A 52,497-nucleotide genomic window follows, 5' to 3' on the forward strand; every position below is an offset into this window, starting at 1 on the left:
CCGTCAGGGCACCCGGAGCCCCCGGCAGCGGCGGCGGCGAGAGCGGAGGCGGAATTGGGGGAGGTGCGGCGGAAGCCGAATCGGCGGAGGCGGGCAGTCTCCGCAAGTTACAGGCGATAGATGCCGGAGAGAGGGAGCGCGGGGCAGCGACCGGCGGTGGATGACGATCTTGACGCCGTCGAACACGACCGACTCCTTGGGTATGTAGTATGTACACCAAGAACTCGCCATACCGCTTCGGGGCAGGTGCCAGCCGTACTGCCGCCTAGCCGTGGCGTCTTCGAAGAACACGGCGAGGATGGCGTCGAACGTCGAGCGCCGCATCGGCTTGTCCCCTGAATGGGCAGAAGCAGCCAAATCTAACGTGTGTTATGAAAAATCCACACGAACAAGATGTGATGTGCAGGGACATGTGACGGTGTCCTCGAAAAACACTGGGACATGCCGCCGGAGTAGTCCACGAAGACGCATGCATCGATGCGGTTGGCGGCTTGGCGCACTCGGAGAGGAGGAAGAAGGGAGGGCCACCCACCTCGGCGGGTGCCGGGGAGAAGGACAGGCGCGGCGAATGCGACCGGCGGCCAGCGGGGGAGGAACGCGGGGGTGGCACAGTCGCCGGAGCCGTGCCTCCGCCGCTGCGCGCCCCTCCGTCCTCTCCCGCTGGCCGCCGCGGCGCCGCTGACTCTCCGTCCATCCGTCGTGACTCGTGAGAGAGGAGAGGGTAGATGAGGAGAGAGGAGGAAGAAGAAGTAGCATGTGGGGCCCACGCGGGCCCACTTTTAGAATTAATTTTGTGTGAGAAACTGACATGTGGGTCCCATGAGGTTTATTTTTTTTCTGAATCGAATTGCCACGTAAGCGCCACGTCAATGTCACGTCAGATGAAGACCGAGTCAAATTAGCCACGTATGCGCCACGTAAGTCAAAACCACCCTCAAAACTGCCAAAGGACCTAATCTACACCGGTTTTGATAATTAAGGGACCCGTTGTATCTGGTTTTTTGGTTGAGGGACGTAAATCGGATTTGTTGACAAGTTAAGGGACCTCAGATGAACTTATTCCTTCCTGAAAAAGTTGTAGTTAGCCTTGGTCGTCAGGGTGCCAAGAGGCCGAGCTAGGCTCACCAGGCCTCCACGTACGGCGTCGCATGGTACGGTACCGGTGACGTTTCAAAACTAGATTCTTTTGTTATATAGAGGTCGTTTGGGGAAAGGATTCTAATAGCTTAAGAGCAAAGATAATAATACAGCCAACTACTTATTTATAGTTTATCTATCAGCTCACTCATATAGTGGTTAACTCTTCACTATAAATATATGGTCCACATGTCTATCTCACAGATTTTCTTGGTTCCTGTGCCTACGACGGCTGTAAACTTATAACCCGCTTCTCATCTCTCTCCTCTTATCTCCCATCCACCTCAGCATTCAGCTTTCTTATAGCCTATTATACTTGCTCTAAGCGGACGTCCACCTACAGCCGTTGCCGTTAGATCGGCTTTGAGATGCGTGCGTACACAGTCCAACTCTTAGGGTTGTTTGGTTTCCAGGGACTTATTCTAAGTCCCTGTCACATCGGATGTTTGGACACTAATTTAGAGTATTAAACATACACTAATTACAAAACCCATTCCATAAACTTGGACTAATTCGCGAGACGAATCTTTTGAGTCTAATTACGCCATGATTTTGACAATGTGATGCTACAGTAAACTTTTGATAATTATGGATTAATTAGGCTTAAAAAATTCGTCTCGCGGATTAGCTCTCATTTATGAAATTAGTTTTTTTATTAGTCCATGTTTAATACTCTAAATTAGCGTCCAAACATGTCACGCCCGGAAATTCACTAGTAATTTCCGAACTTATTTGTGCATGAAATCCTCGTCCAGGAATCAGCCGAGTTACACAAATTGACAATTTAATATACAGATTCATCAAATTAACTAAAACGATAAATACTTACTTAAGAGGCACTAAGTCCTCACCAAGAAGAAAACTGCAGCGGAAAAATAAAATCTAGCGAAGCTCCGGCTCCACTCCCACAGGCAGCTCAACTGGGGTATAAGCCAAACGTCTTCTCCTTCTGGATCCTTTTTCTTCAACTGAGATTGATTGATTATTGCAAGGTGAGCATATGACATACTCAGCAAGCCACACAGCAAATATGCAAGTGCACAAGGATACCAAAGGATGGCATAATATTGGCTCATTTGCAAAAGCAGCATTTAGCAAAACATTTAAGAGAAGTAAAACAGTGGAGTAATTAATCAGAAATTTTAATCAACACTGAACAGCACACCCATGCTGCCCAGGCCCAACCATTCTGAACAACCATACCCGGCTGAACAGATCTAACTCCAAACCAGGAGCTAAGCAAATTATTACCAGTTATAACATCCATAATTATGGTGAGAGGTGTGGGACTAATCACGAAAAACATTGCTCAACTCGCCCATAACCGCAGGCACGGCTATTCGAATAGTTTTACTCTGGCCAGAGGTGTACCACTGTACCCACAAGACACAGCCTCAACATCATGTCTACCATGCATCGCGATACTGGAAAGTACCCGAATAGAGGCTGTGACAATACCCTTTGCACAACACAACTCACCACAGTGCACCATTCCTGGATCATAATCACCCCCTTATAAAACAAGGCATGGACTCCCCAGCGACCCCCGTGGGCTTATCTCCGCCACTTCTCAGTCTGGTGCTCCGCAATGAACCATGTTATACAAAAGGTAAAGCCGTTGCCCACGCTGGCTTGTGGTTGGCACGGTTAATGTTTCACAACAGTAGCTCGCGAACCGGTCCTTAATTGCCATGAGCACGACTCTCAAAACCATGTGCTCACAACCCACCATTATCAAGTTTTAGTTGGCAAGGAATTAATTAACCAATCACGATTGACCATCGTGAACTATCATTAAGCCATCATTAAATAATGAGTCAAAAGTTATCCCAATAGTATGCTAATGTTTCTAAGCATGGCTAAGCAATCATATCTAATATCTAGCTGAACCAATATATAAAGCTCAACTAGTCAAGTTATAATCTCCCAAGGTAACAAGGAATAAAGTAATCAAGAACAAAAGGGCCATAACAAAGAATAGGTTAATTCCACCCAATGACATTCGAAAATAAATGCACAGTTGAAATAAATAGAGAATTTAAATATAGGAACAACATGCTCAAAGGATTGTGTTTAGGATCTGTGTGACTTGCCTTGCAATAATCGGTCTTCAATTAATCTTCTTGAATACTTCCGGCGCACTCGCGAACCTTCGCAACGACGGAAACGACAAGCTAACACGCAAAACGAGGAAAAAGACTAATAAAAACCAAATAAACAATACATGAAAAGTAAACAAACATGTAGATCATAATTTTAGATGAATTATGAGACTTGAACGGCCTCATTCTGACTTCAAATGAATTTATTATGAATTTTACAAGATTAAATTCCAATTAAACCTATTAAAGAAAAGACTATTCCAAATTAATTAAACAATTTACAAATGATTTATAACTGAGAGAAAAGATTAAAGCAACCTCCGGAAAAGATTAGATTATATTGGTAGATGACATATGATAAAAAGAAAAAGGACTAATATGCCATTGAAAAGATAGAACGAATTTATATTGATTTTGGACGGCTGAGATTAATCTTGACCGAGAGTTGACCAAGATCGGATGGCTTAGATTGATCTGGCAAGCGGGCCTCACGAGATACCGACTCAACGAGTCAATTCTACGTGACACGGGATCACCCAAATGATCAACCAAAACCGGCGAACGGAACCGGCGGCTCTGAACTAAAGGACGACTCAACACGGACGAACGAACGAAGCACGGGGAACACCTCATTCGAACGAACGAGCGAACGACTCAACAACGGCTGCGGCTAAACCGGTGGACTAGAAACGATTCACGGTAAAGCCCCGGTACGACAAACGATAGACCGGTAGGAATTTAGGGATGCACCTACGGCTAGACAACTTGACTACCGAGCAACGGCTAAAGCGACGGCTAGGTTAAAGCGGCACACAGCTGCGACACGGCGGCACTAGGGCGACTTGGCTTGGCTAGGCGGCAGCTCGGCGGAAACACAAAGCTAGGGTTAGGGTGACGGCACAGCCGATAGCGATGCACGACAGCGGCGCGGCGACTGCAGAACGTGCACTAGGGCAACGGCTACGCGGCGGCTAGCAGCGGACAACAGCGGGTACGGTGCACGGCAATGACCGGCTCGACGCTAGGACCAAACAAGATTAGATTGAATTAAGACCCTAGGGATAAAGTACACCGGTGAACGACAAAGGAGCGGCGGTTGCCGACGAAATAATGCAATCGGAGGGCACCGGGAGAAAGAGGAGGCAACGGCGATTCTTACCAACACTTACGCGACGACGAACAGCGACGGAAGATGGCCGGCGACGAGCTTCAAAGGGCGGCGAGGTACTGTCCACGGCGGCGACGACTTTCCGGCGATGTGCGGCGACAACAGAGGGGTGGCCGGGCTTCACTTCGCAGCTGCGAATCCAATGGAGTCGATGGCGACAGAGGGCGATGACGGGAGGAGCAGCAGGGCTTCGCCGGAGATCAAAACGCGACGGCGAACTTCGGGTTGACGGCGACGATGGAGCTCCGGTGGATTTTGGCTTCGGGGAGATGGCTGCCGGGCTCCCTCTCCTTCTTGCGAACCCAACGGCGGCAGCGACGACCAAATGCGGCGACGGACGACGACGAACAGTGCAGCTGGAGACACGGCGACGACGGCGGCGCTCTGGTTCACGACGACGGGCAACCTCCGGTGGGATTTGGCGCAAAACAACCGGTGGCCGAGGTAGCTCTCACCCTTGCGAAGCCGAGGGAGGCGACGGCTCAAGGCGGCACTGACCAGAGGGGCGGCGCGGCGCCGCTGGAGATGGTGGCGGCGGTGGAGAGAGAAGACAAGCGTGGGGAGAGCGATTCCGGCGACCGCGGAGGACGGGACTTGAGGGGATAGGTAGAGGACGACGAGGGGGTCCTTTATATAGGCACGGGAGCTCGGGAAAAAGCCCACAACGACGGGAAAAACTCGGGAAAGTCTAGGGTTCTCGCCGGAAAAAGGAAGGATTTGATCCGCGAAATTGGAAAGAATTTCCATAGAAAATTTTGGGGATTTCTTGGGGAAAAGGAAGAGGAGATTGAGGGGATTCCATTCCCGCAACCAATTTGGAAAGAAGAGCAATGGAGAGGTTGGATTTTGGAAGGGGAGGAGGCGGCGGCACTGTGCACAGGCTCGGGACGGCTCGGCTCTGTCCAGGGGTTGAAGACAACACTGTAGCGAGAGGGAGGATAAACAGACTTCTATGCGGGCTGAGAGGAAGGGAGAGAATGGGCTGGATTCGGCCCAAGCTGAGGAGGAGGATTTTTATTACTTTTCCAAATAAATTAACCAATGAGATGATCTTTCAATTGTTAAAAATACTTCCAATGCTCAAATAATTCCAAGAAAAATCTTGAACATACTTGAACACCCAAAGTATTTAACAATATTAAAACCAGACCATTTAATGATTAATTTAATATGTGGATAATTACTGAAATGCTCTTTGTATGATTAAAAATTAGGAATTGAGCTCCGAAAAATCCGAGAATATTCCAGAGAGTATAATTAACCATGGAGAATTTAATAAAAATTAAATCCATCCATGCTTTATATTTAGGAAATTTTATTTCCCACATTTAACTTCACTTGTAAATTAATGAACATCTAATATAAATTCTAATAATAATTTATTAAATAATTTATAAATCCTAAAACGGAAATTCAGGCTGTGACAAAACATCCGATGTGATATGGGCTAAAAAGTTTTAGCCCCATCTAAACACCCCCTAAGGCCCTGTTTAGATGGGACTAAAACTTTTAAGTCCCTATCACATCGGATGTTTGAAAATTAATTATAAATATTAAACGTAGACTATTAATAAAACCCATCCATAATCTTGGACTAATTTGCGAGACGAATCTAATGAGCCTAATTAATCCATGATTAGCCTATGTGATGCTACAATAAACATTCTCTAATTATAGATTAATTAGGCTTAAAAATTTTGTCTCGTGAATTAGCTTTTATTTATGTAATTAGTTTTGTAAGTAGTCTATATTTAATACTCTAAATTAGTGTCTAAAGACAGGGACTAAAGTTAAGTCCCTGGATCTAAACACCACCTAAGTATTCCAGTGTATTCTTCTCTTTGATATGTTTTTCTGCACTCCGTACTGATGCATTCAGTCAAATCATATTGACCCACCTGCTGTGCTACTGGAGACAATACAAGTACTTCGTAGTAGCACTTGAGCACCGAGCAGGCGAGCACCCATCTTTCTTCTTTTCTTCACCCATCTTTCTTCTCAGATAGTGTTTACAAATTGCACCAACAACACTTCTCACCAAAATCTTAAACTAAACTTGAAACCATAACTTTCTCTCAACTCAAGTCTCTCTAAAACCGATATTGAAAGGCCACATCCTCCCTCTCTATTTATACATGAGGTAGGTTGTGTAAAGCCCACGAATCTAACACAACTTAAGACTCCCAACCACGTGTAAAACCCTCTATTGCAAGTATACAACTTATCCTTTTCCTTATCTCTATCAATCTTCCCAAATTCGGACTCTTTTCCAAGTTTGACTACTCTTTCTATACGTACATAAACCCTCTTGTATACCATATGGATTCTTCATCACCACGTGTATTGTTCTCTAGCCTTCTAGTATCCCGCATGATCTCTTGATCCCTGAACGTCTACTTCTCCTAAGTCGACTAAGATCTATCACCGGCAACACTCTCCCGAGGCCTCAAGCAACACCTGCACATGCAACAACCAAAAAACCATATTCCAAGCACAAGTTCGTCTCGATTTGACTCACATTAGCATCACAATAGTATCCATATGGATAGAAACCATCTAGAAGTCAAATTCTCGAAGGAAACATCTAAAATCAACAATACAACCTGAAACCGACATTGAACCGGAATCTGTCGGTCAGACCATCGGGCTGGCCGGTCTGATCGCCGCAATACCTACGATCTAACCGGCGGCACCCAGCCGGTCTGACCGCCCGGGGTCAAGAGCAGCATCACCTCACAAAACAAATCTTCTATTAAACTCCGAAATCTCATCACAAGAAACCAATCTTTCACATATGAAATATCGCAAACCATCATTGTTTTCATCATAAAAAATCTAAATCAACTCCTTGATTTTACACATGTTTAAGGAGTGATATATTTCATATTAATTTATGTTGCTATTTTTTAAAATTTTATTAATAACTATTTAGATGACATACAAATAACCACGAATGAAAATCCATATCCCTGTACAGAAAATATCCAGCACCAACTTGTACAGAACAAACCTGAAAATCGTCTACACGAGCTCCCCGTTGTTATTCATGTCGCTCGCGCCAGCGCAGGACAAGATGGCGGCGGCGGCCTCCTCCTCCTCCTCCATGGTGTCCGACAACCTCCTCCCCTTCGTCTCCGGCAGCCAGGTGACGAACAGCCCGAGGCAGCCGACGGCGAGCCCGAACACGCCGAACGACCAGTAGCTCCTCTCGCGGCCGAGCGCGACGAGCATGGGCGCCACCACGCCGCCCAGCACCGCCGCCTTTCGCACCAGCCCCACCGCCGAGTTGCGCACCGACGTCGGGAACAGCTCGATGGAGTACATGAGCATCACGTCGAACGCCGCGCACGACGCGAAGAAGGAGGCCAGCTCGGCGGCGAGGCGCAAGCCGCCGGTGCCGGCCTCCTCGTCCGGGATGACGACGCACGCGAGGCTGCACAGCCCGGACGCCGCGGTGAGCGCGACCAGCGAGCTGCGCCGGTTGAACCTGCCCATGAGGAGCCACGAGAGGACGGACGACGGGAGCTCGGCCGCCGCGTTGTACGCCACGCTCAGGTAGAGGTCGGAGCTCAGGCTGCCCACGCTGAGCGGTAGCCCGTAGTAGACCACACCGACGCCGAAGCTGGCCGTCATCATCGCCGCCAGCCTCTGGAACGCCCACCGCCGCTCCCATATCAACCGCAGCGAGGCGAACATGCCGTCGCCGCCGGCCACGCCGTCGCCGACCTCCACAGCGCACGCGTCCAGCATGGAGAAGCTCGACGTTGTAACGCCTTCGCCGCCGTTGAGCGACGCGATCTGCCGCAACGCCTCGATGGCCTCCTGATTCCGTCCGCGCACCAGCAGCCACCGCGGCGACTCCTGGACGAGGAAGTAGAGTAGGACGGCGTAGCAGAGGGACGGGAGCGACGTCCACACGTACATGGTCCGCCACGACGCCTCGCGGAGCGTGTACGCGAGCGCCGGGAGTGACATGAACCCGACGGAGAACAAGACGAACCCGGCGACGCTCACCGTGTTGCGCCACCACTTCCCGACGAGCTCCGTGGACAGGACCATCGCGGAGGTGCCCACCATGGACCTGCCGAACCCGCTCACGAACCGCAGGGCGGCGTACACCCACACGTTCGGCGAGAAGGCCGTGAGCACGCCGGCGACGGACATGGTCGCCAGCGAAAGGACGAGCATCTTCCTGCGTCCCAGATGAGTGTCGGCGAGCGTCGTGAGCAGGAAGCCCCCGGCGAGGTTGCCGGCGAAGAACGACGACGCCGGGAGGGAGACGAGCGCCGGGCCGCCGCCGCCGCACTTGAGCGCCCACTCCGACACCACCGACGTCTCGGCCGGGCGGTCCCACGCCCACGCGCCGGGCGGGAGCGCGCACGGCGAGGCCGCGCCCGGCGAGCAGGACGGGTCGGCGCCGGCGGTGCAGTGCCAGCGCGGCTCGGCGTCCGTGAACACGGAGATGAACACCTGCTGCGCGTCGAAGGCCCACGCGAAGGCCAGCAGGATCGCCTTGAACAGCTGCCCGGCGCCGGTGGCGCCGATGTAGGTCTCGATGGCGTCGTCGATGGACGGCGCCTTGGCCGGCTTTGCTTCATGGCTCGTCAGCAGCGGGGTGGTGGCCGCGTCGGCCATCAGCTTTGGTTACTGATCTTCCTCACGATCGATGGAACTTGCTAGTGGTGGTATTTATATGTCAAAAGCCGGTGTAATACTTCAATCCAGGATTTAAACTAAATAAGTGATAATTATTCATAAAAGAAATTACATCACAATACAACTAAAATTGAAGCATTTTACATGGCATACAAACATATTTATATGTTTTTACTGTAGAAAATAATATTTATGTGCCTATTATTTGTAATTGGCTAAAGATTTTAGTATTCTAAATTAAATTTAAGTGCAGAGGTAAATCAAGCATTATCATTTACAGGAAAATGGATATTAGTAGCAGTAAACAACAATATGCGGCTTTTGGAACAGTCGAGCCGTCTAAATCTCTTGTATTTTTTTTTTGTTTTAGCTTGTATTTCTTTGTATTCAAACGTAGTTAGTTTTGGAAGCTTTAAATAGTTATGAAAAATTCTGAAAAGAATTGATAACGTAGAGTATAGTGATATTTAACAATTCATCAAAAATTAAGTTCAAATTTGATCTACGCGTCAAGAAAAAAAACAAATTCATATATGTAAATAATACGCTACTACTCATACACTGAATTTATATTTATTTTTATATCTCGACGTATGAGTTGAATTCAGACCTAAGATTGTACAGAGTTGTATTGATACTTTGTATGAGTGTAGTCAATTTTTTCTAGAATTTTTCTTAACCGTTTGGATGGGCATTTTTAGTCCCGGTTATATACCCGGGTTTAAAGGGGGTTGCGAACCGAGAGTATCGTGGGTTTCTCTAGTATAGTGATAGTGATTTATGCCGTTGGCTCCACCACTAATTTGTCTTGATGCTTCTCACTTCTCAGTGCTAGGGTGAGTGCCACTGTAGTATTGCAACACACAAGTTGCTACATGTATAGATAACCCATAATCAACTGAAACAACATATATGAAATAAAAATAGATGGGATCTTTTTCGTTTTAAAGGGGCGCGGAAGGTTCAATTTTATATGGCAATATATCCTATGCACACAGGCCCTCACGTGTACACACGTGCACACCAACTAAAAAATATCACCCAAAAATCTAGAAAAAATCATACACATACTTTCAATTGTATTACACCTAAAGTTAAAATCTTAACATCAAATTCATTATATTTTAGCCGTAACCAAAAAAACAAAAAATCTGACAGTTTTAAGGTTGCAATTTTGTCAGAATTTTATCTTTTTTGTTATTCTCTATGTAGAATGAATTTGAAGATGCGACTTTGCACGTATATGTAATACTATTTAAAGTACATGTATGAATTTTCCTAGAATTTTTTGTGATAATTTTTAGTTGGTGTACACGGTGTGTACACGCGAGAGCCTGTGTGCATAGGATACGCTCCCATTTTATATATACTTTCCATCTATGGTCCATGTAAGTAATTCTTGCCGATGTAGCCAGCAAGAGTAATTTCTCTGCTTCATGTAAATTTAAGAGTGTTATATAAGCTCAGGCATGAATACTGAAATGTGCAAATTCCACACACACATGCACACTGGGATGTAAATATTCTGTAGATATATGCTCGGGCATAAATACTGTAATAAGATACGGTCCCAACTAATTAAAGATAGTTAGTAGTGGAGTACTCCCTCCATTCCAAATTGATCTACATATAGTTTTTTAGTTATTCCTAAATGATCTACATATTTATGTTCATTTATTGAGTCTATTCGTTATTTGTGCATTGGAGTAAATGGACATTGATGCATGCATCCACACAAGTATTTATAACCCACGTTCAATATCTTGATTTGCTATTGGCTAGAAAATATTGAGGATGGTGCATGCATTGAGTTTGTTGCTAGAGTAAATATAGTATGAGAGAGTTATTAGCTTTTCTTGATCTTGATATACCTATGAAATATGTAGATCAATTTGAAATGGAGGGAGTAATTAACAAGCTGCTCGTGTTACATGCTGGCAGCTGATTGGAGGTCGGGTTGCCCGCGAAACGATTGGGAATTAATACCAGCTCATATATAAGGTGGAGAGCCGCACAAAGAGGTCTAGTACGCGGATATTCGCCAGTAGCCAGTCGCGCGAACCGTTCCCACGATCTTTCTTTCATTCGTGCGCCTAACCACGTTTATGCATGCAAATATGGAGTGGAGTATATGTTATGACATGATCACGTGGGAGTTGCTTCAAGATTTTTCCACACATACAATGTTATTTATTTTTTCTGTAATCACGTTCACGGTGGACGTCCCTCTTTTTTTATTTTTTGAAAAAGCTCTTTGAAAAATATCCTTTCTTTAACTTTTTTTCTCTATTGAATTTTCCACATTATTCTTTCTAATTAGATATATAAATTCTCGTACATAAGTTAAAGTTGTTTTTATATAGAGAGTTTATATGCATGCATAAAGTATTTATATATAATGTTTATATGTGTAAAGTTTCTATGAAAGGAGTTTCTATATGTAAAGTTTCTATAGAAAATTTTATATACCACTAAATTTGCAAATTGAAATATAAAACATATTAAGCGAGAGCCCGATCGATCTCAAGCGTTGGAAGCAGGGGCGCAACTACAGGGGGTGCCGGAGGGGGCCAACACCCCCCTATCCGACACCCCTCCTTGCTATACTAACTAGCATATTAGCATATTAATTAGTCTATTATCAATAAACATGATATAGAAAATTAAACAATAAGAAAGAGACAACGCAAATCAACTTCTCGTCTTCATTGCTTCAGCTTCCCAAGTCTCTCCGTCCTCCCATTGCGTCTAGATGTCGAGCATGGTGTCTCAGGTATGGAACTATCAAACATCCAATGATACAACTAAAGAGCTAAATTCAAGCTTTTTTTATGGCAGAACACATTGTCGACGGGGGATACCCGTAGACCGGATATAGAGGGTATTAGGGTACGTTGGTACAAGGATACGTAGTACGACATCAAGCAAACAACAAAAGACAGATTATACTGGTTCAGGCCGGTAGGTAATAGCCCTAATCCAGTTGGTATGGAATTATACGATGAAAATCATAGATTACAAAGGGAATAACAGAACTTGATGATACCGATGAGACCGTAGTCGAGTTGGTTCGACTAGATCACCCGGCAACTTAGCTCCTGTAGGCTCCGGCTTCGTAGGCTATGGTGGATGTGTTAGCGGTGATATTCGATGGCTTAGGTCCTGCCTAGGGGTTCCCTTTTATACCGCGGGTCAGTTGATCTCCAAGTAGGATTCGGAGATATCGGACCCCTCACGATATGGTAAAGACCCAGTCTCGTCCGAGTAGGATTCCTTCCATCCGTGGATTCTGTTTCTATCACGTGATATATTTCCTTAACGCATATAGGAACTATCCGTATACGCGCGAGCATACCGTATCAGTACTCATCGTTTATCCAAGGATAGAGGGTATACCTTATCTGTAACCCTGATACACATGATGTCTTGTTTTAGAGACAATCCATTATATGCCACTGAGTTTGTCATAGCTCTACGATTTGCCACTGACTTTGTCACGTTCTATAATATACCATCGACTTTTACTTAACTTATATGATTTACCATCGCCGTCCAGTTAGTCTCCGTTAGTACTGTACAATTTTGTCCAAATGACCAAAATACCCCTAGGATAAAACTTCCAAAATGTGGACAAAAATTCCGAAATACCATATTATAAACATAAGATTGTAAACATTCAAAATTTGTCCAAAAACTTAAAGTCTGACATTTCAGAATTTTTATCCAAAATTTGAAAGTTTTTGTCTCAGGGGTATTTTGGTCATTTGGATGAAAGTGTACAGTACTAACGGAGACTAACCGGATGGCGGTGGTAAATCGTAGAAGTTAAGCAAAAATCGATGGCATATTATAGAACGTGACAAAATCAGTGGCAAATTGTAGACCTATGACAAACTCAGTGGCATACAATGGATTATCTCCTTGTTTTATCGTCGATATTGCTTACTCTGACTTGTGACTTGTTCGCCCTGCCCACACCCTCCTAACCATAAATCCTGGCTTCGCCCTTGGAAGGGGTTTGTAGCGGTAAACTCAAGCCTAAACTTCTATTGAAAATTCTTCCAAAAGAATAAGAAGATGAAAAAAATAGAAGTGTCGAAACATGAATTCGGCAATAATAAAAGGGGATAGCGCACGAGACCTAAAAGTGAATGGATGCGGAGACAAAGGATTTAGACAGGTTCAGGCCCTCTCAATGAGAGGTAATACCCTACTCCTGTTTGGGGATTTGAATCCGCCGAGTGTGTATTGATCTGACGATCTATTGTCTCATGCCCCTAGAGGGGCTCCCTGCCCTCCTTATATAGGTTGGGGGGCAGGGTTACAAGATAGAAACCTTAACCAATACGGTATCGGTTTCCTAAATCTACTTTACAATCTTATCAAACCAGGACTTTAGGCCGTTCCATAATATACAGGGAAACGTAATACCCAAGTCATGATCTGTTACATATTTCATATATATAAGTTATCCCCTATAACTAGTTGGATAACCATGCCATGTGGGTATGGGGTACCCATAATCTCCACAGTAGCCCCTGAGACCTTCACAGTCAGAAAGATAATCTTCTCTCGAACTAGATTACTCCAAAGCCGAGTGCTTCAATCATCTTCGCCATGATCTCCCGGGTACTTTTTCTAAATCAGAAGACTGTGGAGGGCTGAAAAAATAAAGTCAGATGCATCGACTAGATGCACCTAATAGGTGTAACCCCCGGCTATGTGGTTAATTGAACAAACCAAACATATAATCAAGGAATAAATAATCTAACCAACCGAGTGGTTTCGATAATTGTAGTCAACCAAGCGATTTAATATTAATATGTAGCATATGCGGTGTGAATCCCTGAATAATATGATCCAAGTGATATACCGACTGCTTTGTAAAATATGATGAGTATAACCTAAAGTTGGCTACATTATTGAAAATTCACATAGCAAAACAGCTATAAAGAAGCTTGTATGTTGTGAATAAATAAATTTCCAAAGTATTGGGCATACGTCATGCGCACACTGCTTTAACAGACGTGCTTTAGTCCCTAAAAGACACATGGTTTCACCACACCTGGAAATATATGGCATATGTGGTGTAAAATCCGAGTAAATAAACTCATAAAGGATTTACCAACCGCCTAGAAAATGACCACAATATATAATCAGCCTAAGCCATAATATTGGTCAATAAAAATGCACACTTACGTGGCGAAAAGCAATGATATTGTATCCAATCAATTGCTTAAAAACCCAAACAGCACCTTGACTCATATATAAAAAAGTCAGCGGGACAGCTATATAAAGCTTTACTGTTTGACACCTTTTAAGATGCATTGTACCAACTCCTAAAAAGTTAAGTAACTGCGGTATAAAAGGATTTTAAGGTATTGGGCACTTGATCACGCGCACTTTGGCCTAAGCAAAAAGTGCCTAAGTCCCTAAAAGAACGTGACAGGCCACACCTGAAAATATAGGTTGCAGACATATTAGGCCTAGGCCAAAAAATATGCCTTCGACACCCTTTAAAGGATGACGCATGTAACATGCTCCCGAGTAATAAATCTTCCAGGTATTATAGACCAAGCTTAGCTCATATGAATAGCTTCTGATCTGAGTGATTATCCCTTATGGGATACTCCAAAATAGATGTAACAATTGAATCCCGACTGGCGCAAGTATTCGGTTGTAACCCTTATGGGGAATAATAAATAGTCCAGTCTTTAAACATAGAAAATAGACCCATGATCATGAATCCATATTGCATGTATCCAGAGCAAGTCCAAATTGAAGGTATGATACTTGTGTTTGAGCTAGTAAGCCCCTGAGCACGTAGTCACAATTGTTCATTGATGGTAGCTGACGCAATTGGCATAGAGACAAGACGACCAATACAGAGATAATATTGCCCAGCAGAGGTGGCAAAAATATTGGTGGTAGTGAAGATAGTGATACCAATCAAAAGTGATGAAGTTGCACAGCCGTGGAGGCGAAGAAACCAGTCGGCAGCAGTCAGATCAGCCAGCAATGAATATGAAGGCGCTCAGCGATAAAGTTGTGTAGCTATGGCAGCGAAATAATCAGTCGGTGACAGACGAGGCAAATCAAAGGCGATGACGAAATCCACCAATCATGAAGATGAAGAAAATACTTGACGACGACAAACGCAACCGACATGATGAAGATGACGATGTCGGTGATCCAGCCAATAGCAGTGTAGCAACCAATGATAATGACAAAGACGCTCATCAGCATTTGCATAGTAGGTCAACCGCGAAGGTGAAATAATAAGTCGGCGAAAACATAATCATCCATTAGCAACAGCAGAGATGTCAGGGTCGATGAAGCAGAGGTGCTGGTGATGATGTCAGTGACAATAATCCATCAAATTAATGTTATAACTGTTGTAGATGCTTCACTTGGAGGAGAGTTGATGTTGTTGCCCAACTCGTCTAAACCGAAATATTTGAAGTTGTTGAAGTAGAATGTCTGCTCCGAAGCAAAGATGAAGATAATGACTCCTGGAGTTGACTCGTGGGTTGATGAATTGATTTCTTCAGCTTGACATAAAATTTGTCAAATTTTGAGCCTTGTATTTGTGTAGCCCCCGACTCTTTGATTAGTTGGGAAACAACTGAACATAGAGTCGAGAACTGTAGCTTCTTGTCGTCGAATAGTCATTGCTTGATTGAAGATATGTGTTGAAGATGTCCAAGTAGAAATCCTGAATATTGGAGAGCCACTTGTTGTAGTAAAATAACATGGCATTGCATGCCGAGATGTCGAGGTTCACAAAGACGTCGTGGTTGGTGAAGTAGTAAAACTTGCGAAGTAGCAACAATAGAGTTTGCCGGTGCCGAAGATAATAAAGATGAAGTCGCTCCACCATGATGACAAAGTTGTATTGCCGTAATGAAGTGAACACAAGTCGGCGGCAACAGAAGCAAACCGGTAGTGAAGACGCGCAGTTGTGAAGATAAAAGCACCAGTCGGCGGCGGCATAATCAGTCGGCGACGGAAGATGATGATGTCCATCAGTAGTGGTAGCTGTATAAACCAGACGTAGAGGTAAGGGCACTAGTCAGCAACAGACGAGACGACCGGCGATTAAGATGTAGATGCCCAACAACGGCGGCATAATAGGCCAGCCGTGCAGGCGGAAACACCAGTCGGCGACGGACGAGGCGGCCGGTCGATGAAGACGTAGACGCCCAACAACGGCAGCATAATAGGCCAGCCGTGCAGACGGAAACACCAGTCGGCGGCGATGGAGGCAGGCCGGTCGGTGAAGACGTAGACGCCCATCAACGGTGGCATAATAGGCCAGCGTGCAGGCAAAAACACCAGTCGGCAGCGGACGAGGCGGCCAGTCGGTGAAGAGGTAGACGCCCAACAACAGCGGCATAATAGGCCAGCCGTGTAGGCGGTGACACCAGTCGGCGGCAGTGAAAGCAAACCGGCGGTGAAAATGTAGACGCCTGACAACGGTGTTGTGACCAACCAACCGTATAGGCGAAGACACCAGTCGGCGGCGACGACGGCGAGCCGGTGGTGATGTTCTGACTGATCCATTCCTGGAGCGTAAGAGATAAGCTTAAAGCCATGAATCCCTTTTATGCATATCTGGATTTGGATCCTGCAGAACAAACATATAGGATGAGTAGTATCTGATGTAAATATAATACTCGAGAAAAATTCAAGCAGTTTATAAATACGTATTTCTTCTCTTGTTAATTTTGATTTCCCCGAGCAGATGACTCATTACGTTTAAACACTCTGCCCAACTAGTCATAGCCACCAAGCACTGGGAGTCGGCCTAAGCACTTCCCAAACATGCATATGAGTGACATGAGTTCGTCATTAATGGAACAAAGTTTCACGAATCGGAGTTTACTACTCGGGTACTTTTGCAATTATTAAGAGCAGAAAATAAAAGAAAATAAATTTATCTCATCTCTATGCTTTTGATTTATTCCGAATAATACTTAGCACCTTGCGTTACTCGGTCCATCCAACGAGCCCCCAGGTGCTAGGAATCGGCCCAAAGGCAACAATCCATTGGCAAACCAAACGGAAAGCATAGGAAGATAGAACTCCATAACTCGATAGGTACTTTTGTACTCAGATTATGTCGCAAGCAATCAAGATAAATATTATGAAAATTGTTTAAAAAATACGATATAACATCTATAGCCCCCGACTCACTAGTCAACGGCGAACCAGTTGATGTAGTGAGGCAAAGGAAAAGACAAAATATCATATAAAGAATAAAATAAATGATGACTTAGCTTTGTCGTATTCCCTCGATGACAGCAGAATTAGCCGATGTGGGAATAAAGCAGTCCATCAATGGTGACAAAAACACCAGTCGGCGCCAGTGGAACCAAGCCAGTGGTGTAGATGATGAAGCCCATTAACAGCGGCGGAGTCCGCCAACCGTATAGGCAAAAACACCAGTCAGTGGCGGCAGAGGCAGGCCAGCGGTGAAGTCGTAGACGCCCAACAGCAGCGGCATAATAGGCTAGCCGTGTAGGCAGAAACACCAGTCGGCGGCGGCGAAGGCCAGCCGGTCGGCGAAGACGTGGACGCCCATGAACGGTGGTGTGACCAACCAACCGTATAGGCGAGGACACCAGTCGGCGGCGACGGAGGCAGGCCGGCGGTGAAGTCGTAGACGCCCAACAGCGGCGGCATAATAGGCCAGCCGTGTAGGCGGAGGCACCAGTCGGCGGCGACGGAGGCAGGCCGGCGGTGAAGTCGTAGACGCCCAACAGCGGCGGCATAATAGGCCAGCCGTGTAGGCGGAGGCACCAGTCGGCGGCGACGGAGGCAGGCCGGCGGTGAAGTCGTAGACGCCCAACAGCGGCGGCATAATAGGCCAGCCGTGTAGGCGGAGGCACCACTCGGCGGCGACGGAGGCAGGCCGGCGGTGAAGTCGTAGACGCCCAACAGCGGCGGCATAATAGGCCAGCCGTGTAGGCGGAGGCACCACTCGGCGGCGACGGAGGCAGGCCGGCGGTGAAGTCGTAGACGCCCAACAGCGGCGGCATAATAGGCCAGCCGTGTAGGCGGAGGCACCACTCGGCGGCGACGGAGGCAAGCCGGCGGTGAAGTCGTAGACGCCCAACAGCGGCGGCATAATAGGCCAGCCGTGTAGGCGGAGGTACCAGTCGGCGATGGTGAAGGCAAGCCAGCAGTGATGATGAAGATGCCCATCAACGGTGGAGGTGACGTACCCGACGACAAATAAAACGGGTCCTCTGCGTTGAACTATGGTAGGTGCAGGTCATTGCCGTGGCCGTGTATATCATCCGCACGGCTCAACCTCAATCCAACCAATATATGCAAACACAGAAACACCAGGAAGAGTTGATTAGCGATCAAAAATATAAATGCTTAATATCTCATATGCATGGCATGATTAGATGAATTGTGCACGTTGATCCATGCACGTGTTTTGATGGCATGATTTTGCTAGCCACGGGAGCTGATAAGGCCGTGTCAATTGCTTGTCGATCAAATGCTGGTGCTTTTTCTTTGCCCGAGTCACAGCAAGGCTGAAAGCTTGACGATACATGGTCGGACTCGCCAACAATCGACATTAAACAGAAGACAAAGGAAAGTCAGGCATTAACCCGTGATTAGTCATCAAGAATAAAATATTGATAATCAATATAGACCAGAAGGATTAAATTAACCAGGGAAGGGAAAAACAGACTCGGACTAATCCGGTCAGTATATCCATCCAGTGGCTTACGCGGCCTTCAACATCAGACACCCGGTGGGTGAGGTTCGCACGACATCTGCCCAGCTAGTTGGCTCGGTTTCGCCGACTCGACCTCCCGGTGACATGTCTATGTGAATTAAATCCCGGTCGCCGGCAGTCCCGAGTGCAATCAACAACAATTGATCCGATGTTCTGGTTGCTGGTCGTCTCGATCTCAGCCGGTGTATAAAAACAAGAGATTAACAGTAGATTAATCCACAATTAAAAAATCAATCTAATGAAAGTTAGATTGGAACGACAAACCAGGTCAGAGATTTGAGTCATTGAAATTGATCTCAGTGCTTCTCTTTGAAATTGATTCCATCGCGCTCGTCGACGAGGTACTCGGCGCTGCCCCTACCTGGCGCGCCAACTGTCGAAACATGAATTCGGCAATAATAAAAGGGGATAGCGCACGAGACCTAAAAGTGAATGGATGCGGAGACAAAGGATTTAGACAGGTTCAGGCCCTCTCAATGAGAGGTAATACCCTACTCCTGTTTGGGGATTTGAATCCGCCGAGTGTGTATTGATCTGACGATCTATTGTCTCATGCCCCTAGAGGGGCTCCCTGCCCTCCTTATATAGGTTGGGGGGCAGGGTTACAAGATAGAAACCTTAACCAATACGGTATCGGTTTCCTAAATCTACTTTACAATCTTATCAAACCAGGACTTTAGGCCGTTCCATAATATACAGGGAAACGTAATACCCAAGTCATGATCTGTTACATATTTCATATATATAAGTTATCCCCTATAACTAGTTGGATAACCATGCCATGTGGGTATGGGGTACCCATAATCTCCACAAGAAGCAAGCATCAATAGCATATCTCACAACGGTCAATCATCACCAATTTTCGTAATTAGGGTGATCATGAAAGGGCAAAGCAATTCATGTATTAGCGTATAAGTATAACATCGAGAGGCTATACGGGCTCAAAGGACCGGCCGGGAGGCAAGAGATCACTTTTAACCTTTTGGGTTTTGAACTTGTGGCGTACTTCATATAGTTGCACCGAGTGAGCAGTGAACTTAGTGGGAAAATAATGTGGGACATCGATTCATTGTTAGGTATGAATACAACTGCTCAAATACGGACGGAAACTTGATCTAACATATTTATTTTTAACTTTTTATTTAAAGATAGAAATGAATACCCCGGATATATAAACGGAACCAAATAATATTGAATACGAATACGGAGAAAATACGAATCAAAGTAAATATAGTCACGAAATACTTATCACAACATAGAAACCCAAACTATTGTTTCGTAAATTATTGAAAGGATTTAACTAGGAGTGGTTCTTTTTTTAAATGAATAATACCAAATTCTCCTAATTTTAGCGAAATAATATCAAATTCTCTTAATTTTAGCAATTGCATATAGGCAAAATTTACGATAGGACATATAAAGTTTGTGCTTTTGAGGATATCGCTAGAATGGGTTCTTGCTCAAGGACATAATTAAAAAAGTGATAATTTGTTGATGGAAACTGGCAACATTATTATATTATATCGGGAGGAAATGGAACTAGAAACAATGGCAAAAGTACAAATCTACTCCTGTCTCCATCGGCCTCCAATCTCCTATCTAACTATGCACATGAGAAATCATGATCAACTCAAATTTATGGCCAATTTAACGATCTGATCTAGTTTGATCAGCTACTTATGTGGCTGGAAGTTAGGAATTTATGTTTTCGGTAGTTGGCTGTTGTCCCTCGCGTTCGCTGGCAGTAGCGACGTCGCGCACTTGGAAATGGCTGAGTCTCTGGCGTCTCCGGCCACGGCGAGCAGGACGCTGGCTGGCGGGGTGCGGGTGGCCGCGGCCACAGGAGGGGAGGCGGCAACAGCTAGCCATGATGGAGATGCAGACGGTAAAAGCGCGAGACATCTCTCCGAGGATGAATTTGGCGAAGGGTTAGATTGACGAGTGGACCCGACCTTTAAAATATTAATTAAGAAGTTAACGACGTCAATTAAAAGTTAAAGTTACACTTAACATATTAATAGCGCTTGTCTTTAATGAATGTTTCTCTCTTCCTTAACGGTTTGCGTTGTGTAACAAAATTCTACTCCCTTGTAATATATTGACGTGCAATCCAATTGCGCGTTCGCTAAAAATGGATTGCGCGTTCGCTAAAAAAATGAATGTTTATCTCTCAATTTCTTTCTTATATATAATAACAAGAAAAAATGTCAGTGCGTTGCAACGGATAAAGGCTATTTTAATCGTATTATTGTTATACGGTTTAGTTAAGGTTTCGCTACTGAGTGATATGATACATGACACATAATTTTTTTTACTTGAATTAAGGAAATATGCAATGTTGAAGTTAGTGCTAGTTTGGATGATTAATGCTTATATATATGCTTGTCGAATTGTTATTCCTCATATTTCTCTTTTGTTCCACACCACAAGAGTGCATAAATGCTTATTGAAAAGGTCAATTAGGTCTAGAGGGGGGCTGAATAGGCTAATTTAAAAACTTAAGTAAAGCGGAAGCAGTAATTTTCAGAACTAGGCTGGGAATTTTCGGAACTTTCGAAAGGATTTTTGAAACTTCCGAGAATGCATAGAGCAGCGCACACAAAATGAAATCTCTAGATCTAGAAGTCTACCACAGGGAATCCAAAGCACAAACAACAACTAGCCCAATAGCGGCACAAGCAAGCGAAGCTAGAGGAGAGGGATGAAGAGATATCACCAAGATGAAGCTTGCAAACTTGTTCTCGGAGTTCAAATCCTTGAGGGGATTCTACTCTCCGTTGAGGAGCTCACTAAGAGCCGGGTCTTAGCTAACCCTTTCCTCAAGAGATTGCACTAAGCACTCCTCCTTCCACTAAGAGGTATCTCTTCCCTTGCGAAGGCGAGATCCAGCCTTCACAAACTTCTACCGGCCAACCACAAGTAGATCGGTGGCTCGGGAGCGACACCTAGCCGTCTAGGAGTCCTCAACCTCCAAGACTAAAAGATGATGCAAAGAACTCCCGGAGATGATGCAAGTGCTCACAAATCTTCACGAAGACCACAAGAAGCACCCACACAAACTTGAATCCACACTCTCACACACACACCAAATCCGAATCAAACACGGGTGGAAAGATGAATCAAGGAAGCAAGGCTCAAATGAACTAGAGAGAGAGAACAAGCCAAGGACACAAATAATTGCAATGGAACCAGCAGCCCTCACAAGTGAGGGGAGGTGGGTATTTATACCCACAGCACAAATATGCCCATTGGTGTGCAATAAAAGTGATTTTCGGAACTTCCGAAAATTCCAGATCTGAGAAATATCAAAGTCAACGGCCATTTTCGGAACCTCCGAAAAACATTTTCGGAACTTTCAAAAATTTCCAGTACGAAAAAAAACTGTTCTGAGTATTTTCGGAACTTCCGAAAATTTCCAGAGAGCTCAAAACGGTTCTGTGTATTTTTAGAACTTCCGAAAATCATTTTTGAAACTTCTGAAAATTTCCAGAGAGCTCTAATATGGTTCTGTGTATTTTCGGAACTTCCGAAAATCATTTTCGGAACTTCCGAAAATTTACAGAACACTCCAAGAAGAGAAATGCTTCAAGAAAAAATAGATTTTGAGCACACGCATCACTCCTTATATGTCTATGCATCATCCCCTTAATAGTATGGCTTTCCTACGATACAATGCAAGGTAAAAGATATAATATACCATTTGATCATTGCCGCATTGCATCGCGATATCGCATTCATGGGATATGCATTGTATTACAACACATTGAGGACATAACAACCTTCACATCTGCTTGAATAAAAATGTTAGTCCTCTCTAATCGCATTGTAATCAATCATCAAAATCATTAGGGGCCTAGATGCACTTTCACTTATGCTAAGAGAGAAAAAAAATGAATATTGTATCCGTCAAAACAGTGTTGACGACAAAATGTATTCGCAGTGAGAGAAAAAAATGGGTGCCGAATTTTTTGAAACAGTCTTTACAACAATGACGTACCCGAAATAATTGAGAGATAAAAAAATATATCAAATGAGCTTCAATAAATGTCTCTTGGTTATGATTGGAGAAAGACTGAAAGAGTGATAATATAATGAGTATATATGTAGGGTTTTTCTTTCAAGTTATGTTCTATTGAATATGATTCATTATAAATCATTTGAAGTCATGAATCTTTAGTGTTGAATTGATCTTATTGGAACTTGATTTTGATTAATTGATATATACATCACTATACTCTAAATTATCAAAAAATTTCAGAATTTTTCATAATTATAAACAATTTTCATAACTATTTATATCGAATTTATTAGAAAAAGGTACACAGAAGAACAACCCATTAGAATCGATGCGTCAGAGGCCTTCGCCTAGCCTCACCCACACTGCATTTCAAGTTTTGCACCTATAAATGGCCAAATGGGCCACGGCCCAGGCACGACCGGGCCTAGTCGGGCCGGCACAATCGGACCAACACTTCGGGTCGGGCCTACCCACGGGCTGCACCCCAGCCCAGGCACGGCCCAATAAGACTCGGGCCGTGTCAGCCTGGCCCGAACGCACTATAGCCCATCGTGCTTCTCTATTAAATAAGTTTATTTCTTCTCTCCCATCTTTTTGGGGTTGTCTTATATGGTTGAAATAAGTCTATTTTGTATATCTCATGTCTTTAGGCTATGCCTCAAATCGCTATATTAAGTCTATGATGGGTCCCTCAACTATTTTTCTTTGGTCATGTCGGGTTGTGCCGAGGTAGTAGCCTAGACACGGCCCGGCTGTCGGGCCGGGCCGGCACGGGCCCAACCGTTGGGCCGTGCCGTGCTTGGGCCGGGCCAAATTGTCGTGCCTTGGGCCGGGCCATATGGCCATCTATATTTGCACCTAGTAGTAATTAATTCTCTGATTATTACTCCCTCTGTCCCATAGTATAAGGGATTTTGAGTTTTTGCTTGCAACGTTTGACCACTTGTCTTATTCAAAAAATTTTGAAATTATTATTTATTTTATTTGTGACTTACTTTATTATCTATAGTACTTTAGGCACAACTTTTCGTTTTTAATATTTGTAAAAAAAATTGAATAAGACGAGTGGTCAAATGTTACAATCAAAAACTCAAAATCCCGTATATTGTGGGACGGAGGGAGTATGTGATTAGTTTAAATGGTCAAGCACTTCGCTGTATGCATTTAAAGCTTCCAAAACTAACTACTCCGTACAGTACGTTTGAATACCCAAACAAATTAGTAGGTATGTGTTTTTCATGGTGATTAACGCTTTTCTGCAACAAGCTAGTAAAACAAACAAATAGTACAAGACGTTTAGACGGCTCGACAGTTCCGATAGCCACATATATATCGTTGTTTCCTGCTACTAATATACATTTCTCCGTAAATGATACTCCATATATCCCATAATATAAGGGATTTTAAGTTTTTGCTTGTATTGTTTGATCACTCATCTTATTCAAAAAAAATTAAAATTATTATTTATTTTTTTGACTTACTTTATTATCCAAAATATTTTAAGCACAACTTTTCATTTTTTATATTTGCACAAATATTTTGAATAAGACGAGTGGTCAAACAGTGCAAGAAAAAAACTTAAAATCTCTTATATTATGAGACGGAGGGAGTAATACTTGATTTACCTCTCTACTTTAATTTAATTTAGAATACTAAAATCTTTAGCCAATTACAAATACTCCCTCCGTCCCCTAATACATTGTTTGACCATTCGTATTATTCAAAAAAAATAAAATTATTATTTATTTTTTTACTTACTTTATTATGTAAAATACTTTAAGCACATTTTATTTTATATTTGCATAATTTTTTTTAATAAGACGAGTGGTCAAATATTATAACCAAAATATCAAAATCCCTTAGTAATAGGCACGTAAATACTCTTTTCTACTGTAAAAACATAAAAATATGTTTATATGCCAAGAAAAATGCTTCAATTTTAGTTGTATTATGATGTAAACTTTTTATGAATAATTATCACTTATTTAGTTTAAATCCTGGATTGCAGTATTGCACCGTCTTGACATATAAATACTGAAGTACCCCTAGCAAGTTCCATCGATCGTGAGGAAGATCAGTAGAGAGCGCACTCAACTTCGCCAAATCGCCGATAATGGCCGACGCGGCCACCACCCCGCTGCTGACGAGCCATGAAGCAAAGCCGGCCAAGGCACTGTCCATCGACGACGCCATCGAGACGTACATCGGCGCCACCGGCGCCCGCCAGCTGCTCACGGCCATGTTGCTGGCCTTCGCTTGGGCTTTCGAGGCGCAGCAGGTGTTCATGTCCGTGTTCACGGACGCGGAGCCCACATGGCACTGCACCGGCGTCGCGGCCGGCGACCCCGGCTCGTTCTGCTCGCTGGCGGCCGCTTCGGCTTCGGCTTCGGCGTGCGCGCTCCCGCCCGGCACGTGGGAGTGGGACCGCCCGGCCGAGACGTCGGTGGTGTCGGAGTGGGCGCTCAAGTGCGGCGGCGGCGGCCCGGCGCTCGTCTCCCTCCCGGCGTCGTCGTTCTTCGCCGGCAACCTCGCCGGGGGCTTCCTGCTCACGACGCTCGCCGACACTCTCCTGGGACGAAGGAAGATGCTCGTCCTGTCACTGGTGACCATGTCCGTCGCCGGCGTGCTCACGGTCTTCTCGCCGAACGTGTGGGTGTACGCCGCCCTGCGGTTCGTGTGCGGGTTCTGCAGATCCACGGCGGGCACGTCCGCGATGGTCCTGTCCACGGAGCTCGTCGGGAAGTGGTGGCGCAACACGGTGAGCGTCGCCGCGTTCGTCTTCTTCTCCGTCGGGTTCATGTCACTCCCGGCGCTCGCGTACACGCTCCGCGAGGCGTCGTGGCGGAACATGTACGTGTGGACGTCGCTCCCGTCCCTCTGCTACGCCGTCCTCCTCTACTTCCTCGTCCAGGAGTCGCCGCGGTGGCTGCTGGTGCGCGGACGGAAGCAGGAGGCCATCGCGGCGTTGCGGCAGATCGCGTCGCTCAACGGCGGCGAAGGCATTACAACGTCGAGCTTCACCAAGCTGGAAACGTGCGCCGGGGAGGTCGGGGACGGCGTGGCCGGCGGCGAGGGCATGTTCTCCACGCTGCGGTCGATATGTGAGCGGCGGTGGGCGCTCCGGAGGCTGGCGGCGATCACGACGGCCACCTTCGGCGTCGGCGTGGTCTACTACGGGATGCCGCTCAGCGTGGGCAGCCTGAGCTCCGACCTCTACCTGAGCGTGGCGTACAACGCGGCGGCCGAGCTCCCGTCGTCCGTCCTCTCGTGGCTCCTCATGGGCAGGTTCAACCGGCGCAGCTCGCTGGTCGCGCTCACCGCGGCGTCCGGGCTGTGCAGCCTCGCGTGCGTCGTCATCCCGGACCCGGAGGCCGGCGCCGGCGGCTCGCACTTGCGCCTCGCCGCCGAGCTGGCCTCCTTCTTCGCGTCGTGCGCGGCGTACGACGTGCTGCTCATGTACTCGATCGAGCTGTTCCCGACGTCGGTGCGCAACTCGGCGGTGGGGCTGGTGCGGCAGGCGGGGGTGCTGGGCGGCGTGGTGGCGCCCATGCTCGTCGCGCTCGGCCGCGAGAGGAGCTACTGGTCGTTCGGCGTGTTCGGGCTCACCGTCGGCTGCCTCGGGCTGTTCGTCACCTTCCTGCCGGAGACGAAGGGGAGGAGGTTGTCGGACACCATGGAGGATGAGGAGGAGGCCGCCGCCGTCTTGTCTGGAGGATAAGGCTATGGCGCGAGCGACATGGATAACAACGGGGAGCTCGTGTAGATGACTTTCAGGTTTGTTCTGTACATCTTGGAAATTAAATTTGAAAATATACTTTTCATTAAAAAAAATTCAGAAATATTCGAAATGCAAAATTTTTACAGAAATATATTGTCGATCTCGTATAACCGTTATGCGAAAAAACGTGGGCGTGTCAGCGTGGGCTCACGCAAGGAAAGTACGAGACTGCGCGGTTTCGAGGAACGGTATCGCTGCGGAACCAAACAGCTGTATCGGTGTCATGCCGATTTAATTAGTGATTAATTATCCTGATTAGTAAATTATTAATTAATTGCTAATTAAAATAATTAATCACTAATTATTAGTTAATAGTTAATTAAGTAATTAATCACTAATTAAATGGAGCCGTTGGACTATGTCGTTGATTGATTCAGCAGCGAATTATTAATTAATTGCTAATTAAAATAATTAATCACTAATTATTAGTTAATAGTTAATTAAGTAATTAATCACTAATTAAATGGAGCCGTTGGACTATGTCGTTGATTGATTCAGCAGCGAGACCATTTGGTTTCGCTCTTTCATTCCGCAAGATCGCGGTGGTCTCGCATTTTTTTCACGCGATACCGTTTGCGACGTCGTAATTACGGTATTTTCGTGTAACAGTCATGCGGGATTTACGGTATATTTCTGCAAAAAAAATTTGCATCCCAAATATTTCTAAAATAAAATTAAATGAAAAGTATATTTTCAAATTTAATTCTACATCTGGGTGCTGGATATTTTCTGTGCAGGTCGGAGATGAAACTGTAACTCGTCAGTCAAACTTTCATCAGAATATAATCCAAACTACTGTTACAAACTTACAGTCCCCGGAATGCGTCTTTGAGCTTTTGGCTCGGGATTGTAACCCTAACTCTATAGTTTAAATAAAGCTTCTTGTCTTTCCTCGAAAAAAAAAAACTTACAGTCCTGCTTCATTATCGGTAGGGGTGGTTAACGAGCTAAAAATTTAGCTTGACTTATTATATGACTATGAATTCGAACCGATCTAATTAAGCCACGAATTTTGAGCTCAGCGATATCTTCTCTTGTGCCAGTGACAGCGATGATGGCGACTTACTGGATTAGGATTCGTGATTAGAGCCGGTGTGGGGGAGGGATTGGGCATAGAGAGATGGCTGGAGCGGCGATAATGATGGTCCAAATGGAGGGGCATCACCTGGAGATGGATTCTAATCACTCGAGTGGATGTCCACCTATTTATTATATGTCAATTAAATATTTAAAATTTAAAAAAATTGACAAGATAGATCTATATATAGTATATCACTCCACAAACATGCAAGTTAAAATTCAACTTCTACAAATTGTAACAAAAATAGAAGTTGAATTTTAGTTTGAATGTTTGCATTTTTGTTACAATTTGTACAAGTTGAATTTTAACTTGCATGTTTGTGGAGTGATATACTACATATTGATCTATATTATCACTTATTTTCAAATTTTTCATAAACATTTAGATTACATGTAATAAACGGGTGGACATCCACCCGGATGATTAAAACAGTTTCCCAGCATCACCTTGGCGGTACGTGAGACTAGCGAGGGACTCTGGCTGTGTTTAGTTCCCTTCAAACTTCTAAAAATTCCGCCACATCAAATGTTTGGGCATATGCATGGAGCATTAAATGAGGAAAAGAACCAATTACACGGTTTGCATGTAAAATTGCGAGACGAATCTTTTGAGCTTAATTACGCCATGATTTGACAATGTGGTGCTACAATAAACATTTACTAATGACGGATTAATTAGGCTTAATAAATTCGTCTAGCAGTTTACATATGGATTATGTAATTTGTTTTATTATTAGACTATGTTTAATACTTTAAATATGTCCGTATACGTCAAACAAAATTTTGGGCATGCAACTAAACACTGCCTCTATCCATAGTGGTTAGTATGTGACGGGACCGGGGCAGCGTATTTATTGGTGTGAGTTGCGTGAGTGGTGTCAATGTTGCACTTCAATAAGAAGATGACCGGGTGTCATTAATCCGATAGAGATGGGAAATTAAGGAGGGTAACACGGTGGGAGGAAGCAGCGATCGATGAATAGAGGGAAGAAAGTGAGACAATGTAACGCCCCGATTTTCGTTCGAGATTAAAAATCATTTAATAATGCATTTTCTAGAAATTAAATAAAAGTTAAAGCAATTTAATCAAGTGAAATATTGAGGGAATTTAAAATTTTCCCTTAAAAATCATTGGCCGGGAATATTTTGCAATATTCTTTGTGCCCTAAAATACTCTCCGGGTTTTTCCGTGAATTTTCGGAGTTCAAGAAATAATTTTAAAGTCACAAAGTTCATTAAACCAATTTAAATAAAAAGAAAACAAAATAAACTTCCCCTTCCTCCCTTTCGGGCTCGGCCCAAAATCCTCTCTCCTTCCCCTCCCGCGGCCCGGCTTGCCTCCCCTTTTGGCGCAAGTCTGCTTTTCCTCCCTCCCGGCCTCTCCTCTCACTCAGGCCGACAGGTGGGACCCGTGGGCCCCACCTGTCATCCCCAACCTCCAGCCCGGGCCGGCAACTGCCATGGCCGCCCGAGCCGCCCACGTCGCCGCCCCTCCCCGCGCGTCTGCCGTTTCCCGCGCGCGTGTGGGCGCGGTCCACCCCACGTCATCCCCTTCCTCCACCATTTCCCCCACTTCTCCCCTCCAAAACCGGCGCCAAACTGCCCCACTCACCCACGTCGCCGGCGCCCCTTTCCCCCTTCAAATCCGTCGCCAACCGGCCTCCCCGTCGACTCTCGAGGCTATAAAAACGATCCCCGGGCTCCCCTCATCCTTTTCCCCCATTTTCCCCAAGCCGCCGCGCCCTCCCTCGCTCTCCCCGCGCCGAGCCCTTGCACCGCCGCTCTCCGGCGAACTCCAGCAGCGCCGCGCCGCCACTCCCGTCCACCCCGCACTGCGCCGTCGCCCTCTCCGGCACCGCAGCCGCCGTGCGCACCCCGGCATCCACTCCGTTCTCTCCTTCCACCCCCGCAGCACCATTCCCACAGTGCAAGCCGAAACCACCGTCTTTCACCGCCTCCAGCCGCCTGCTACTGCCGCCCTAGGGCTTGCCGCGCCGTGCCGTTTGTGTCGTCGGCATCGCTGTGCCGAGCTCTACCCCGGCCCCTAGTCCTTTTCCCCTCCCCAACTCCGAAACACCGCCACCACGTGCACCACCTCCCTCCGCCGTCGCCGCTCCCGCACCCTGCCACCACCGCAGCCGGCTTCGCCGCCGCGAGGACAAGCCTATCGGCCGCTCCTCTCCCCCAATCGACCGCCAAGCTGTCACCTCCACTGCCAACCCGAGGCCGCCGCCGCTTTCGCCGCCCCGGCCACCGTTTACCGCCGCTCCCGGCCGTCCCGAGCCGCACCCGTGGCCATCCTCAGCGTCGCCGCGTCGTGCCGCACCTCGGTTGCCGCCCCTCGCCGCCGAAATTCCACGGGAGCCCGCTTTTCCCCGTTCAAGGTCCCGGAGGCCCCCGGCCGTCACTCGTCGCCCGTCGGCCGCCGTTGGGGCGCCGCCGTCGTCCTCGCCCGGGGAGCTCCGCCACTACCTCGCCTCCGTCCGGTGCCGTGCCGCTTGGTGAGCATCCCCTTTCCTCCTCTTCTTTCCGCCGCCCTTCGCGCGCCCTCTCGCGCCGCTGCTCGCCGCCGGTGGCCGGGCGCCGCCGTGCGTCGTGTCTCGACCGGGCCGGCTCTGAGCCGTGCCCGTGCTCTGGGCGCCCTGCCTCGTGGCCGCCCGATCAGCTCGAGCTGATCTGGGCCGTCGGTTCCTGTGGACCGGCGGTGGACCACCCCGTGGTCCCGGTCCACGGTGGACCGATTCCCTTGACCCGCTGACGTGTGGGGCCCGCCTGTCGGCGCCGGCCTCTTTGATGACGTCAGTACTTAAGCTTTTCCTTTGAAAAAATAATTAATAATTGCGCAATAAATCGAGTTTAATTCTAGAAATTCATTTAAATGGCTCAAAACTTCTAAAATTCATATCTAATTCATTCGAACTCCGAATTGAGCCATTCAACTTGCAAAATTCATCTAAAATTGAGCTCTACATGTTTGTTTAGTTTTTATGTACTGTTTCCTCGGTTTTTATTAGAGTTTTTCCTCGTTTTGCGTGCCAGCGTGTAGTTTCCGTCGTTTCGGAAGTCCGCGGTCGCGAGGAAAAGAGTTCGGAAGATCAAAGTGAAGAAGCAAGGCAAGTCACACATTCCCCTTGAGCATGTTGATCCTAATTTACAAATGTTTTACTGTTTGCAAATAAATATGCATGTTTTGCTAATTACATGGGATCCGGGTATTACCTATCTGTTCGCTTGTGCCATGTTTACTTGATATCTGTTCTTTGTCAACCTTGGGTAATGAATCGACTAGCTCATGTTACTTATGTGACCTAGCTAGAACTATATGCTTAGCCATGCTTAATTACCACTAGCTCAGTTGATGGGATAATTACAGTATTAGACCTTTTTAGTATCAGTTTGAGCTGCGTGCTCGAGACACCTGGCCATGCTTCATGGTCGTAATTATCCAACTAAAATGCGACTGAATGGTGGGCTGTGGGTGCATGGTTTTGCTGGTCGCACCCATGGCAATTAAGGACCGGTTCGCGGGATGCCCTGGAAGAACTTATCGTACTTACCACAAGCCAGCGTGGGCAACGGCTGGGCTTGTAGTGTAGCTTTCCTCTAGTCGACGCATCCAGGCAAGGGTGGGCGTGATGGAGCGGGGCGGGCCCTGCGACGGCCTCTGTCGCTTCCGGATTCACCTAGGCACGAGAGGGGACTGCCCGTTGCCCGCTGGGGACGGGGGTGAAACCTGAGGTGTGGTGTGCTTGGCTAGAGGGGGTTATGCGAAGGGTCCTGTCACGGCCTCTTTCCGGTATGTCGTGGTGGCATGTCGGCGCACGGAAACGTGTCGTGGGGCTGTGTCTTGTGGGTACAGTTGTACACCTCTGATCAGAGTAAAACTATTCGAATAGCCGTGCCCGCGGTTATGGGCGGTCGACCAGATTCACCGTGATTAGTCCCATCTTAATAAATCGACCCAATGCACTGTAGTCCAGGTGGGTTGGTTGGGCCTGTTCAACATGGTGTAGCGTTGATCAGTGGAGATTTAATGTTACTTTAATTACTCAACAGTTTTACTGTTTTGCTCAATAAAGTGTTTTACAACTGCCTTTATGCAAATAGCCACAAACCATCCTTGTATCCCCTTGCACGTCTGCATCGTTGGTGTGGCTTGCTGAGTACGGTGGTTGTACTCAGCCTTGCTATTATTCCCCCTTTTCAGAAGTGTAGTGCTTCTGAGCTGAAGATGGAGTTAGAGGACCAAGGCTCAGACCCCAGTTGAGTTTTGCCTGTGGAGTGGAGCTGAAGCCCCGCTAGGATCGCCTTTTTCCGCTGCTGCTGCTTTTGTTTCGGTGTGAGGACTAAGTGCCTCTTCTGTAAGTATTTTACGCTTTATTTACGTTTGGAACTGTATATTACTTGTCGTTTTGTGTACCCTGGCTGGTCCTGGACAGGGATTTACTACACAAAATAGTCTGGAAATTTGGGCTAAATTTCTGGGCGTGACAGACAAGAGATGTGTCCTTTATTTTTCTTTTAATTATACAGAACAACGCTGACATTCACAACACACTCACATCCATCCCTGTAAACACGTGCACGTAAACCCTACCCATATAAACATCTTTCAAGACTGGGCGGCCAGCAAATCGTTGAGATATAGCACGAATCCTAGAGCGATTCTAGCTATCAGAAGGATTGGTCGGTGTTTTACAATTTTTCGATTGCTGGCGCTTACATGGCATGTCGTATGGATGCTAAGTGGCATGCCTAACATTTTGGTTAATTTTTCTTTTCTTTTTTTCCCCTCTAAATTCCCTTATCTTTTTTTTCTTTTTTTTTACGCACGATCAGAAAGGAAGAAGAGAAGAAAAGGGGGAGAAAAAAATATAAAATGAAAATGAGTAAATGCTCGTGTTGCATGTCATCTGAATACAACGTATGATCCCAAAAGGGTCTTAGTAATTTGGGACCAGAATACCACACTTTGATAAGTTTTAGGACATGAATATATTTTGAGAGTTCGGGAATCTAGATGACACAGGTTCATCCAGGCGAACAAGTTTAAGTACCGACAGTGAAACAAGTTATTTACAACAGGTTTAGAAATTTTGGACTGAAATAAGTTTAAACTTAAACCAAATTTGATTAAATTTGAAAAAAAAAGGTTTACTCTTAGTAGGGGACCAAGCGCTTGTTCATTTTGTTACCAATTTTAGCAATGCTAAATTTTTATAAGTTTCGACGTTATCAAATTTTGGTAGCGTTAAAATTATTTAGTTCGATGTATTTTTCAAATTTTGGTAGTCTTTTTGTGTGAAGAAAGTTCCGGAACCAACAAACTTTGGTAGAATGGTATTGGTAAGGTAATATTTATAGTCTGTTACGCTACCATAATTTGTGCAGGATAAGATTTTGGTAGGGTTAAAAGTGGCAATAAATCCAACAGGCTCCAAATTAGTACTCCCATTAATCGGACACCGTGGTTAGCTTGTCCGCATCTGAGCTCTCGGCGCATGAAAATAGCCTAAAGGCGTGTACATATTTCCGTCCTCGTACGCATCGATCGATCAATCACATGAAGAGAGACGGCGCAACCGCGCAAGCAAGATTATCAGTTGCTTCGTCCCTCGCAGCGCCGCCCCCCGCCGTAAACTAGGCCATGGAGGCTCAACGACGACGGTGAGGGAGCTGGAGGTGGAGATGATGGCGGCGGAACCTCGACCAGCGCCTGGACAGCATATGGATCGCCTCTCGCGCGCGGACCACATAGAGCGGAGCCTGGACGAGATCAGGGAGAGGAGCAGGAGAAGCTCGAGCAGGTGTTCCCGGAGCTGCGGTCGCCGTGTGGGGGAGGGCCCAGGACTAGGCCATCTGCGCCGGCGATAGCGGACGACGAGGTGATCGTGCCTGATCCGGGCCTGACGAGGCTGTTCGTCAGCCAACGCGAGACCCAGATTTTGGAAGAGATCGAATGGCGAAATCAAGCAATAAGGCAGCGGCAAGCACGCGTCGTAGTTCCATTGTAGGCTTGTAGCAGCTGGTTGGAGGAAAAAAATTGTGAATATACCTATTTTTTTCAATAATTTACGTTTATATATCTACATGGAAAGAATTTGCATAAATATACCTATCCCGCGGAGAAGAAACGCGGGACCGGCCGAGTGATTGGCGCAATGTAAAAAACGTGGGTCCAACAGTAATGCAGCACCGCGCGGTTCTAGGGCTGGGCATGTGAGACCGGCCGTGCATTCATTATAATAATAAAAATCGCTGACGTGGCGCTCCTAATCTCGTGGCGCTCCCACGGCTTTTAGGTAAATAAATATGCCTATACTGTTCATTTGATACACTATTTAGCACCGTTAAGACATTGTTTAATACTATTAAGACACTATTTAGCACTGTTGAGGCATTGTTTAGTACTATTGGGCACTGTTCATATAGCCAGTGCCACACGACTAGGGCTGGACGAAAAGCTCGTGACTCATTGGCTTGCTCGGCTCGTTGTTAGCTCGGCTCGGCTCGACTCGGCTCGTTACATTTTCTTAACGAGCTGAGCTAGCATCTTAGCTCGTTACTCATAACGAGCCAGCTCGAGCTGGCTCACGAGCTCAACGAGCTAAGGGCAAGTAGCAGGCCAGCAGCCCAACAACCACAGTCGCGAGTCGCCCGGCCCATTTCCCAGCAACTCATCCCAAAAATGCTAACCCTAGCCTTCGTGAGCGCGTCGCCCAGTCCTCCTCTCAGGTCTCAGCCGCACAACCGTGCGGCGGCGCTGAAGCTCATCTGCCCATCTCGCCGCTCTCCTCTACCGTAGCAAACCAGCTGCAAAATACTCTCTGCATTCTTCGGTCTCTCCACTCAGGAGCACCAAGACCATGCTAGCAAAATCGCAATCACGAAGTCTTGGAAGGATGCCATGCTCGCGGAGTCCGCAGAGGGACAAGAAGGCAAGGCCCCTGCCTCACATCCTCGAAGCCCCACCTGGAGTCCTGGAAAATTGGTTCACATGTAAGAGATTTTGGTTCTCACACTTCTCACTGAGTTGGTGTTCGTCATGTGTTTCGTTTGTTTTGTTTCAACTGCAAGATTCAATCAAATGTTCCTTTGACCTTACAAATTTAACCTTCTTTCTTTACCTTTTCTCGGGCTGGGATTTATTTTGGCTAATGAAGGTTGCTTGCTGCCTGTGCCAGATTCATGTCAAAACGTGTGCTTGACCACGCCGCCGCTTGCTGCATAGCCTGCTGCCCTTGCCCTTGTGCCGTCACTCGCAGCGCGGCCTGCCCGTCCCCGTGCAGTCGCTGGCTCGCGAGCTAAAACGAGCTAGCTTGAGCTTGTAGCGAGCACGAGCCGAGCTGCGTTTTCTGCTCGTTTAGATAGCGAGCCGAGCCGAGTCAGCTCGTTTAGATTAAAGCGAGCCGAGCCGAGCCGAGCTGGCTCGGCATGCACCACCCCTACGCACGACGAAACCACGGGACCGTATCGGTGCCGCGTTTTCGAGCCACGGGACTATCTCGGTGCCACGCTGCCACACTCCCGGTCCGCGGTGTAGTTTCAACCCGCGGGACCGTCGCAGTTCCACTCCCTTGTTCAGCGGGAACAGCCCAGCCAACGCTCCCGCATTCCCGCGTTTTCACTTTGCGGGGTGGATATATTTATGCAAATTTTTCTCGTACAGACATATGAACGTAAATTATTTTTAAAAAGATTGGTATATTCTCTTTTTTTTTCCTGGTTGGACCGACCTGATCATGCCGGATCCACGCGCTTGTCTTGTGATCTTGGGTTTGGTTTGAATTCAAAAATGCTTTAGCAAAATGTCTTGCTATATGAAATAGCTATTACTATGCAGCTGCTCGCACAAACTACGCTCCATGTTTGAAACTTGATTTAGGACATGTTTATTTTGATGCCTAAATCAACGTGACTAAATTTTGACGTTGTCAATATTTTGTAAGGTTGTTGATGTATAGGTTGTATTTAATTAATTTACTACATCTATCAGGTATTTTGGGAAGAAGATTCTAAAAATACCAAAGTTTGGTAGCGTAGGTAATTTTTGATAATGTTTAGATTGTTGCCTTGTCAAATTTTGGTTTTGCCAAAATTTAGTAGGGTTAAGTCTGGCAACAAAGCGAACAACACTTTAATTTGACGATCTACACATGATTCTGTACCTGCTAGCAATATTGCTTCATCAGTTGAAGCCAACTTGTTTTTTTTTCATAATCGAACTTTCTAACTCTTTAAAACCTCCTACAATTGCGTAAAAACAACCTCCTACCTAGAGAAATCTCTTGAAATAAAGTTGAACGAGAGCTCCATAACAACGCCTTCAAAAAGGTAATCAGCGTCTAAGAGCTTCACTGTCACCAGCACCGGCAAGCCGAGCAAGACTTTCGTCTCGAAGTCCCATCCGAACATAGTGACCACAATGTAAGTAGCAAATGCCACATGCACACGGAATCTACCTGTACTATGTACACCGTAACGACCTGCACGACGGCTGGACAGCGTTGTTGATGACCTGCTAAGTTTTTCTCTGCACTGGATTAAGTGTAAAGAAATTCGATTTTAGAAAAAAAAAATTAAAACCTCCTGCAAAATAAAAGAGATGGAGTACAACTACTATACTCGAGTCTGAGACGGATCGACCGTGGCGCGTGTCCGCACCTGCATAATTAAAAACGCTAGGCGTGTACGTACGTAGTTTCGTCTCCTTTTTTTACCTAAATGATGCATCCATCTACGCATACGTCCTCGTAACAAGATTAGACGATGAAGCTAATCAAGCTCCTCATCGGCTGCTTCGTCCCCCGCGGCGGCGAGACCGAGGCTCAGATGATGATGAGGGAGCTGGATGAAGAGCTCAACGAGCTGTTCCGGGACGTGCTGCCGCCACCACGGTCGCCGTGGAAGAGGGCGAAGGAGGCCATCCGCCGCCGCAGGAACGGCGCCAAGGTCGCGCCGGCGACGGTGGACGCCGCCGTGATCGTGCTTGGCCCGGCCGTGACGAGGATGCTCGTCGACCAAGGCGCGACCCATCTTCTGGACGAGCTCGAATTGCTTAATCAGGCAATAAGGGAGCACTACGCGTCGTCGTAGCTTCATGCTACCTGCTATGTCTTGTGATCTTTGGCTTTGATTTCGTAGTACTCTCTTCCTTCATATTATAATAAGTCGTTTGACTTTTTTTTCTTAGTTAATCTTTCAGTTAAATCAAATTTATAGAGAAAATTAGCAACATCGACGACACCAGACTAGTTTCACTAAATTGAACATTGAATATGTTTCGTTACAATGTTTGTTTTATATTAAAAATAATATTATATTTTGCTACAAACTCAGTTAAATTTAAAAAAGTTTGATTAAAAAAAATCTAACTATTTATAATATGAAATGGGGGAGTATTGTAGAGCTGCAGAGGCTTGCTTTGGCTGTACAAGATTATGTACTATCTAGCATTGGTTCATTAGCTGAAAGCTCTGGTTTCCCATGCATCCATGGCCAAGGCCAACAGAACTCATTATGTGCTGAATCGCATTCTGAAATCTACGCAGAAGTTACGGTTACCAGATCTGATAAGAGGTACTAAACACAACACCCAGCTATACCCATATGCTGATGTTATTATGATGTTAGTATTATGTCGTTGTAACATTATAGTGTTTTTTAAAATATATTTTTGTCCTTTTTTATTGATCGATGTTATATAATAACCTTTTAAACTTTCCCTAAACTTCCAATAACTCACATTGCTTACAATTTTTACGACGAAACGAACAACGTCCAACATTCGAATGTTTGCTAGGCAATCCCTCTTAAAAATAGAAGATACTCCTATACGGATTCCATCGCTTCTGGATGTGGGTCCCAGGCGCTCTTCAGCCCGGCCCAAAAAACACTGCTGGGCCGAAACCTGCGATAACACATGAGATAGGCAGGCATCCGACGTGGCAGCGCCACGATCCGAAGCCGCGCCCCGATTGGCCCCGCCCAAATCCAGAAATCTCCACCTCACCCGCTCACCTCCGCCACAAACTCCCCCGCTACATATACGTTACACGTAGCACCTCCCCTTCTAGAGTAGTGTTAGTCTTAGCGAATCCAGCAGCAGAAGCAGCAGCAGCAGCTCAGCCGCCGCCGATGGCGTCCACGATCATGGCCCCAACCTCCCGCGTCCTCGCCGCCAAGACCCCCTTCCTCGGCCATCCCCGCCCCTCCAATGCCCCCGTCCGCGACATCGCCGCCGCCGCCACCGGCCGCATCACCATGGTACGTACACACTTACTCTACTATTTTCCGTTCAAGAATATAACAACCTAATATCATCGGATGTTCGAGAATACATCATAGTTGTTGTTATATTTTTGGACGGAAAGAGTGCAGAGTAGCTAAGTAGCTATTTTTTGGTTGTGGGGGTGCAGAGCAAGGAGCTGTGGTACGGGCCGGATAGGGTGAAGTACCTGGGGCCATTCTCGGCGCAGACGCCGTCGTACCTGAGGGGCGAGTTCCCGGGCGACTACGGGTGGGACACGGCGGGGCTCTCCGCGGACCCGGAGGCGTTCGCGAGGAACAGGGCGCTGGAGGTGATCCACGGCCGGTGGGCGATGCTCGGCGCGCTGGGCTGCATCACGCCGGAGGTGCTCGAGAAGTGGGTGCGCGTCGACTTCAAGGAGCCCGTGTGGTTCAAGGCCGGCGCCCAGATCTTCTCCGACGGCGGCCTCGACTACCTCGGCAACCCCAACCTGGTGCACGCCCAGAGCATCCTCGCCGTGCTGGGATTCCAGGTCGTCCTCATGGGCCTCGTCGAGGGCTACCGCATCAACGGCCTCCCCGGCGTCGGCGACGGCAACGACCTCTACCCCGGCGGCCAGTACTTCGACCCGCTCGGCCTCGCCGACGACCCCGTCACCTTCGCCGAGCTCAAGGTCAAGGAGATCAAGAATGGCCGCCTCGCCATGTTCTCCATGTTCGGCTTCTTCGTCCAGGCCATCGTCACCGGCAAGGGCCCCTTGGAGAACCTGCTCGACCACCTCGCCGACCCCGTCGCCAACAACGCCTGGGTCTACGCCACCAAGTTCACGCCGGGCTCGTGAATGGCCCAGCCGCCATTGTAGACTACTCTCTCTCTCCATCGCTCGATGTACCAATGCTTGCACAGATTGTACGATGCTGTGATGAATCTGATATGATCCATCCAGAATTCAGAAACTGAAAAAAGTTGGGGTTTGCAACTTATGTGTCAGCTGCTGCTTTAAGCTTAGTTAACTCTTTTGATGTTTTAATTTGTACATTTGTGTACTTTGTAATGATCCATACGAGACCTAGTGTTTGATTATTGCTAATTTGCTGTGGCATTTTCTTGCATCAAGTACTGGATACAGAGTTCATCATTCAGATTTTTGAAGATACAAACCTTGCAGACTTCAGTTGAAGCAGAGACAAAAACATTTGCAGACAAAGGCAGAGATGGAGTAAAAACGCCTTGCAAATTCGATGATTTCCTTGCTGTACACATATTACAGAGCTGGTGTTGCATTATCTCTATTCGCTCATGGCGGATAATCTGTATTTAATTACCCTTCCATATCTCAGGTTCATCTCTCTACATACAAGATGGCATACATACACTGACAACAAAGAACTAATATACATGTACAGACTTCTTGCTTTCACCTATATAAATCTTTTCTCTGATAAGCTGGACACCGGACGATCGAGTGCCAGCACCACCGCCATTGATGATGGAGCTCATCATCGTCATCAACAACATCACCATCATCTCGTCAGGCTTGCGATGAAGAGGAGAGAACCTCGAAGCCTTGTTTTTCACCTCCCAGTCTCTTCCATTGTCTCTTCTTGGATGCAGTAGCAGGGAATGTAGGGAAATGCACTTGGATTCAGATTGAATGCATTCACTTTGAGCTCTTCTTCCCCCACCATCTTTTCCGGGATTTCTCCTCACCAACCTTCTGAAGATTTACCTTGGTCTCCTTCAACCGAGACTTGTAGTCTTTCTTCCATGTCGCGAATCGGTCCTTGAGCTTTCGGAGTTCATCGTCTGGGTTCATGTTTGAACCAACTTGTCCGGACTTCACGGCAACAAGGAAGCCAGCATCGTCTTCAAACACCTGCCGCCTGTCCTCAAACTCCTTGGCTAGGTGGTTCACCGCGTTTATCCGCCTATCTGAATTCGGTGCTGCCACTCTAGCCTCAGAGTTGTGGTTTTGATATTTGAACTCTGTCCCTTCAGGGGTATGGGTCCCGGTCGACGTATCTTCAGAATCATAATGAGCATGCATTGGAGCAGCGTCGGTTCGAGCTGCTCGGCTGGCCACATCTTCTGCAGTTAGGCTCTTCTTGGCAGCCACAAGGCTCAACTGAAATGAATACAGATGATTTACATTTAGACTCCAAAGGAATGTAATCTTCTAATGATAATACAGGAAAACACTATTGCAAGACACTCTTCTCTAAACACTCCAATCACTCAAATCTTAGCCATATCTCAGTACTGCATAATTTAGCTCATGGGTTGGCATGCCAAAGTACAGAAGTGCATGCCATATAATACTGGTGTTTGAGATGGATGAAGATGAAATCAGTGCACATAAAACGAGAAAGCCATTAACATATGATTAATTGAGTTTTAATTATTACAAACTTGAAAATTGGATTTATTTGATATTTTAAAGAGACTTCTATATAGAAAGTTTTTTGCAAAAAAAAACACACTGTTTAGCAGTTTGAAAAAACATGCTAACGGAAACCAAGGTAAAATATTCATCTTATTCAGAAAAGAATAGGGCATTAAATATGAGAACATGTTTTAAAAAGTGTTTATGTGCTCCCTCAAACAAAAATAAGCCATCATGAAAAATTAACAGGATACAATGTAGATAATTACCTGCAGAGAGGAGAGCTGCTTCTTCCATGCCTCTTCCATAGATTTCATTTTGGCCTCATATTCTGACCATTTCTTCTCATATTGATCCAATTGTTGCTTTAGCATTTCGTTTTCTTCCTCCTTATCTCGCAATGCAGCCTCAGCTTTTGAAACACGTCCCTGGAGTTCCGTGATAACTGGTTGCCGAGGATAATCTCCATTCGTTTCCTGCCATGGGATGCTAATCGTTAGAGGATACACCTTTGACATTTATGCCACTAGAATGTTGAATCAATTCAAAGCTTGTACAGGGAGGACTTCTCAATAGGGAAACTTGGATATCACAAGTAGTGAAAGTTTTCAATAGCTATGTGTTGGTGATTAGGTCAATATTGTGCTCATGCAAATAGCAGAAACAAAATCTCTAACATCAATCTCAAATCCTCGGTCAGATCATGTACTGCCCAATTGCTCACTCAATACTGGATTAAAGCAGTAAGCAGCTTGGGAGGTGAGGGAGGATTACATAATATTGAGATATATAAATCATTTGCAGAGAACTCACATGATACATCCGCGCTTGTGAAACATTATTCCTTACATGTATAACTTTTCTGTGACTAGCCTTTGAGTCCTTCTCTTCCTTCAGGCACTTATATTTCTTCCTGGCCAAGCACCCACGCATCACTGCAGACGCATACAGAAGCACATGATTAGATGGATGTGCTATATATTGCAACATGATGTCACTAAAGCCTTCTCACAACTCTTAAAGTACCTGATTGTAGAAGAACAACATATTTGAGCTGATCAATAAACATGGTAGCTGCAATTCGACGCCTAGCATACTTCTGTATGAGAACAGATGCCTTCCATCTCTTTACAAGATGATCAAAGTGAACTCTTGCCTTTTCACCTCTTATAACTGCAAATTTGCAAGGCAAAAATGTTAGACCAAATATCTGGCATCTCCGAACTGATAACTAAAGCCAGGGAGTGGTTTGAAAGTCAAACATCCCACACATGCCAGAAGGTCAATTTATTAGGAATATTAAAAACTAAAAACATTAGAAAAAATAAAGAGAATTACATGATTGCAAAGTCATTGCTCCTTTCTTCAGTCCCTGGTATTCTTGTCTAGTACACAACCCACGGAAGTTCTTCTGAATCCGAAGGGCTCCATGGAGCATCCGATTCTTAGCATTTTCCAGTGCAGCAACCTACAAGTTATCAATGAGAACGACAATCCATATCAAGCCAGTGTGTGCTATTGGACTGTTGAAGTGTATTTTATCCAAAAATGTAAGAATCGTTGTACCTGTCCTGTACGAAGAAACAATTTTGTATAGCCAACTTGATACATTTCTGGTGGAATATTGAACTGTTGTAATACAGCAACCGAAATACTAAGAGGATCCTGCGATGCAATGGAACGCAGGAGAAGACACCCATATCTGCAGATTATAAAAACAAAAATGGAATTTCGAAATCAGCTAGTACACTAGTACTGAACATTGTAAACAAGTATGCTCATGAAGTCTGATTCTGCAAACTAGCAACCTTTCAGCAAACTGTTGGTGAGTCATCCTAGTTGGATAGCCTGCTCTTGATATCCGCACAACTTCGAGCACCCCACAACACTTAAGCTGGTGTGAAACAAGATCATGCTCAAATAGCATGGGACGTTGTTTGCTATTTGGCTGGATGCATCGAATGAAATGAGGAGTTGTGTTCTCCAATTGCTGCATCAGCTTGAACAGTTGAGCCTGATAACATAATAGAGCATGAAGATGGTTACATGTAACATCAAACTTTATAGAAATGTGCACAACATTATGCATTAAGCTGTCATGGACCAGGAGCTAAAAGCATTGCCATGGAAGTAAATACAAAATATTGAGTTAAAAAGTAGAGGACAAGAGCAACACTCTTGAACAAAATTATCTGATCCTATGAATACATGAATGATTGAAAGTGGTACCTTAAATTTGGTCACGACACTTTGCTTTTGTGAATCAACAGCTGAGTGCCATGACAAGGTTGATTTATTCTGAGAATCAGCAACCATGACAGAGGCAAAGTATTTTGGGAGTTCAGATTTACATGATGAGAGTAGTTGAATTAACTCAGAGTTCAACGGATCTCTGTTCTTCTCCAAGAAACCAGTTGTATCATACGTCACCTGGAAACACAACTTGTACGATTAATCAAGTTGTATAAAGTAAAGCTTCAAAAACAAATGAGATAATTGACGGTAAACGGACAAGTTCACACAGATGGAGAAAGTGATGGCTGCAATGAAACAATGGAAAGATAGGTCAACACAGATCACCAACCTCTCCAGCATAATGGCAAATCTTAAAAGCACCTTCTTGTTCACCCCTGAAGGCAGAGTTTCCCCTCAAGTGCTGCTTAAGCTTGTTAGCAAAAGAAAAGTCTGTTGCCTTTGGGAATGTAGACTCTTCATCCAGTAATGATAATAGCCCTAGAGGTTTCTGTAATGCAAAGAAATTAATGATACAACAGTACATGCACAGACAAAGCATGTAAAATTAAGTTTACATCACAAGGTATTAATATGCAAAACAATGATGATGTCAGTCTTTTTAATAATTGCACATAAGTATTAATTGCATTTGATTTATGACCAATGGAATTTTCCACAGAGACACTCCTCTTGAGGATGTGCTTCTGTCTGTCTGGTCAAAATCTTCTCTCATTTTATCTTGGAAAATGTTCACTAAACTAGAATAGCTCAGAATTGTTGAATAGAAGGTTGGACGTTATTGTAAGGTCTGCTACAACAGTTTGTAGTACCTACTCTAGTACAATTTTTTTTTTAAAAAAAAGGCAACTGATGGATACATGGAAAGACACAGGCAAAAAAGAAGAGAACAGCGAAAAAAAACTTAAAATATGGTATTGCGGTTTTGCCTGCCTCTACCATCTAAGCAAATAAAAAGGATTCACGTTAAAAGAAAGAGTAAATTTCAAAAAAAAAAAAAGGCCAAATAAAAAGGAATTGCATGCAAATAACAAACTCAGAAGTCATAACATTCCAAACTGACCATGTACATTCAGAAAAGTTATGGGATTCCATGAAAGTAACACTAGATACCTTCTCAAAGAGAGTTAAGCAGTCAGCATTATCCACAAATTCCACATTTGCCCAGTCAATTCCATCCTCTAAGTATTCCTGAAAAAAGTGTAGAGTTAGCACTGATATAGGGGATAAAAGCATGAGACTACCAGCTTTAACACACACCCCCAAAAAAAAAAAAGATAAAAGCAATTGTGCTGCCAAATAGCAAAATTCAGTAGCAGCTTATGAGTGAGCAGAGTCTGATATTACACTAAGAATCAAAGCTGTCCCTCAAGCTTCACCCACAAACTGGTTGTGCCAAAGGGAGCCAAAGAAAGATAAGGCAATATACACAGATCCTAAATAACTGAGAGATACAAACTTGCACGGTTGTAACCAATCAATAGAAGTTGCAACCAGTGTGATGACCATATTGGAACAGGTACAAGACTAAAAGCACTCAAAAGTTGAAAGACAATGGCAAAACAAATAGCATAAGATGATATAAAAAATATTGGCATCTGATCACATGCCAAGTTCTGAGTAAGAAACTCATTTACACCTTTGCTAAAAATGCAGAGCAAGCAAACCAAAATATATTCCAGAATTGGTTTTCAAGAAAGAATTTACATGTAAATAGAACTAATAATTATTTCAAAACTTTGGCACTGCCACAAACAAATATTCCTTGAAATGTTAGAATCTTACCTCCTGTTCTAGCTTGAAAAGATGTCGATTGAAGTGCTGTTGTAGCCTTTCGTTGGCATAGTTTATACAAAATTGCTCAAAACCATTCTTCTGTAGTGGTATAGTTAAATGTTAATAACTGAGATATTAGAAGAAAAAATTCATATTAAAAAGAATGTGTTTTGTTCCATACAATGAAAGACTCGAACCCATAAATATCTAAAATACTTATGGATCTCCATGTGTGTTCTCTTCCAGTTCCAAGTGAGTGGTTAATTTGCTCAACAACCCAGTCAAACAAATGGGCGTAAATGGACTTTGCTAGAGCATCCCTTGCATCAATAGCCTAGAGAAAGTAGAAAACATACAGTAGAAACACGATGGAAAATATAATAAGGCGCGACCTATGATCCATGCTGCTAAATTTGCCAGGTAACTTACCTGAGTTAATGTCAGCTTTTGAATAATATTGTCCTTTCCAGCTTGGATTTTACGTGTAGTGAGGGCATTCATCAATTGAGGAGCGCTGCAACCTAACAGCTTGGCTGCAGTAGCCAACCCTGAAAAACATGTTACACAGCAGTCATTCACTAAGCATGGTGAAAACCAACTGGCACCTATACAGCTATACCAAATTTTCTTTACAAATGCAGGATGAAGACAATGTGGCTAATAGTTTTACATTTCTATACATATTTTCCCCAGTGCATACCATAAGAAAAGAAAAATGCCCATTACATAGAAGGGGAAAATTGTACCTTCATTTGAAACAATCTCCACATGATTTTCATTGTCTATCACAGAGAATGAAATGTTTCCAAGCCACAAGACAGCTGCGAGCATGGAAAACAATTTCATTTGGTCTTCTTTAGATATTTGAATAATATCGAGTGCATCCTGCAAATGGAAAAATTGACATAAATAACAGATATTGTAAGATAATAAGAGAAATTTGGATAGAAATGATGGTCAAATCTGCAGCAACATTACCACTAGCATTGAAAATCTTTTAGCATCATCAACACCATCAATTCTCAAGCAAGCACTCTGCTTTAAGTAATTGTAGTAATCGGCTTCTTTCAAAAACAGTTTTTCTGCAGTAATAAGGATGCGAGAGGAATATTAAGAGATGAACCATTATCTAGGAAATATATATTTTTGCAAAGACAAACAAGCATGTAAACGAATGCAATGTAATTACTCTTTAAAAGGGGATTAGCTCCAGAGCACAGTTGATAGAAAATATGGAATGACCTCTCCCCTGTTGCTCTTCGAACCACCCTCGACTGCATAGACAAGATACAGGACATTAGAACTTTCAAAGGAGAAATCAGATCAGAGTTTTGATAACAACTGAATCACCATACCTTCTCTAACAGGACTGCTCCATGAGATTCAGTTCGAGGAACATACATGCCCAAAAAAACACGTTATCAGGAAGTTCAACGGTTTTATCGCTAGACATCTCAACAATATATTGTACAGGAGACTTACATGTTTGAATTTTAGCACCAGACAGCTTTCCAGTTTCAGAGAAGTGTATTTCAGTAAGTTTACCCTATATATTAAAATCATCATGGCATAATGAGAATACTTAGAAATGATTAAATGATGAACAATGGAAAGACAATTTTTCTACATGAAGATAAACTCACAAATCGACTAGAGTTATCATTTCTTGATGTTTTTGCATTCCCTAATGCTTCCAGAATAGCATTTGTCTGAAGAACCTCAGACTCCATTCCTCTGGCATCCCCTAGAGTGGCCAAATATTGCATTGCAATTTTAGCTGTCTCAGTCTTTCCTGCTCCACTTTCGCCACTGAAATAATACAAGGACCACAGAGAGTGCATTAAAATACTGGGCTACACGGTCTTAAGAGAATTGTTGTTATTGTCATGGAAGCACAGTAACATGTCCTAACCTTATTATTATAGATTGGTTTACGCCATCTGCAGAGAGGAGTTGCGTCAGATTATACTTGTTGCGAAAAAATAGTATAAATGTACTAATCCCTTTAGCACCTACCTCTTCGCATTTCATTAAAAGCCAAGTCAGCTATTGCATACACATGTGGATCATCATTGAGCTTTTTCCTGTATTGCGAGATGAAATCTTTCCCATAGAGAGCAACTTCTTTTAATGGATTAACAGCAACCAGAACAGGCCCTGCTTTTGTCTACAAAGACAAGAATACAAATGAAGAGACAAACTAGACTATAAAAACATAATTAATTTGCAGGATAGACCTTACATAAATAAGATCACGAGAATATCTGGACTGCAGATCGTAAAGAACTGAGGGTTCATTTAAATAGCTGAGATGGATTAAATTATCCACTCCATCAAGAATATCAGGGTTCGCCGGCAAGAGTCTGTCTGGTGACAGTGTCAAAACCTACACAGAGAAACCATTAGATAAGAAACTGTTACAGAAATTCACTCAAATAAGTATGCCATTACTTTAGCATGAGACTCACCTCTCCATTAACCAGGAGTATTTCAACATCATCTCCAGAAACTGATTGAATCTGTCCAAGTTTCCATGTTGCATCTGGTGAAGAACACCAAACTCGGAGCTTCTGAAGAAATAAAAAAAATCAAATGTTATGGCTTTGCCTGGTTTTTTAACAACTATTTGAACTCAAAAGCATCATATTCAAATCATCAAGGGAAAGAAATTTGAAAAAAAAAAAAGAGAAGTAATCCCAATTACATGTAAAATTGTTTTGATTGTCCAAAATATCCATAGTTCCATACTTCTAAGGATCGGAGTAACAATAACATGCAAGGTAATCATAGGTGTTCTTGACCCACTAGCCAAAACAAGTAGAGGGTCTACTTCCCAGGCAAGGAACAAGCACAAAGCAACAACTGCCTAGATATACTGATTAATACTGCAGGACAACAAACAAATGTAACATATAATCAAATTGAAGGATCAATTTGACTAACGATTCTCAGCCTTAACTCATGAGTGATTTCTTGCCATCATATAAGAGCAAGCATTCAGTTCATGATACTTCCATGTAATAAAGACAAATAGATCAGAGAACTTGTTGCCAAGTAGTACCATTTTGTTCACATGATAACAAGATAAAATCTTATCAAATCACAATGAACAAGCTTCTCACCTTCTGGAGGACATAATCCATGGTATCAGTGAACACCGGCTTCCCATTTGTCTTTGTCCTTGGAGAAACAGAAGGGAGCTCCTTAGAGACCATCATCTCCTTCCTTTCCTTGTGAATGTTATCAGCATACGGCGACTCCTCAAGAACCTCCCCATTAGAGAACTTCCTCTTGGCCCCAAATATGCGAGTTTTTACCACATTCTCCTCCTTGGCCTCCTGAACACAAATCTTCATCTCAACCCCTGGCTTCTTGTCAGCCATCACCATATCCGCCACAGCGCCTTCTGCCGCGCCATTCTCAAGATTAACCCCAGCCATCACCGTATCCGCCACAGCGCCTTTTGCCGCGCCATTCTCAAGCTTAACCCCAGAAGGCAGTGATGGCCGTCTTGCACTGGGCAAGCGGCCGCGGCACGTCGGCCGCGCTGGCAATGCCGGAGGCGCATCCTTGGGCTGCTCATCGCGCTTCTTTATCGTCTCCAGCAAGACCTCCAGGGAGCTCTTCGCCGCGGCCGGGGCTGGCGCCATCACGGCGGCTGCAGAGAGCATCACCGCCGTGGGAAATCACACAAAAGCCACCAGATCAGACCAGTGACCTACACGCAGGCTCACACACCAATCCGCCAAATCCTGCCGCGGGGCACCATGGCAACCAAAACCTTCTCCATCTCGCACCAATATTATCTCCAAATTTAGGTGCACACGCCCCTAACTCAAAAGCAAAGGGCTCGAAAGTGACAGCCCTCCCAAACCCCCAAATTCTGCCGCCAAGGGCTCAAAATCCCCTCAACAATCTCTCAAATTCCCACTCCCCCAGCACCGAATTAGCACTCAATTGCACGCACCAAGAACAGATTTCGGCGGTGCACGAATCCAAGGGACGGGGGGGTAAAAACCCAAACTCCGCGCGATTTTTGAAGGGGGGAAAAGAACCGGGGGCCAAGCTTGGAATCGGCAAGGGGCGACTGCAAAAGCTGGCGAAAGAAAAGGGGCAAAAGAAACCCGAAACAAAAAAAGCAAAGCCTCCCGAATCAAAGGGTCGCAACACTAAGCAGCAGCAGCAGGAGCAGCAAGAAGAAGATGCGCAGAAATCATCAAAAGAACTAGAAATAAAACGGGATTTATTTTCCCCCCCAACCCAACGGCAAGAACAGCCAAACCGAAACAAATCAAAACCCAAACAGAAAAACAACCAAAAATAAAACGCGATTTTTTTTCCTCCTTCTCTCGGGGGCTTTTGCTTCAACCTCACAATTCAAACCTCCCCAACCCCCCACATTTCTCTGTCTTTTTCCCCCTTCCGCCTTGATCCGTTACTTAGGCAGTGGAAAACATTAGGACAAAGCAAACCGAAATGACGATTATGCCCTCGCGTGCCCCTCGTATTACGGTTGGGTTGGGCAGTGGCATTCTCGTTAATTTTGTGAAAGATGGAGGGTAGTGTGGATGGTGGTGGCTGATTGGGGATTTCGGTTTGGACCGTTGGATGCGAGCGGCTGGCGCTCTTCCCCTCCACGACTTCAGTTGAGGCCGGTGGAATTACCAAACTACCCCTGGAAATTAGTGCTCACGCACCAAGCCCTACTTTGTTTTTAGACTTTTATTATTGTGCTCCTTAAAAAAAGGGAGCTTTGCCTATTCCTAAATACTAATCTAGTTTTATCTAAAAAAATCCTAAACTAGTTTATTATCTAGAGAAATATAAGTAAACGGATTAGTGGATTTAATTAATGGAAGCTTCTGTTTGGCAGGTCTTCATTGTATGCATTTTTTGTGTCATTGTCAATGGGAAGATCAATCAGGGCATCATAAATTCATAAGTTCTCCTAAAGAAGTAATGTTTAATGACAATAGTCAATAGGAAGTAGATATTTTCTTTAGATTTGCCCATTTCAATGAACCTGAATAAGTGTGCCCATTAGTGGATTAAGTACTAGATTAGAAAATGGTTAATCATTAATTATTGCTTTAACATCCTTCCATGAAGGTTTCTGTGGACTATGTTCCATTATGTATTTATGTCAACTCCCATTTGCTCTGAGATCCGTGCAGATTTTTCATACGATAAAACAGCAATTTTTATGAACCGCTTTTTGTCTGAAAATCCAGGCCACTCCGACCTGAGCCTGAATTCATTTTTAGCCCAGAATAATGCCCTGCAAAACTTCTGAACGGACATAATACTACTTAAACTGTACCAAACCTTCATGGAGAAATATGTGGCTACTGCGTTGAACAAAATTCCATGGCCGTCAAGGACGTGTCATCAAAAGTCCAAGATTTATTACAGTACGGTAATTACAGCTAAGCACTCCACAGCTTATCTCCAACGCAAAAGACCAAAAAAAAGTGAGCAAGATTACGCCAGTCATCAAGGACTAGAATTAATTACACACAGTAATTTTTTTATAAAAAAAAGTCTCTAGATACCAAACGAACGGAAACCAAACATCCTTTGCAGTAAACACGAAATCCCTGTCATTGCCAGTACATTAATTTTATTTTACTATTTACTGTCAAGGAAATGTCAACGCTACCCTCGTGGCATGGCACCAGCTGCCAGAGTGCCAGCTCGTTTCTGGAGAAAAAAATAACAATTCTTCAGGTGGCCAGGAGGTCGAAGCAGAAGAACATGGCGTTCGTCAGGGTACAGAATTCCATCCAAAAAGCACCCAGACCCATACTACACGTACAGACGCCTCGCAACGGTCACTGCAAAGTGGGCCCGTGGTAACATCGTTCATGCCATCCGGAAAGAAGGTCATATTTGAGGGAGGTTCTAAGTTCTAACGGCTCAGATTTTTAATCGGATTCTAAGAAAATATATATAATCTAGAAAATAAACTAAAATCTAGAAACTGAGTTTCTCAGCTTATTCAGATTCTCACCATCTAACTTCTCACCGTCTACTTCTTGAAATCTTAAGGTCTCCCAAACAAGGCTGAAGTAATGATCGATGTAAGGCGACCAAACAATGAGGTTGTTTAGTTGAAAGCTACTCCTACAACTATATAAAAAAGTTGTCACCCTTGACTAAAATAAAACATTCGTTTTATATTTAATCATATATCGCTTTGATTTTTTTTCCTATTCAAATTTTAAAAAGTGTGATCAAGTTTATAGAAAAATATAAAAATATTATTAACATAAAACAAACATATTATCAAAATATGTTAAATGTTAGTTTTGATAAAAACTAGTTTGGTGCGATAGATGTTGCTAATTTTTTCTATAAACTTAATCAAATTTAAAGAAGTTTGACTAGAAAAAAATTCAAAGCGACTTATAATATGAAATGAGGATAGTATTTATTTCAAGAAAACTAAAATGAAATATATTATTTGCCACATCTAAAAAAATCATACCACAATTTTCTGAGTCATTTACGTGTGGGGTCTAATTTGTTGGAAGAGAATTTTATCATAACTATAATAACAACTAAATAATTGCCAAGTTACTCAAACTTATCTAATTTTAGACGCGACAAACCGTGCGACAAGATATCTAAGGCTGTGTTCCAATCTTATAAAGATTCAGAGTAAATTCGGACACGCAAACCAAGAAAGTTATTAGCTCAAGTTAATTGAATTTTAATTATTACAAACTTGAAATGAATATATTTGATATTCTAAAGCAACTTTCATTTAGAAAGTTTTCATACAAAACACGTCGTTTAATTGTTTGAAAAACGTGTTAACGAAAACCGAGATAAAATCTTCGTCTTCGTGAGAAAAGGACGGAAACTAAATGTGGCCGGTAACTAAATATCCCTACATGTATTATTCTTGGTATGGTAAGAGGAGGTGATCAGGCTTTTGTTTTGGTACGCTTTGCTTTGCTATCTTTTTGTGTTGGTGATAACCTCTGTGGTAATTGCGTGCTGCTGCTTTAGGGGGTGTTTGAAAACTAGGGACTAAATTTAGTCCCTCTCACAAAATTATAAGTCCATATGATATGGACTTATGTTTTTGTGAGAGGGATATGTTTTTGTGAGAGGGACTAAAGTTTATCTTCACTTTAATCCCTCCAATCAAACACCACCTTATCTTTCCCGTGGTGATGGTGGGTGCAGCAGCAGCAGCTGCATGCAGGAGCTTTCGACTTGGGCTGCTCAGTGACGGGGAAACACACGAGCGCAGATCTCCTGGCCGCTGCTGCGACCGGCGCCAACATCCAGTCCAGCTTCCTATGATTCCATCGACCTCGCTTGCGAATTCTTTTGTCTCAGATCTCGAGGCACACGAGATGTTGCCGTAGTCTCTTGCAGAGGCTTCAGGTTAGATTTCACAGTTCAGTTACGAGTACTATTTCCGACATGTATTTTCAGGGTGTGTTTATTCGCGCCAAAATTAAAAGTTTGATTGAAATCGAAACGATGTGACGGAGAAATTGAAAGTTTGTGTGTGTAGGAAAGTTTTGATACGATAAAAAAGTTAAAAATTTAAATAAAAAATTGGGAACTAAACCAGACCTTAGTGGTGTGGTTTAGTACTCGGAAAAGTTGCATTGTCATCTAGGAGTATTGATTTCTATTCACTCCTGCTCAAGTGTTAGGTTGTTAGAGTATAGTATTATCTCATTTTTGGTGTAGGATAATCCCAAATGATAGAGCTGTATCAACATCCTAGCTACTGTAGTGATGCTGTTTTTTTATGACAGGCAAACGGCTAGTGACATGATCAGATCATGGAATTAATTTAGTAGTACCATATACCTTTTCAATAAGTTTATTCCTCGTAGGCCTTTCTGCAATTTAATACAGGGAACTGAACTCCACAAAACATAAGAAAATCTGAAGGCCCACACTAGCAATTAGCAATATCAGCAACACAATGCAGGATTTCCTGCTTCATTATCAACTCATCATCCATCCATCCACACAAGTGGCCACAGAATGATGAGGTTTTTTCCTCTGCATCAAGTACTCTTTGGAGCACATACACTGCTGCAGTGCTGCACTGCACAATGTATGGGCAATTAGCTTTTCTTTTGCTGGTCTTAAGGCGATGATTAGGTGT

The 52,497-nt window shown here is 44.6% G+C and overlaps 4 protein-coding genes across 7 annotated transcripts; 2 read left to right on the forward strand and 2 right to left on the reverse strand.

Moving 5' to 3' along the window:
* Positions 1–7,142: 7,142 nt before the first annotated feature.
* Positions 7,143–9,066, reverse strand: LOC4343602 (organic cation/carnitine transporter 2). The gene has a single exon (XM_015790715.3). It carries the CDS (start codon positions 9,040–9,042, stop codon positions 7,429–7,431), a length of 1,614 nt encoding a protein of 537 aa, XP_015646201.1. The 5' UTR covers positions 9,043–9,066; the 3' UTR covers positions 7,143–7,428.
* Positions 9,067–24,895: 15,829 nt separating this feature from the next.
* On the forward strand, positions 24,896–32,251 carry LOC4343603 (organic cation/carnitine transporter 2). Of its 3 annotated transcripts, none has more exons than XM_066312816.1 (2): positions 24,896–26,612; positions 30,736–32,251. In XM_066312816.1, exon 1 carries the CDS (start codon positions 24,952–24,954, stop codon positions 26,554–26,556), a length of 1,605 nt encoding a protein of 534 aa, XP_066168913.1. In that variant the 5' UTR covers positions 24,896–24,951; the 3' UTR covers positions 26,557–26,612; positions 30,736–32,251. The 3 variants fall into 3 exon arrangements, with proteins under 3 accessions (XP_066168913.1, XP_015646262.1, XP_015646261.1); XM_015790776.3 differs by lacking the exon at positions 30,736–32,251 and adding an exon at positions 27,660–28,153; XM_015790775.3 differs by lacking the exon at positions 30,736–32,251 and adding an exon at positions 27,354–27,522.
* Positions 32,252–37,719: 5,468 nt separating this feature from the next.
* On the forward strand, positions 37,720–39,035 carry LOC4343604 (chlorophyll a-b binding protein of LHCII type III, chloroplastic). Its single transcript, XM_015791053.3, has 2 exons — positions 37,720–37,962; positions 38,115–39,035. Exons 1-2 carry the CDS (start codon positions 37,834–37,836, stop codon positions 38,784–38,786), a joined length of 801 nt encoding a protein of 266 aa, XP_015646539.1. The 5' UTR covers positions 37,720–37,833; the 3' UTR covers positions 38,787–39,035.
* A 125-nt stretch (positions 39,036–39,160) lies between these two features.
* LOC4343605 (myosin-1) lies at positions 39,161–48,764 on the reverse strand. 2 transcript variants are annotated; one of them, XM_015791052.3, is made up of 24 exons: positions 47,480–48,764; positions 46,826–46,927; positions 46,600–46,743; positions 46,374–46,524; positions 46,270–46,297; positions 46,001–46,166; positions 45,840–45,903; positions 45,713–45,726; positions 45,547–45,631; positions 45,336–45,439; positions 45,104–45,242; positions 44,787–44,905; positions 44,539–44,691; positions 44,367–44,456; positions 43,695–43,772; positions 42,913–43,071; positions 42,558–42,758; positions 42,137–42,342; positions 41,895–42,030; positions 41,667–41,796; positions 41,355–41,501; positions 41,178–41,263; positions 40,598–40,804; positions 39,161–40,070 (listed from the first exon to the last, which is right to left on the reverse strand). In XM_015791052.3, the coding sequence occupies exons 1-24, from the start codon at positions 48,026–48,028 to the stop codon at positions 39,606–39,608; spliced, it is 3,723 nt and encodes a 1,240-aa protein (XP_015646538.1). In that variant the 5' UTR covers positions 48,029–48,764; the 3' UTR covers positions 39,161–39,605. The 2 variants fall into 2 exon arrangements, with proteins under 2 accessions (XP_015646538.1, XP_015646537.1); XM_015791051.3 differs by having other exon boundaries at positions 41,142–41,263.
* Positions 48,765–52,497: the final 3,733 nt, after the last annotated feature.

This window comes from Oryza sativa, chromosome 7, assembly GCF_034140825.1.
Source record: "Oryza sativa Japonica Group chromosome 7, ASM3414082v1".
Taxonomy (NCBI): domain Eukaryota; kingdom Viridiplantae; phylum Streptophyta; class Magnoliopsida; order Poales; family Poaceae; genus Oryza; species Oryza sativa.

Excerpts from the sequence above, each read along its gene's own strand:
- LOC4343602 (XM_015790715.3), bottom strand. The coding sequence starts at position 9,042 with ATGGCCGACGCGGCCACCACCCCGCTGCTGACGAGCCATGAAGCAAAG.
- LOC4343603 (XM_066312816.1), top strand. The coding sequence starts at position 24,952 with ATGGCCGACGCGGCCACCACCCCGCTGCTGACGAGCCATGAAGCAAAG.
- LOC4343604 (XM_015791053.3), top strand. The coding sequence starts at position 37,834 with ATGGCGTCCACGATCATGGCCCCAACCTCCCGCGTCCTCGCCGCCAAG. Across the intron at positions 37,963-38,114 it reads CCACCGGCCGCATCACCATG|AGCAAGGAGCTGTGGTACGG; the intron begins GTACGTACACAC and ends GTGGGGGTGCAG.
- LOC4343605 (XM_015791051.3), bottom strand. The coding sequence starts at position 48,028 with ATGCTCTCTGCAGCCGCCGTGATGGCGCCAGCCCCGGCCGCGGCGAAG. Across the intron at positions 44,906-45,103 it reads GGAGATTGTTTCAAATGAAG|GGTTGGCTACTGCAGCCAAG; the intron begins GTACAATTTTCC and ends CATGTTTTTCAG. Across the intron at positions 41,502-41,666 it reads AGCAATGACTTTGCAATCAT|TTATAAGAGGTGAAAAGGCA; the intron begins GTAATTCTCTTT and ends GCAAATTTGCAG.